A 72,089-nucleotide genomic window follows, 5' to 3' on the forward strand; every position below is an offset into this window, starting at 1 on the left:
GACCTGATATCACCTACTTACTAACCAGAATCCCCCAATGTGTGTCTGCTATTTCATCTTTCTTCTCTAGATTTCTAAAACTTAATATGGATAAAACTGAATTCATCATCTTTCCACCATCTCGCTCAACCCCCCATCTATCAAAGTCAATGGCTGCCCACTCTCCCCAGTCCCGCAAGCTCACTGCCTCGGGGTAACCCTTGACTCTGATCTCTCCTTCAAACCTCATATCCAAGCCCTTTCCACTTCCTGCCGACTCCAGCTCAAAAATATTTCCCGGATCCGCACATTCCTGAACCACGAATCTGCAAAAACACAAGTGCATGCCCTCATCATGTCCTGCCTCGACTACTGCAACCTCCTGCTCTGTAGCCTCCCTTCTGCCACTCTAATCTATCCTAAACTCTGCTGCCCGACTAATCCACCTGTCCCCCCACTATTCCCCGGCCTCTCCTCTCTGTCAATCCCTTCACTGGCTCCCCATTGCCCAGAGACTCCAGTTCAAAACCCTAACCATGGCATAAAAAGCCATCCACAACCTGTCTCCTCCATACATCTGTGACATAGTCTCCCAGTACTTACCTGCACGCAACCTCTGATCCTCACAAGATCTGCTTCTCTACTCCCCTCTTATCTCCTCTTCCCACAATCGCATCGTGGAAACCTTCAAAAGGAGCCTGAAGACCTACCTGTTCTGACAAGACTACAACCTGCAGTAACCCTCGCTCCACCATACCGCTGCACGACCAGCTCTACCCTCACCTACTGTATCCTCACCCATCCCTTGTAGATTGTGAGCCCTCGCGTGCAGGGTCCTCTCTCCTCCTGTACCAGTCGCTGACTTGTTTTTGTTCCAATTATTGTACTTGTTGTTTGCTATGTATACCCCTTTTAAACATGTAAAGCGCCATGGAATTAATGGTGCTATAATAATAAATAATAATAATAATGCGACTTATCTAATTTAATATAAACTAGTGATTGTATGATGAGTGCATTGTTGAAAAAAGCCTGGGACAGGCTGAAACATCCTTTGGAATTGGCAATGAAATAAAAGAGCAATTATTCACTGAACACGTGAGTGCTGGGAATTACTTCCGTTCTGCATATTCTACTCCACGTGCACCACCACCGATCCACCATCCCTGTATTCATATTGGGATACGAGCACACATTTTTCACCATCGCTACAACAAGTCGGATTTTCAATTAGGAAGAAGCCGCTAGAATTATGGCGCAATCCACAATATCAACAGATTTCCTGAAAATCCCAACAAGTGAGTTCAAAAGACGGGACTTTGAGAGGGGAAACTAAGAGGTTGATTTCATACGAGTTGCATGCTGAAACACTTGTAGAATATTATCGAGAAAAGAAAATACAGCAGGACTTAAGGGTTTAACCTACGCTCGACGCTGTTTTCAGAAGATAATATATTCTGCGATGATTTTGAGCAAGTGCTTAATAAATGCTCTATGGATTTGATGTTACTAACTATTGACAGATTGCATAAAGCCATCGCTGACCTTAAAGTTCAGAGTGCTAATATTGAAGAGCAATTAACCTCCTGTTTGAAATCTGATGAACTTTCCATTATGAAGGAATCTTTGTAATTCTGTTCAGGATATTCATTGAAAGGATTTACAAGAGAGAAAAAGAAGGAAATTTACTCGTGACACTGAAGACTATCTTTTTAATAAAGTTTATAGATGGCGAGAGCAAACTTTCAATAGGATTAGAAATCCCAGACAATGTTTTAGGAATGATTTTTATTTATCTGATTCTAGCAGCGAGTTCTCAGGATCCTGGAGGAATCCACGTCCTTTTTCCGCGAGAACAAAGAAGCAGAACATCACAAGAAGAGGAGGAGAGCAGGTCGCCATCACCGACACAGCTACACCTGCGATGCAAACAAGATCTCAGGTAGAGAGGAGTCCCTTGTTATAAACATTTCATCAAAAACTTTTTGGCAATTCAGATGCAGGTATTGCAGAAAGGACTTTCATTTGTTGTTATGTCCAAACTTAATACATTTCAACTTGATTTGGACATTAAGTTTCTCCGTAATGTCAGATTAAAACGTATTTTTCAAATGTGATTACACCTGCGCGCACTTTACCTGTATTACAGTTGAAATGCTTTACTGCATCTGAACTGGGATTAAGACAAAGAAGCTTTTTCTCTCCACCCAAATTCACGTATGCAGATAGACAAAGTGGTCCTTATCCAAGAATGAATTTGGGTTTTAGAGAGAGACAAACATTGACTTCTTTAACGCATGACGATTCAATCGAAATTAAACCGGCAGCCAAGGGTGGTTCAGTGGTGGTAATGGATCGTTACAAATATTAAAAAAAGAAATCTTGTGACAATTGTCAGATCAGACGACCTATGTACCACTGAGCCATGATCCCTTGCCCAAAATTCAGAGGAAAATTTCCAACATGATTGACAAATATAAAAACCTGGGTATTATTGATGATAAATTAGCGGAGTTTTTGGTGAAGACGGATCCCCTTACACCTGTATTTTATATACTGCCAAAGGTGCATACAACCTTAATTGATCCTCCGGGCAAGGCCAATTGTGGCATCAACTAACTTGGTATTATCCCCGTTATCAATCATGTTGGTAGGATCCTCCTCACACTTTTAATAAAAAAAAAACAAAAAACAAAAGCATTTCTTCTGGATACTAAAGATTTTTTAGAAAAAAATTAAAATGATTGATGATACTGGAGATGATACTATATTAGTTACCATTGATGCAGCTAATTTATACCCTTCTAGAGGACATCACAAGGGACTTGAGGCGATCCATTGGATTTTGAATTGAAATGAATTTACACACTTCCAAATTGATTGCATTATCGTTTTTTGGACTCTAGTCCTCAATGAGAACTATTTCCTCTTTCAGGACACTTTCTATTGTCAACGGAGGGGTTTGGCGATGGGTCCTAATGTGGCCCCCAAATATGCAAATGCATATATGGCATTCTTTGAAGAACGATTTATATACAAACATACTTTATTTCAAACACACGTGAAAACATGGCATAGATATATTGACGATGTCATTTGCATATGGGAGGGGCCACACTAGAGGCAATGCAAGATTTTGAAAAATATCTGAATAATATTTGGGATGAATTAAAATTTACCACGACAAACGATTTGCACAGAATTACATTTTTTTAGATACATCAATTATTAAAAATGATAATAGTCTGGATACAGATTTATATAGAAAAAAAATACGGACAAAAATAGTGTTTTATACTTTGAAAGTGCGCACTCTTATTCTCTTTAGAGGGCTATCCCTAAATCACAGTTCCAAAGGATACGCAGAATTGTGTCCGAACCATCTCTTTGTGAACAGAGACTTACTGAAATGCGACATGATTTTATGGCGAGAGGTTATCCACGCCACCTGTTAGAGAAAGTTAAAGAGGATTCTCAGTCTAATAAAAGATCTAGAAGTGCATTATCACACAGGATACCTTTTGTCAGGGATTATCATCCAATCAATTTAAAAGTTGATCATATTGTTAAAAAACATCGGCATATCTGACATCATGCGTATCCTCAGATATCACAGTTTGAGAATCTCCCATTGATTTGTAACAAAAAGTTGACTAATATTAAAGATAAATTAGTGCGTGCGGACCTAGGTAGTGAAAAGAGAGAATCTAAACAAACCTTCATTTCTAGTAGGAAAAAACGGTACATATCCATGTTTGGGATGTTTCCATGTAATAATGTTGCTAAAGGAGGATTTTTTTTTATGACTCTCAAACTGGGCAACCACGAAAAAGAAAAGTTTTTTTTTACTTACCTCTTCAATAACGTGATTTATATGATAAAATGTCCCTGTGGTTTAGCTTATAGTGGAGAAACCACGCAATCAGTTGGTACAAAGATTAATAAGCACAAATCCACAATAAGGTGCGGAGATATTACCTTTATTGGTATTGCCATTACCTCTTCCAGCACATTTTCAGGGAAAAAAACCACATACTATCGCACAATTAAAATACCAAGTGCTGGAACAGGTGATAATTCCTAGAATTCCTAGGAGGGGTGGTAATATAAAGACAATGCTCCTCCGAAGTGAGGCGTATTGGATACATAATGTAAAAATGTTATCCCCGAATGTATTAATAAAGGTTATGAAATGAGTCGCAATATATGAAATTTTATCTTTTATTTTTACCTTAAATTTGTTTGTGATTAAAAAATATACCGTATTTTTTTGGACTATAAGATGCACTTTTTTCCTCCAAAATTTTGGAGGAATGTGGGGGTGTCTTATAGTCCGAACTGTGCCCCGTACTATATACCTATGTCTGTGGGTGGTGAGGGGAGCGGAGGCGGGGCACAAGAGGCAGGAGCCGCCTGCTGCAGCCTACACTGTGCCCGCTGCTAAAGAAAATGAATATTCACTGCTCCACACGCCCATGGGCGTGGAGAACAATGTATATTAATTTTCCTCAAAAACGCGCACACTGTAGCCGCAGTGCGGCTCCGGCTGCCGCTGTTCGGTTTATGTTCCCGCTATTAAAGACCATGAATATTCACTACAATCCACTCCCATGGGTTGTAGTGAATATTCATGGTCTTTAATAGTGGGCACAAAGACCGCCGTCCGCAGCAGGAGCTGTGCTGCAGGTACTGTGTGAGGTAATGGTCACTGCTCCACACACACACAGTTCTGTCGCAAGGAGCAGTAACTATTCCAGAACAGCATCTCACACTGTGTGAGGGCGCATGGCAGTGACGCCATGCACGTCTTTCATAGTGAGTGTCGACAGCAGAGTGGGACGTAGCGCTGGAGGAGAGAGGAGGTGATTATAATTGTTTGCTTTTGTGTGTGCAGCGTGATGGGGATCAGGGGATGGCCTTGTATACCAGGATGAGGGGTGCCATGCATACCAGAATGAGGGGTGTCATGCATACCAAGAAGAGGGATGAGGGGTGCCATGCATACCAAGATGAGGGGTGCCATGCATACCAGGATGAGGGGTGCCATGCATACCAGGATGAGGGGTGTCATGCATACCAAGAAGAGGGATGAGGGGTGCCATGCATACCAAGATGAGGGATGAGGGGTGCCATGCATACCAAGATGAGGGGTGCCATGCATACCAGGATGAGGGGTGCCATGCATACCAGGATGAGGGGTGTCATGCATACCAAGAAGAGGGATGAGGGGTGCCATGCATACCAAGATGAGGGGTGCCATGCATACCAGGATGAGGGGTGTCATGCATACCAAGAAGAGGGATGAGGGGTGCCATGTGACGCGCCCCTGGGCCTGTGTCGCGCGGCGTTGCGCACGCGGGAGCCTACCCGGAGCCGGATCAGTGGAGGGTTGTAGTCTCGTGGCGGTGACCCGGTCCGTGCCCAGGGAGTCAAACTAGACGGCTGTCTATTAGTAGTAAATAGTTGATGACTACGCCACCCGTTGAGTGCAGCCAGGGAGCTGCTGCTGCAGGGCAGACCGCTGAGGCCGGTGGTAGGATTGTGCAGCGTGATAGTATAACCCCCAACGGGAGGGGTATGGCCTCAGGGCAGCCGACGTGGATGATGGGGGTAGCAGGAACCACTCAGAGACGGTACGGTGTAGTTCAGGGTCTTTACTGGTAACAACGATAGACCCTACCGGAGTACTTGCTAGCAAACGGGGCCTGGTCAGTCTTTGAGCAGATGGGATCTCCCCTGGCCAGGCGTAGTTGTAGGCCTCCCAAACTGACTGTACTCTTCTGGCTACCTTGCTAGAAGCTGATGTAAGTAGCCCACGTCCCTGAGTGTACCGTGTGGTGCTCACCCGTATGGCCGGTGACTCGGGGCCTTCTAATGGCTTCCGCTCCACGATGGCGGTGCTGGTCCCACGCGTGTGACCGTGCCTTCGGGCTTCTGGGCCAGAGGACCTGAAATCCCCTGCCTGTCGGATTCTGCTGCTGGGTAGGAGTTAGTCCCCACAGCCTCGGACTCCGGGTCCGGTAAAGAATCTTCTTAGTCAGGGCGAGCTCTGTAGCTGCCAGCCCCTGACTCCTTGTAACTCTGCTGTTTCCTATGCTGCTTCTCTTCTCCACTCTCCTTGTCTGACTCACCCTGCCTCAGCCCCGGGTTTATACAGGGGAAGTTCTTCCCCTCCCAAGACTGGGCAGGAGGTGTGGCATGCACAGGATCCCTGACCAAAGGACCTCCCACCTGCTCTCAGACATAATATCTCTATCACTGTGGCAACCAGACCCCTGGGGTGTCACATTCCCCCCTAGTGAAATTTAGTACTCCGGGACTAAACACATTTAGAAAAACATAACAAAGTATAACAATAACAATACTATAAGAAAAACACATAAGATGGTTACGGCGTGTCCGCAACCGGATGCAGTCTTTGAAGAAAAGCAAAGGTGTCCATTTCACCAACACAGGGAGACGTAACCAGGTAGGGGTCTGTCCTACCCCGAGTCCTTAACAGTCTCTAGTCCATCCTGGGTTACGCTCCAACTATATACAAGGATTCCCGGTAAATCCACCAAGGTTTCCTAAAAATAACTAGAAACACAAAATTATACACAAGCAACAAGACACAGAAAAACATAAATAAAACAATTTATACACTTTAAATTCTCCAGCGTGCGGGTAACTGGCCTCTAGTGGCCCGAGTGGACCTACGGAGCTGACTGTCTGGCCCTGAACTACAGGGTGTAGGAGCTGTCAAGGGTAAACTGGGCAGCTGTCTACCGGCTCTTTGTCTCACTAGGGGTACGGCAGGCTCACTATAAGCAGAGGGTTGATTCTCCTGTTCTGCTTGTGTGGAGTCTTCTGCCTCCTGGACCGGCGGTTCTTCCAGCTCTACCCGTTGCTCCGTAGGTTCTTGGGATGATGGTTGGAGGAAGGTGAGTACGGGTACCACAACTGCACCATTGACTTGAGTCCAAGACTGAGGAAAGTCCCCGAGCACGGTACTAACCATATCTTCCCTTTCTTCCACGGGTCGATGGTCTTCTTGTTCCTCTTCAGGGTTCCTCAGTTGTTCGGGACACTTCTTCAGGTGGTCCCGGGATACAATGGCTGTGGTTTCCCCTCCGTCTTTACTGATGGTACAGACCTTCGGGTTCTCGTGGCTTGAGGGCAGTACGGTGTACGGGTCCTTCTCCCACTGGTCGTCCAACTTGTGGAGCCGTCTCTTCCTCTTCAAGACCTGCTCTCCGGGTACCAGGGGAACAGCGGGAGCATACTGGTTGTAAATTTTCTCTTGTCTTTCCCTAGCCTGACAGAGACTTCGCTCCACGCTCTCCTGTACTCTCCGGTACTGCTGCTGCCTCTCTGTGTCCCAGTCTGTTTCTGGTGAAGTGTCCTCGGGGGTCAGGACTCCCATTTCCAGGTCAACAGGTAACTTACCAGGTCTTGCCCTCATTAGGTAAGCCGGGGTACAGTTGGTGGAACCTACCGGGATGTGGTTGTATAGGTCCACCAAATCGGGCAACTTTTCAGGCCACAGACTGCGTTCTTCCAGGGGCAACGTTTTTAGAAGATCCATTACCACCTGGTTCATTTTTTCACAAAGTCCATTAGTCTGCGGATGGTAGGGTGTCGTCCTTATCTTCCGGCAGCCATACAGATTGCAGAATTCCTGAAAGACCTCCGCTTCAAAGGCAGGTCCCTGGTCCGTCAGCACTTGGTCCGGGTACCCGTGTGGACGGCAGAAGTGCTGCTGGAAGGCTCTAGCTGCTGTTTGAGCCGTTAAGTCCTTGACGGGGACGACAACCAAGAACCGGGAGTAATGATCCACGATGGTTAACGCGTAGACGTAGCCACTTCTGCTTGGGGTCAGTTTTACATGATCCAAGGCTACCAGTCCCAACGGTTGCCGGGTGACGATGGACTGCAGGGGAGTCTTCTGGCTGGCTCGGTCCTTCCTTCTCAGGTTGCACGGGCCACAATCTCTGCACCACTTCTCGATGGTTCCCCTCATGCCTACCCAGTGGAACCGCTCGCGCAGCAGGAACTCCAGCTTTTTCCACCCAAAGTGTCCAGCTCCGTCGTGGTATGCCTCCATCACCATGGCTGCGTCTCTTCGTGGCACCACTACTTGCCAGAGTAATTCATGCGTCCGGGAGTTAACCATTCTGCGGCACAACTTCCCTTTGTAAAGGAATAGTCGACTCTTCTCCGCCCATAGTTGTTTGGCTTCCTCCGGAGCGTCTGGTTCAAGGCGAGCCTCCGGCCGAGTCAGCATCTCCTTCACCAGTCGGACGGCAGGGTCGCTGTCTTGCGTTTCCGCCCAGTTGTAGTGGGGTAAGGGGTTCAACGTAGCAGCCTGCTTACCCCTTACCCGGTGGGAATACTGGATAGTCCCATGACGGTGGAACGCAGGGAGTTCAACTTCTTCCAGTCCCTCCGGATCTTCTCCTTCGTCCGGCAGGTTGGGCATCCTGGACAGGGCGTCCGCGTTAGTATTGGAGCGTCCTGCCCGGTATTTGATTGTGAACTCGTAGTTGGACAGACGGGCCATCCACCTCTGCTCCAGGGCACCGAGTCTTGCCGTGTCCAGGTGTGTCAACGGGTTGTTATCCGTGTATACGGTGAACCGGGAAGAAGCGAGGTAATGCCTAAAGCGCTCGGTGACTGCCCATACCACGGCCAGGAACTCTAGCTTAAATGAGCTGTAATTTTCGGGGTTCCTTTCGGTGGGTCGCAGTTTTCGGCTGGCATAGGAGATTACTCGTTCTCTCCCCTGCTGAATCTGGGACAGTACGGCTCCTAGCCCGATGTTACTGGCGTCGGTGTAGAGGATGAAGGGCTGGCTATAGTCCGGGTACGCCAAGATTTCATCCCCCGTGAGGGCCATCTTCAGCTGGCGGAAGGACTCTTCTTCTAGCTTTTCCCATTTGAAGGGCGGCTTCTGGTTCTTGGCCTTCCGGGACTGGCCTATCAGGAGGTCCTGCATAGGTGCTGCCTTTTTGGTGAAACCGGGAATAAACCTTCGGTAGTAGCCTACCAACCCTAGGAACTGCCGCACTTCTTTTACGCTGGAGGGTCTTGGCCATCCCTTAATTGCGGTGATCTTATCGGGGTCGGGAGCCACTCCGTCAGCGCTCACCACGTGTCCCAGGTATTGCACCTTTGGTTTCAGGAGGTGACACTTGGAGGGTTTCACCTTTAGGCCGTAACTCGCCAGAGCTTCGAACACCTCCGCCAGGTGTTTCAGGTGGTCCTCATAAGTTTTGGAGTATACGATGACATCGTCCAGGTACAACAGGACCGTCTCGAAGTTTCTGTGGCCCAGACAGCACTCCATTAATCGTTGGAAGGTTCCTGGGGCGTTGCAGAGTCCGAACGGCATGCAGGTGAACTCGCTAAGTCCCATCGGGGTGGTGAATGCGGTCTTCTCCCGGTCCGCCTCTGCTACAGGAACCTGCCAGTACCCGCTAGTGAGATCCAAGGTAGAGAAGAAGTTAGCAGATCTTAAAGCAGCCAATGACTCCTCTATCCTTGGTAAGGGGTACGCATCCTTGTGTGTGATACGGTTGATTTTCCGGTAATCTACACACATCCTCATGGTGTTGTCTTTCTTTTTGACTAAAACTAGTGGGGCTGCCCAGGGGCTACAGCTATCCCGGATTACCCCAGCCTCCTTCATGTCTCTAAGCATCCCCTTGGCGTGTTGGTAATGTGCAGGGGGTACGGGTCGATACCTCTCTTTTATGGGAGGATGATCTCCCGTGGGGATGCGGTGTTCTACCCCCTTGACTCGCCCGAAGTCTAACGGGTGTTTACTAAACACTCTCTCATACTCTTGAACCACCCGATAGACTCCTTGTTTCTGATGTGAGGGAGTGGAGTCAGTACCCAGATGTAGTTGCTGACACCAGTCCTCCATGTCTTTCTTAGAGCCGTTACCTTCCTCCGGGTGAGATGGAGGCAAGGGTTCCACAGATTGTATAGAATTTTGATTAGTGGTATATAATTTGGCTAGCGTGGCATACCGGGGCAGGTACACTTCCCTCTCCCCGATATTTATTATGCGAACGGGCACCCTCCCATGGCGTACATTGACCACCCCCCGTGCTGTCAAAATGGTGGGCCTACTGTCTGAGTAAACTGGTTCTACCATTCCCTGGTAATCTCTACCTCTCAGACCAATAGCTGCCCGGCACCAAATCATCATTTCACTTTTTGGGGGCATGGCAATAGGAAAAGGGTCACACATTCTTACGCTACCAATCTCACCGCCGGAGAGTTCCACTTGTTGCCGTTGCATCAGTGCCCGGATCTCTTTCTGGAGCACCCGCTGCTCGCCGGAGCTGGCGTTCATGGCAACCTGCTGTAAAAGGAAAATCACCTCTGCAAGACAATTTTCAATTACGTTAGTTCCTAGAGTTATTTTTGGGTGACTCTCATGTTTATCAATATCTACAATGATCAGTCCCTGTGCGGCCAGTTCGACTCTACCGATTTTGAGGGTCACCTCTTTAAATCCGATCTGTGGCACGGGCTGGCCATTGCTGGCGATGATACTCAAGTCGTCGTCAGGGTAGCGGGTAATATCCGAGTCATTCCAGTACTGCTTGAAGAGCACGTACGGGATGGTGGTGACCTGTGACCCGGTATCCAGTAGGGCACTCATGGGAATGCCATCCAGTACCACAGGCAAGACTGGACGTCCTCCCACATATCTGTCGCGCCAGTTCGATGGGCCTGGTGATCTTTTTCCTGGGGGTTGGCCCTCTACCCCAGGTTGTGCCCGTTTAAAGAACAGTACCTTTCCATATGTCCGGGTTGATTGCAGCGGCGGCAGATGGGTCGTCCGTCCTCGCTGTATCGGTCACTGGGTCTTCCTCTGGCCGGTGGGGTCCTCCTTGGTCGACGCCACGGGATGTCCTCCGGTCCGGATGCCAGCTGGATCTTCCCTGGGGTGGAAACCTGTAAAGACTGCACAGTTCGGGTTAGCGCAGCAACGCTCTTAACTAGCTCTTGGACCTGATGGTGTAGGTCTGGAGCCGGGTCATTGTCCAAAGCCTGCGCATGAGCTCCCACAGGCCCTGTCGACAAGGGCGCCGCCTCCTGGTGGTAAGTGATAGCTGGGCGCCTGTGGGTCACAACGCCACCCGGTGCTGGTTCTCGGAGCACCCGGATAGCTCTATCCTTGAACTGTGCAAAGTCCAGATGGGGATCCTGTAAGGCCATTGCCCGCAACTGGGTTCGGTGGGCATTGCAATATAAACCCTCTATAAATTGTTCAGTCAACAGCCTGTCCTCGTTTCCCACCCCATCAGGGTCGGTCTGCTTTATGGCCCTCAGGGCCTCTTGTAGGTTTAGTGCATAGTCCCTTATACTCTCATGCGCTCGCTGCTTGCACCCGTAGAATCTAAGCTTGATCTCGGCTGAGGTGCGGGTATCGAAGGTGTCCCTCAGCCGGGTTAGTATCTCTGCGACAGTCCTCCTCCCAGGTGGCCAAGATTTTACTTCTCTTTTGGCTGCCCCGGTTAGTTGGGCCACCAGGATGCTCACTTTTTGCTCTTCTGTGAGGGGGTACACCTGGAAGAGGCTATCCAGCTTTTCTCTAAAGTCATGCAGGGTATGTGACTCCCCTGAGTACTGGGGTAGCCAAGCTGCTCCCGGGATATAGGGCATGGTGAAGGGCATAACTGCAGCAGCGGTAGCGCTGGCGGGGGTTGAGGCAGTGAAGCTCTCCTCCGTATCCGACATCTTCCTCCCCCCTAGTGGACCGTGGCCTACCTTGCGATGATCCTCTTCCGTAGGCCGCGGCTCCGCAGTGGATCGTCAGGGTTGAGGACCTTCCGTCGCGCTCCTGTGACGTCGGCGTCTGCTGGGCTCCTTCCAGGACCTTACGCAACGTCCGGACGTGAGGCGGGGCTTCAGTTCTCGCGCGCTTTCGGAGTCCACGCCCCTCTTCTTCCCGCGCGGCGTCCTCAAGATGGCGTCCAATGGCGGGAAAACTCCACGGATGGCGGGAAGAAGGTCGAAGATGGCGCCGGATGGCGGGAAAACTTCGCGGATGGCGGGAAGAAGGTAGAAGATGGCGCCGGATGGCGGGAAACCTCCACGGATAGCGGGAATCTTCACCACTGGTAAGTTTGAACAGTCTTTGCTTTTCAGGCACGCAGTACCCGGTGGTTGCGGGCACGAGATCCTGCCGACTACGCCAAAAGTTGACGCGCCCCTGGGCCTGTGTCGCGCTGCGTTGCGCACGCGGGAGCCTACCCGGAGCCGGATCAGTGGAGGGTTGTAGTCTCGTGGCGGTGACCCGGTCCGTGCCCAGGGAGTCAAACTAGACGGCTGTCTATTAGTAGTAAATAGTTGATGACTACGCCACCCGTTGAGTGCAGCCAGGGAGCTGCTGCTGCAGGGCAGACCGCTGAGGCCGGTGGTAGGATTGTGCAGCGTGATAGTATAACCCCCAACGGGAGGGGTATGGCCTCAGGGCAGCCGACGTGGATGATGGGGGTAGCAGGAACCACTCAGAGACGGTACGGTGTAGTTCAGGGTCTTTACTGGTAACAACGATAGACCCTACTGGAGTACTTGCTAGCAAACGGGGCCTGGTCAGTCTTTGAGCAGATGGGATCTCCCCTGGCCAGGCGTAGTTGTAGGCCTCCCAAACTGACTGTACTCTTCTGGCTACCTTGCTAGAAGCTGATGTAAGTAGCCCACGTCCCTGAGTGTACCGTGTGGTGCTCACCCGTATGGCCGGTGACTCGGGGCCTTCTAATGGCTTCCGCTCCACGATGGCGGTGCTGGTCCCACGCGTGTGACCGTGCCTTCGGGCTTCTGGGCCAGAGGACCTGAAATCCCCTGCCTGTCGGATTCTGCTGCTGGGTAGGAGTTAGTCCCCACAGCCTCGGACTCCGGGTCCGGTAAAGAATCTTCTTAGTCAGGGCGAGCTCTGTAGCTGCCAGCCCCTGACTCCTTGTAACTCTGCTGTTTCCTATGCTGCTTCTCTTCTCCACTCTCCTTGTCTGACTCACCCCGCCTCAGCCCCGGGTTTATACAGGGGAAGTTCTTCCCCTCCCAAGACTGGGCAGGAGGTGTGGCATGCACAGGATCCCTGACCAAAGGACCTCCCACCTGCTCTCAGACATAATATCTCTATCACTGTGGCAACCAGACCCCTGGGGTGTCACACATGCATACCAAGATGAGGGGAACCATGCATACCAGGATGAGGGGTGCCATGCCTACCAGGATGAGGGGTGCCTAGCATATCAGGATGGGGATCAAGGGGTGCCATGCATACCAGGATAGGAGATTGGGGTGCCATGTATACAAAGATGGGGGATTTGGGTGCCATGCAGACCAGGATGGGGATGAGGGGTGCCATGCATATCAGGATGGTGATGAGGGCCACGTATAAGAGGAAGGAGGGGGCCATACAGACCAGGATGGGGAATATTAACAGAATTGGGGGACATTACCCCTATAACAGGGTCAGCAGCAGACCCCCTCCCCCTTAACAGGGCATCATGACCACATTTTTTGCTTACATTTTTTTTTTCTATTTTCTTCCTCTAAAACCTAGGTGCATCTTATAGTCTGAAAAATACGGTATTTCTTTGTTTTAGACAACATTGTTGCGCTGATTTAATATTGATGAATCCCTACCTGATGTAATTTCAATGATGATACTCGACACAGTCCAAGTGGAAGTTATTTTCATAAGATAATTTACGTATGATATAATAATAATAATAATAATAATAATATAATGAGATAATCATGTTTCAACTTCATATTAGTAAATTGAATAGAAATAAATCTAATAGAGGATTAATTTAAAAATAACTAATAGAATAGATTTGATACACTATAATATTCTAAGGAATAAACTTTCTGTATAGCATATGATTCATCAATATAGCTTTGATTAATTATATTTAATGCAATAATGTCTACGTAGCCGTGAATAATATAATAATTCAAAAAATACATAAAATAAAAAATAAATTATGTTATACGGGATTCATGCATAAAGAATTATATCGGGTAGGCGGTTTTTTGTTTTACATCTGATGTCACTTCTGAGGTGTAATCCTTTATAAACTAGTGATTGTATGATGACTGCATTGCTGAAAAAAGCCTGGGACGGGCTGAAATGTCCACTGGAATTGGCAATGAAATAAAAGATGTGACAAAGTCACTGGTAAAGTGCTGGAGGGGAGATATGTTTTCCTGAGGCCATTAGCTTTAGTGAAATAAAGCCGTTAAGTTTCCTTCAGCATATTATTTGCTGAGAAGGGTTAAGTCGCCACTTGTAAAATGTATGTCTTTATAAGAACAACCATAGAGCGGGCGGGAGGTTGTTCTCCATATCTCCACCTGAAGGTGCGGTCTGGGGTCTAAATACAAGGTCTGCTGAGGCATTACTTGTTCAGTAAGTCTGGGGAGGTAAACTCCAGACATGTTAGTGTTGAGCTGACCTGAACCTTGTGGAGTTGCTAGACTCTGAGAAGGTGGACCCCTGCTAACACAAGGACTGTGTTTTGCGTGACCAATTTATTTTTTTGTTTTCCCGTTTTGCCCAAAGGGCTGTTTTATTTTCATTGACTCAATGTTGGTTTATGCCACATTCTAATAAACCAACAAGAGATTTAAAGAAAGTGTACCTGTGTCTACCTCCGTGTGCAGCTGAGTGAGCGATCTAGTGAGCAATTATTCACTGAATACGTGAGTGCCGGGAATTACTTCCTTTCTGCATATTCTACTCCACGTGCACCACGCTAACGGAGTGTCGATCCACCATCCCTGTATGCAGGGTTCTAGTGATCTGCCTACCGTCAGGAAATAGTCTAAGTATGGAATTATTAGGGTGTTCTGTTCACAAAGATTCGCTGTCATCTCCACTATGATCTTTGTAAATACTCTCGGAGCCATGGACAGACCAAAAGGCCGGGGCCCTGAACTGAAAATGTCTGATTCTCTAGTTTATGGATAGGGCCACTCTCAGGAATTTTTCAGCTTCTGCATGGATTGAAACATGGTAGTATGCATCTTTTCTCATTAAGACATACCACAGGAGAGTCCGCATAATCACGCAGCTAATACACCACCACAACGGGGAGACTCATGGACGATTAACGAGAGGGCATCGCAAAAACAACTGAGAAAAATGACCAAGGAAAAAAGAGCGACATAAAGCCCATAAACATTACTTAGATGTAAAAAATATATAAATCTTTATTGAATATACACTGTGTTCAGAATTATTAAGCAAATGAATATTTTGATCACATGATACTTTTTATACATGTTGTCCTACTCCAAGCTGCATAGGCTTGAGAGCCAACTACCAATTAAGTAAATCTGGTGATGTGCATCTCTGTAATGAGGAGGGGTGTTGTCTAATGACATCAACACCCTATATAAGGTGTGCTTAATTATTAGGCAACGTCCTTTCCTTTGGCAAAATGGGTCAGAAGAGAGTTTTGATGGGCTGTGAAATGTCCAAAATTGTGAGCTGTCTTGCAGAGGGATGCAGCAGTCTTGAAATTTCCAAACTTTTGAAGCGTGATCACCACGTGTACATCCACCCCAACGCTCGTTTCGGCAAACCTTCGTCAGGGGGTATGTGTCAGTGTCAATGTGATCCCTTTTAAATGTTCCCACGCCAATCACCACGTGTGTAAAAAAACGGATGTCCATAGTCTGATCGATAGGTTTGAGGACCTTTGATGATGCATACCGCGTCATGATAGGCGGGGCGGCCCGCGGCGTCGGCATCACGTGGCACCCATGTCACAGTCAGCTGACCGCGGCGCAGGTCCTCACGATATAGCAACCTAGAAACAGAAGTTTTACAGCCGATTGTTTTGACTTCATCTTGAAGGGTCGATATACCAGAAATCTGTTCAGACCTCTCAAATTTACTATAGTTCTGAAAGTGCCATCCAGCTTCTTTATCAAGAAAAGGGGGGAATATAATCCCTTTCCTTATTCTTCTATGGGTACCTCCAAGAGGACAAAAAACTCTGCCTCCAGGACTAACTATTGCTTGGAAGATCTTCGGAGAGGTGTCACCATGAAGGTTCGCAAGGGTGGAAGGATAGTCTGGAATTCCAATTTTAGGTCTGCTTCCACTATCCCTAGAATCCAGACATGGGATGAATTTTATTTGTACGCATGGAGGAAGAGGGAAAGCATTCCTCCTTCCGGGGGAATGACATCACTGGGAAGACGTCCTTCCCCCTGAAGGCGACCCCCCAAACATGAAACCTTTTTTTCACTCTTCTGACTTCCTATTTTCCCTGATCCCTAGGAGGTCTTTTCCAGCTGTATCTTCTATTCCAAAAGGTACTCCTGTATTCTGGGATAGACAAACTGGGGAATCCTTTCTTTTTATCTCCAGCTTTGTCCAAGATGTCATCCAGAACTTGACCAAAAAGAAAGCCCCCATCACATTGGATTGAACACAGTTTGGTCTTTGACTGGACATCCCCAGGCCAACTTTTTACCCATAGCGCCCTATGAGTGGCAATAAAGAGGCCCGCTAACCTGGCTGCCAGCCTCACTGAGTCTGTTGAGGCATCTGCAATAAAAGCTGCTGCTCCCTGCATCAGCCAGGATCTTTTCCTTTGGGACATTATCCTTCAGTTGACCTTCTAGTTGTTGCAACCAGATAATTATAGATCTGGTTGTACAGGTCGTAGAGACCGCTGGCTTCAGGGCACCCACCGAGGACTCCCAGGTGTGTCTTAAGTAACCATCTGCCTCTCTATCCAGATGGTCTTTCAGAATACCCACATCCTCAAAAGGTAAGGTAGATTTTCTGGATGAATTGGCCACTGCTACGTCTATCTTTGGGATCTTATTCCACGAGTCTTGTTTTGGCATCTTCTCTTAGAAGATGATGGTAGTGAACCCTTTCTCTTCATTTTTTTCTCTTAATGAGAGCCTGAATCTTTTCATTAATTATAAATATGCACCTCTTTTTTTTGCTCTAATCTACAAAACATGAACTCTTGTATGGATTTGGGGGTCTTAGCATCCGAGATGCCCATGGTAGCTCTCACAGCCTTAATCAACCTATCTGCGACTTTTATAGGAAAGCACGGCCTACCCCCTGTATCGCCATTAAAGAATGAAAAGGAACAAGAATCCAATCCACATTCACCTTCCGACTTTATAGATTCATCTAAATCAGGTGATAGTTTTTTGGACCCCTTCCTTCCCTTTCTATTCCTTTTTTTATGAATAAGGGTCTCAAGGGAATCCTTAACTTGTGCCCTGATCACGGATCTCAAATCCATGAAGTTAGTGGATTCTTCACATGCGGTTTTCTGTATACAATCTGCACAGAGTCTTTTCTGCCACAAGTCAGGTAACTTATCCCTACAAAGGGTTCACTCCTTATTCTTTTGTGCCACATTTCTTAAGCCGTTCCTAGTAATTAGAGACAAGAAAAAGGGACTTAATTACCATGGTGAAATTTCACAAAGATCAGTCAGCATTCTGGAGTTTAATAAGGGTACCAGATTCAGAGGCTGGATCAAATCACACCATTATTCGTGGTTGGTGGTACTGTCACTTCTGCAACTCATGAGACTGCCATTGCTGCGTGAACTCTGATCCTGGCACTGACGTTCCTCCATATCACGTGGGGAAGGAGAGCCAGAGAAAACCCACTCTTTTGGCAGTCAGGCGTGATTTTAAAAGAGGGACCAGCCACAGCAACTCCCCCACCCCCTTGTGCATGCCTTCTCCAGACCCCCTGGAAGTGAAATCCAACACTTCAGGTCAGAAGTCTCCGGCATGTTCTTCATCAAGGCGCACCAATCCCAGGGCGTCCTGCACATGCGCAAGCCTGGGACATTGTTGGAGCCAGCAAGCATCCAAAAGGACTTCGGCGCTCGCATCTACATGAGCCCTCAAGTGACCAGCGGTGGCGCTTCCAGGACCCGACACCTGCACTATAGACAAGGAGCCTTTCTTCCAGGCAAGGCCTGGGTAAGTTTCTCCTTTAACTTTCCTCTCCTGATTCTTCAGCTTCAGGTTCCCTCATGGACAGGAAACCAAAATGATGCGGGGTAGAGGTGCAGCCCTCTTATTCAGTACGCTTCCTGTCCTTATTGGGTGAATTCCCTCTCTCGTGTGGCGCTGGTCATGGGGAAAGGACAATTTTAGAAATTGTTCTGGTATTCAGTGAGATATTAATGACAATCTTACTTATCAAAGGAAGTGTACTCATTATTCTGAGCAATTTTATTAAAAATTTTCAAACACACAGTGTACATGATTACAGTTTCTTTCCTGTATGACTTTCCTCATGTCTAACAAGATACGATTTATTTACAAAAGATTTCCCACATAGTGAACATGAATACGGCTTCTCCCCTGTGTGACTTCTCTCGTGCATCACAAGACTTAATTTACTTGTGAAGGCCTTCCCACATTCCAAACATGAAAATGGCTTTTCTCCTGTGTGAATTTTCTGATGTTTAATAAGATTCCTTTTATCTGTAAAGCATTTCCCACATTCTGAACATGAATATGGCTTCTCTCCTGTGTGAATTCTCTCATGTCTAACACATTTTGATTTCTCTGTAAAGCATTTCCCACATTCTGAACAGGAATATGGCTTCTCTCCTGTGTGAGTTTTCTGATGTCTAATAAGAGTCTTTTTATCAATAAAGCATTTCCCACATACTGAACATGAAAATGTCTTTTCTCCTGTGTGAATTCTCTCATGTATAACACAAATTGATTTATATGTAAAGCATTTCCCACATTCTGAACAGGAATATGGCTTCTCTCCTGTGTGAATTCTCTCATGTCTAATAAGAGTCCTTTTATCATTAAAGCATTTCCCACATACTGAACATGAAAATGGTTTTTCTCCTGTGTGAATTCTCTGATGTATAATAAATCTTGATTTATCTGTAAAGCATTTCCCACATTCTGAACATGAATACAGCTTCTCCCCAGTGTGACTTCTCTTGTGCAACACAAGACTTAATTTACCTGTGAAGGACTTCCCACATTCCGAACATGAAAATGTCTTTTCTCCTGTGTGAATTCTCTCATGTTTAACACAATTTGATTTATATGTAAAGCATTTCCCACATTCTGAACAGGAATACGGCTTCTCTCCTGTGTGAGTTTTCTGATGTCTAATAACAGTCCCTTTATCTGTAAAGCATTTCCCACATACTGAACATGAAAATGGTTTTTCTCCTGTGTGAATTCTCTGATGTGTAATAAATCTTGATTTACATGTAAAGCATTTCCCACATTCTGAACATGAATACGGCTTCTCTCCTGTGTGAATTCTCTGATGTGTAATAAGATTCCTTTTATCTGTAAAGTATTTCCCACATTCTGAACATGAATATGGCTTCTCTCCTGTGTGACTTCTCTGATGTGTAATAAGATTATATTTCTTTGTAAAGCATTTCCCACATTCTGAACAGCAGTATGGCTTTTCTCCTTTGTGCTTTCTTTGTGTCTGAGCTGAGCTTTTAGTTAGTTGCTTGTCACACTGAAGTCTTGTATCCACTTCGTCACCTGGAATAGTGGTAACAATGTGAGATTGCTCAGGAGATGATTCCTCATGATCAGGAGGATTATAAGAAGGTGAAGTGCTGTGAAGTCCAGGAGGTGCAGGAAGGGTGATGAGGTTTCCTCCATTAGACTGCTTCATGATATCTTCTTTTTTACAATTTAGTGATGAACCGTTATTCCCACAAGGATTTCCTATAAGGAGGAAAGATAGAAAAAAAATCACATCTAATCTACAACACAAAAGAGATTTCTGAATGTATTTTCTTGATCTCACAATGAAGACCCTCGTCAGTGAAAGTACCGGTAATAAGGAAGACAACTACGTGCCATAACATTAACACAATGACGGGTAAAGTCAATGACACTTATAATCTGGTGACATTGGCACAAGTCAGGGGTGGCAGAGATAAGACAGCAAATAGACAGTTCTTAAGGGAACCTGTCATCAGGATTTACCCCCTTAATGTACCACCAGTGCCATTTCACTCTCTCAAGCTTCCTATCTCGCCCTCAGTGTAGAAAAGTGTCCACGCAATTAACAATGGAGTTTTAATCTTATATTACCGTATGCAAATGACATTGACTAATCACAAAGGTGGGCCTCATAAAGGTGGCCACCGTAATCATGTCCACAGTATGCCTAAGGACTAGTGTTGAGCGAGTATGTTGATTAACCCTTTCGGCGAGTATGCTCGGGCCGAGCACCGAGTATTTATAGCTGCTCGGTGATATGATTGAATCCCTCCCATGTGCATGATTAGCGACTGTTTGACAGCTTTATTACATGTGAGGAATGTCTATTTCTTACACATTCCTCACATGTAATAAAACTGTCAAACAGTTGCAAATCATGCACACGGGAGCGATCTAACCTTATCACCGAGCAGCTGTAAATACTCGGAGCTCGGCCCGAGCATACTCGGACAGAACATACTCGCTCAACCCTACTAAGGACATGATACGAACCTTTAGAAGAATGAAATAGCACCGAAATCATATTACAGGGTTAAATCCTAATTACAGGACCCAGGGGAGTCCTTCTCCCAATGTCTGAGAAGAAAAATCTACAGAGGTAGAAAGTGGAACGATTCCAGTATGTGAGCAACCTGTAGTGGAAATGGGCCTCCATGTACCCTCTGGAGCCTCGTTATTCCATTAACCACCCTACACCACGGATCCTCCTTATCCCCTGGAGCCTCCCTACACCACGGATCCTCCTTATCCCCTGGAGCCTCCCTACACCACAGAGCCTCCTTATCCCCTGGAGCCTCCCTACACCACAGAGCCTCCTTATCCCCTGGAGCCTCCCTACATTACTTGGTCTATATGCAGCTGAACCTACTGCACATGTGATACATCCGCCCCTGCCCAAAACACTAAATATATGTCCTTAAAAATTATGTTTAAAGGGAAACTGTCCGTTCCCTGTGCCCCCAGAACCCGCAGCAGCTGTGTCTGCAGATATAAACTCTCCGCCTAACATCTCTATTACATTAAACACACAAACAGATCTTTAGAAAAAGTATTGTATTTCTAAAGTTTATGATATGTAAATGAGGCCTTTGACTTGTCGATGAGGAGTTCGTGACCCGAGTAGTCGCCCCACTTAGCATGTCATCACGGCTTTGGGGGCTTGAGAACATGACAAACCTACCGCATGCGCGCGGCTTCTCCTCCTCACTGCATTGAGCCTCTGACGCCGGGTGTACGCGTCCCATTACTGAGATAGGAGAGGACGGTCACTACTGGTCAGAGTCCATGTAGATGGGAGGAGCTCGGCCTCTAGCCCCGCCCTCCTCTCCCCTCCCCCTACACAGAATCTGATCAGTAGCGGCCGTCACCTCCGATCTCAGTGATGGAACAATGTTTCCTAACTGAATAGAGATTTTACCCCGGAACCGAGAATCCTGAGACGGAATAAGAAATACGCAGATTTCTGTGGAGACTCCGGGGACAAAGTCTCCTGTTTCCATCTCGTCTATTCTTACAATTCATGAAGTTTATTCCTCTTATTCTTGTGTAATAAAGACTGATCAGGACATTGTGTATATTATATGGGAACAATGAGGAATACTGTCACCATGTAACAATACATCGCTTATGGTTTATGGCGCCAGGATTTGGTAACACAAAAATGTCTGAAAAGAAACAAAGTATTTATTGTAGAAAAGTCCTAAAAGAAAATGAAATAAATATATTGTTATTGGCTTGGATTAGTTGTATTACGGCAGTTACAGTGACCCTCCACCCCGGGACTGAACACTACACATTTCCCTGTACAGTCCCCTATGGGGTCCTCTGCCCTCCGCTGCCCCCTCAGCTCAGATCGGTGGTCCCTTCCCCCGGCTTCCAGGATGGCCAGTGCAGTGGTATGGGGAGTGCAGTAATACGTCTACCCCACCCTCCCCTGCCTTTTCTGTGCTGTGACCTATGGGGCAGCGCCACATCCTATTAATCTCCCAGCAGTCTGCGGGGCGTCACCAGTTACAGATGTATTCTGCACCTGCTTTCATTGCTCCTGTTTGTCTTTGGTAACCTTGTCTGGCTTCCATAATACCCCGGGATGACTTAGGCCTCCATCTACAGGACCATTCTTACTCGGCTTCCTGATTCTGACCTCGTCCCGCTTCTTGATTGTCTAGTACCTGCCATCTTTGGGTCAGATCTTACATGTCGGCCTTCTTCTGCCAGCTCGCTCTACCAGCCAGCACTACTATGTGGAGCAGCCCCGGTGTCTGTGCTGTAAGTCCAGATCACTGTACAGTGGTGAAAAGATGGAAGCCGGGAAACCTCTGGGACCGGCTGTATGGAGACTGTCTGTAAGCGCCTTATTATTAGGACCTGCCAGGTTTCCTCCCTCGGTTCACCGTTACAGGAGGCAAATGGAGGACACAAGGAAGGGAGTCTATATATGATAACCGTATAGTCACTTCTCAGTCTCAGGGTGGACGGTCGTTTTATCACTCAACTTGTGCAGCTCATGAAGAGAGAAAAATTCTAAAAAATAACAGCAGAATAAAGATGATAAAGTAACAAGATGAGAAATACAACTCATCCCCCACAAAAAAGCTCCTCATACAGCGAGGTCAGTAATGAGAAATAAACCATCAAGAATGGAAGAAACAATCCAACAGAGGCCGGACAGACATCTGTCTGAGATGGTGAGTCCTGCATTGAGCAGGGGGCTGGATACGGGGACCCTGGAGGTGGTCCCCTCCAACCAGAACATTCTAGGATTGTAAGTTGTTTGGTTATTTTATCTGTAAATCATTTCCCCCATTATCGGCCTTACAGACACATTATTTTATTGATTTTTTTACTTTCTCGTCCTCTCATTTCCGGAGTCATAATGTTATTGGTCACTAAGCTGCGCAGTTCTCCTGCTATTCACCCTATAAATGTAAGGAAATACTGACAACTGGGCGTTACCATTGTTCCCCTACATTGTCCAATCAGCGCTGAGTGTCAGAAGTGTGGGGACACATGTATGGAGAACGGTGACACCCGGTTATCATGTCATTCATAAATGTCGGAGGAACGGCCGGGAATCTGAGCAGCAGTTTCTTTCTTTGGTAACAATTCTTGTCGGAAAAAGAATTTCATCCAATTTATTGGTAAAAAACAAAAAAACTTAAAACTTTCGGAACCTGGATGAGGACATCTTCTCACCTTCTTTTGGTAATTTATGTATTTTACTGTTGGAAGAGAATTATTTATTCACGTTAGAGGCTCAGATGGGGGGACGATTCCTAGACGACATCTTGTCTGGAGAGACCGAGAGTGAAGATTCTTCTAAAGGGACGTTCCCAAAATCACAATGTGCTCTTATAATAAAGTACACCCTGGTTATTGTGAATATAACCCCTGTATAACATCTGGCCTCTCCTGCACATATCACCCCCTGAGTATGCCCCCCAGGATCTATATACCCAGCAGTTGAAATTGTAACCAATACATACCGAGGAGCCACATGTTATATACTGGGGGGTGGGACAGGGCTGGATGTTATACACCGGGGGGACAACAGGGCCTGAAGGAGAAGCCAGAATGCAGTGATTAATGCGTGTGGCCCAATACTATTCTCCATATAGTGAATCTCTCCATATTACAAGATTCACCATAAATGAGACGCTGACAGGGGATATAATCCGTGCATGGTGAAGGGCGCCCCCTCTGGGTAGTATTTAGTCTCCATGTTTATATGTTGATTGAACCAGAACTCAAAAACCAACATGACTGTCAGATAACGACAACTCTAGATGCGGCCATCGCAGCTGTTTGTAGATACGAGCTCCTAATCCCTTTTATGATGAAGCAATTCTCCACCCGGCACAGAGGACTAAACATCTGTCATGTACTGTCACCTACCTGGTGTCCTCCGCTTGTCTCTGACTAAGACCTGTGTTCTGGTCCTCCTACATCCAAGATGGCCTCCATAGTGGCAGAGGGACGACAGCAGTATGTCTGACCCACACCTCCATAGCACGGCACTTACTGACTTACCATAGGGGTCTTCATGCCACCGGGCAGCCGGCCTGGATGAGGAGGGACCAGAATGCCGGCCTCAGTGTAGGAGGCAGTGGGAGGCAAACAGAGGCGACAGGTAGGACGACTCTACATGTGACATGTGCCATCACTCGTCAGCACCAGGCAGAGGCTGCTACATCACCGAGATCCATAGGACGGGAAGATTCATCACCTGGAGCACAAGCTCAGTCATTTATATGACAGCAGGGACTTGTGTAAGGAAAATATGGATGTAAAGGATGAAAAGAATATTATAGAAGGTAAAGGAAAACTAATATGTGCTTCCTAAATCATTAAGAAGAGGTGTGGAGGCGGCCCCGGTATTCATCGGTGCACAGCCGGACTCTACAGGAGCAGCCGCGCCATCATCGGACGCTTCTGCTGTGATGAGGACGGCGGATAAAGCTTCACTGCACCGGAGACTCCACACGATATCACACACCGATCATCATCATCATCACACACCGATCATCATCATCATCACGCGCCGGTCATCATCATCACCACACGCCGGTCATTATTACATACCTTTGAAAACATCTACCGGAATCTCCTCCTTCCCGTCGCTCACACACGGCTGATCCCTCCTCATTATCGCTTCTTCTTCTGTCTCGTCCTTCACTTTATTCTTAGTCAGATCTTCCTCCTGATATATCAGATGTAACAATCAGCACAATACAAGAAACCACCAAAATCTATGACATCTATGACCTGGATCAGAAATGTCCCCCCATATACAGATCCAGTAAAGGGCTCAGCACCGTCTACCTGATGATCCTCCGGGATGTTGTGATTCTCCTCTGGACAGTCCTGGGGATACAGAGGACGGGGACATCTCTCTGGTGGATTTCTCCTCCTGAATCCATCTGTAGGAAACACACAGTAACGGAATAGATTGTGTCATGTGTGACAAAGTTACTGGTAAAGTGATAGAGGGAAGATCTATTTCACGGAGGCTATTAGCTTCTGTGAATTGAAACCATGAAATTTGCTCCAACATGTTATTTGCTTAAAGAGGTTAAACTTCCATGTTAAAAGGGAGTGTTTTTTGTGAATGATCATTGTGAAGGGTGGGAGATCATTCACCATATCTCCATCTCAGAGTGTGGTCTTTGATTTAAATACAAGTCCTACTGAGGCATTCAGTGTTCAGTGTCTGGAGAAGCTAGCTCCAGAGAGGATCTTGTGTTTGTTTTTCCTGAACCATATGGAGTTGCTGAACTCTCAGAAGGTGGATCCCAGCTATCACAAAGACTGTGCTTTTGTGTTACCATTTTGCTTTGTTTTCCTGTTTTGGCCAAAGGGCCGTGATTTCTTTTATGGACTCAGTGTTGGTTTATGCTGCATTTTAATAAACCAACGAGAAGTTTTTAAAGAAACAGTGTACCTGTGTCTACCTGCATGTGAGCGATCTACAACATGTTATGATGAAATCATGGGAGTAGTAGTAGGTGACCACAGAACAGACATGACAGTCTCCCCTCCTCACCCTGCTGATCGGCCCATATTGCGGTCGCCTCTTGTACTCCATGTATAACCTCAACCTTAATATCAATCAGATCTTCACCCTAAAAATAAAAATGTAAGATGAGCTCAGGTCCCATCACTTCATGGTCAGATGTTGTGGGGGTTCAGTGTCATCTACCTGATGATCCTCTAGGATGTTGTGATTCTCCTCCGGACAGTCCTGGGGATACAGAGGATGGGGACATCTCTCTGGTGAATTTCTCCTCCTGGATCCATCTGTGGAGACACAGAGACTGAATACATGACCTGCCGTGTATCTGTCTATATATGAGACTCGTCTCTCACAACCAGTAATTCTATGTTTATGTATTAGGGAATAAATTACATTGTTGTGGTCCTCACCACCGGTACAGAGGTCCCAGCACATTGTGGGCCTCAAGTATGAAGTGATAATCAGCGAGGCCAAAGCCTAATGCTCTCTGCTCTGCACTCGAAGGATGAGGACCCTGAGGAGAGGGACAGAGAAGACCCTCGTCAGTCAGATGGAGGAGCCGTACTAAGAAACACAACTTCTCCAAGTTTCGTCTCCAGGGATGGAACCACAGAGGAGCTGGAGAAAGCTCCACATTTCCATCCATCGGTTTCCTCTCCTAATTCACTGTATGGAGATTGGGGGAAGGACGGTGACCATTTACCAGTGATTGTATTTGAGATCTCATGATGTCACCATGAGGACACGGCCTCCCTCCTGGACAGGATCCTCTGGGATCACTAAGAGGAGAGAACCTGATCTATTAAAAGACGAGTTACCGCATTTTTATTCTTCTTTAAATAGAGATAACTCTCCACATCCGCCTCGATATAAACACTAAAATAGGCAGCAAGTGCGCGGAAAGTTCTGCGTTTGTCTCTGAAGGAGGAAAAAAGGGCACATGTACGCCTGACGGATGAAGTCACAGAACCCGGAAGGACGGTGTTGTGGGGAGCACCCGGTACACAGCGGTTAGTACCTATCAATGTGTAGAAAGGACAACTAGAGAGCCGGCACCGGGGTCATGGGCGCTTACTGATGCACACGGGGAGCCAAGGAGAGATTGTCTGGTCAGACTCCACAGAAAAGCTCCATAATACATATTCTTCTGACAAACATCCCTTTAACCCCGTCACTCCCCAGTCTGTTTTCACCTTCCTGACCGGGCCAATTTTTTACAATTCTGACCAGTGTCACTTTATGGAGGTAATAACTCTGGAGCTTCAACGGATCCCGCTGATTCTGAAACTGTTTTTTCGTGACACATTGTGCTTCATGTTAGTGGTAAATTTAGGATTTGGCTTTTTTTTTGCGTTTATTTATGAAAATATCGAAAATTTTACAAAAAAAAATGCTGGACTTTTAATTTTTATGCCTTTTAACCAGATATGTATTAACTATTTTGTATGGTATAACTAACATTTACCACATGTCTACTTCACATCATATTTATTTTTTTTGGTAAAAGTTTAATCAGCAATTTCTTATTTTTCAAACAAAATTTACAAAACCAATTTTAAGTTTCCTCCTTTCTCCCCTTTTGCATTTTAAGTCTGCAGTCCTGCTCCCCAATACTTATATCTATGGCCAGTTTGACGTCAATCAGCCGTTACTAACATGTCGCATTTAAGGGATCGCACTCATCGGCTGAAATAAAATTGGTCGGATCTTCCTGAACAGTAGGATGATTGTCTTGCGAGTACGATGCGACTTCTCTCACCTGTCTCGCATCTGTATGACATCCGCATCAAACGCGTTTATAACATCAGCTTTTACAGACGGTCATTCTCTGACATTTCAGGCTAATTTTCTAACTAATAAAACATTTTTTTTATAGATCTAGAAAGATAGAAATGAGTCAGTGAGATATATCATCAGTGCAGGGCGTGTGGAGCTGCTGTACATGGATTTAGCTAATAATTAAAGAATTTAAAGTGAAAAAAGCAAAGGGGGAAAGCGGACAGCTGATGCTTATAGTCTGGGAAGCGGGTAATAAACATTAATATACATAGATCTTCCCAGGGGATTAATATTAACATCTGCGTAGCCTTTACTGGTTATTAACAAGGGGTGACCCCCTCCCAAAAAAATGATGTGGGGGGCCCCTTCTATTTTTAATAACCAGAAAAGGCTAGGCAGACAGCTGCAGGCTGGTATTAATAGCCTAGGAAGGGGCCATGCATATTGTACCCCCTCCCAAACTAATAACATCAGCCTGCAGCCGCCCAAAAAATGGCGCATCCATTAGCCTCGGCTCTTCCCACTTTCCCTGGTGCGGTGGCAAATGGGGTAATAATATTGGGGTTGATGTCAGCTTTGTAATGTCAGCTGATCTCAATCAAGCCCAAGGTTAGTAATGGAGAGGCGTCTACAAGACACCCACATTACTAACCCCCATCAGTTTAAGTAAAAAACACACACACAGAGCAAAGTCCTTTATTTGAACAAAACACTTCCCGACCCTTTTACCCATTTAATAATATCCAAAGAAAAATAATAAAAAAACAAAGTCATCCTCAACTGTCAGCAGATAATCCATACTGATGATGTCCCGTGACGAACTCCAGCTCTGCTACATCTGTATGGTGTGTTGAGCGATGGCTCAGCACGCCAGCCAGGACACACTGGTCAGTGCAGCGAGCAGTGACGTCAGTAAGGTGACCAGAGCTCATCGGCTATGAACTCCGGTGACCTGAGTCAGAGCAGCGCTAGACACTGCAGGAGCATTCTCACGCTACTGGCTTGCTGAGCAGTCACATCAAACAATCCAGATGTAGCACGGCTGGGGATTGTTGTTGGACAGCATCACATAAGGATTATCTGCGGACAGGTGAGGATTATTTTGTATTTTAATTTGATCTTTATAAAGGGTAAAAGGGGGTCTGGGAGTGTTCATTTTAATTAAAGGACTTTGCTTTGTGTGTGTGCTTTTTTAACTAAACTTACGGGGTTAGTAATGGGGGTGTCTTATAGACGCCTCCCCATTACTAACCCCTGGGCTCGAAGTCAGCAAACATTACAAAGCTAACATCAACCCCAATAGTATTACCCCACTCGCCACCGCACCAGGGCAAGTGGAAAGAGCCGAGGCTAGGCGCCAGAAATGGTGCATCTTATGGATGCGCCAATTCTTGGGCAGCTGAGTGCTGGTGTTCTTGCACTGGGAGGGGGACAATATCCAATTCCCAGGCTATTAATATCAGCCGGCAGCTGTCTGTTTAGCCTTTGCTGGTTGGGTCCCTGGTTTCCTGCACTGCTGGTAACATTACCATTATGTCTATCTATTGTGTCCTATTGCACTTGGTCTGTTGATGCTTATTTGTATCACCTTTGCCCAGCATACTGACTGAACCTATCACTTTATATGTTTATTACTATATCCTTTATGTCTATGAGGTATAATGCTTACTTGTGATAGTGTTTCTCTAGTCAGAAACTTTTTCATTATAATGATATAAATAACTGATATTATATATTACTTATGTGATGTATGCTATGGACCTTTACGCATTAGTATACTCTCTAACATATAATTGGACCCATATTTCGTATTTACTTAATAGGATAATTTCACCTTTGGTCTGGGCCTTAGATGTAGCAGTGCAGTACACCAAGCGTTATATCCAGGTATACCACTATTGTTCTTCCTGAACTTGTACCTCACTTTTTGTATATATTGTATTTGTATATGAATACATATGGTATTCCTCTATATGTTTTTTTTATTTGTTAATAATAAAGATATATTTTTAGGCCTTTGAAGAAAACGCTTCATCTCTTTAGTGACAGTAATTAACAGAGGCTGAAGTTACAGTTCTATCCAAAGGCTTAACCTTCTCCCCGACAATTGAGTTTGACGTTCATAGAACTTTATTAGATGTGAATAAATTTGTGAGAACTTTCACTTTGCGTTGTCATTTCATGGTCAATGAACAGAATGAGAACATGGAGAACTCGTTACAAGAAGTTTCTCATGATGATGTTCCCAATAGAACTGGAACTTTTGATGAACAGAGTTCACTTCTTGATCATAAAACTCCAGCGATTCAACACAACAGACAGTTACTTTCAATCGTTTGTTATAAAAAAAAAATCTCTATTACTATCCGGTCAAGTCTCGTCCACCGGTCTTGGATGTTTTCTAGGAAATGATTGAAGATCAACTACTTACATTAAAAAGGAACACAAAATTTCAAGGACAGAAATATCATAATCTAATGATATCAGAGCAACGAGCTCTGAAAGAACTTAACGAGAACTCTGACCTCCTCGTAAGGAAAGCAAAGGACGATCTGCTGTTATATTGAATGTGGGACTTTATGAAAAATTCCATTGGGAAATCTGCAGACAAAATGTGAAGGAAGGTGAAAGATTCTGAAAGAAGCCGCCGAGGACGAAGACTCAAGACTGATGAAGACGACAGCGGAGAAACCGCGACTCACAGATCAGAAGAGAAGAATCAGGGAATGAAAGCTGTGAGAAAATGTAGAGAAAACCAGAGGAAGTCTGGAGAAAAATCATCTATTATAGGAGGAGGCCGAGAGACGTCATCACATCCACCGGAGCCAACAAGAGTCTCCTCTCACCTGGTGATGTCAGAGGCCGGAGCTCCTCCATCATCACCTCCTGGTACCGATCCTGGTGTCCTTCTAGATACTCCCACTCCTCCATGGAGAGATAGACAGCGACGTCCTGACACCTTATAGGAACCTGACAACAACGACACCGTCATCACCCAGAATCCTCCAGTGCTGTCCTGTATAATGTCCCAGCAGTCACCTCTCCGCTCATCACCCAGAATCCTCCATGGCTGTCCTGTATAATGTCCCAGCAGTCACCTCTCCGCTCATCACCCAGAATCCTCCAGTGCCATCCTGTATAATGTCCCAGCAGTCACCTCTCCGGTCATCACCCAGAATCCTCCAGTGCCGTCCTGTATAATGTCCCAGCAGTCACCTCTCCGCTCATCACCCAGAATCCTCCAGTGCCGTCCTGTATAATGTCCCAGCAGTCACCTCTCCGCTCATCACCCAGAATCCTCCAGTGCTGTCCTGTATAATGTCCCAGCAGTCACCTCTCCGGTCAACCCCCAGAATCCTCCAGTGCTGTCCTGTATAATGTCCCAGCAGTCACCTCTCTGCTCATCACCCAGAATCCTCCAGTGCCATCCTGTATAATGTCCCAGCAGTCACCTCTCCGGTCATCACCCAGAATAATCCAGTGCTGTCCTGTATAATGTCCCAGCAGTCACCTCTCCGCTCATCACCCAGAATCCTCCAGTGCTGTCCTGTATAATGTCCCAGCAGTCACCTCTCCAGTCATCATCCAGAATCCTCCAGTGCTGTCCTGTATAATGTCCCAGCAGTCACCTCTCCGCTCATCACCCAGAATCCTCCAGTACTGTCCTGTATAATGTCCCAGCAGTCACCTCTCCGGTCAACCCCCAGAATCCTCCAGTGCTGTCCTGTATAATGTCCCAGTAGTCACCTCTCCGCTCATCACCCAGAATCCTCCAGTGCCGTCCAGTATAATGTCCCAGCAGTCACCTCTCCGGTCACCATCCAGAATCCTCCAGTGCTGTCCTGTATAATGTCCCAGCAGTCACCTCTCCGATCATCACCCAGAATCCTCCAGTGCTGTCCTGTATAATGTCCCAGCAGTCACCTCTCCGGTCATCACCCAGAATCCTCCAGTGCCGTCCTGTATAATGTCCCAGCAGTCACCTCTCCGGTCATCACCCAGAATCCTCCAGTGCTGTTCTGTATAATGTGTCACCCTGGCCTGGATGCCACAAAATGTATTAAAGCTGTGTCTGAGAGCAAGGGGGAGGTTCTCTCGTCAGGGGAACATTAGCATGCAATGCCTCCTGTCTCAGGCCAGTAGGGGGAGCTGGCTGCCCCTATAAAAGCTGGTACTGGGGGCAGGGTTAGAGAGAACTGGATGACCTGTCTCAGCACTGAGACGTGTCCCAGAGTGGAGCAGGGACAGAAAGTTGATTGCACCTAAGAGGAAGTGTGGCAGCAGGAGAGCCACAAGCCAGAGACAAGAGGCGATGAGAGCCTGTCTTGGCAGAGAAAAGACTTAACTTTACCAGACTTTGGTGTCTGAGGCTGGGAGGATTCCACATTCTCCAGCAGATAACCAGTCTGCAAGGGACTGTACATTCCTTGGCCTAAGAAGCCTGGAGGCCCTGCCACAACCGAAGGGACCAGTAAAGCCGTACAAGGCTGGGAGCAGAAAGGAACCCACGTCGCAGGCCATACAGGCGAGAAAACACGGAAAGCTCGGAAACGTGGGCTGTTACCCTATAAGGAGGAGATAGCCAGAAGGAGCGCAGAAAGCACGGTAGGCCTACACCCTCACCCTGACCAGGGACAATTTCCCCGTTGCTCTCAGACATCCAGGTCCCCTCCTAGCTGGGACTGTTTGTGGGTCAGTTTACCTGTTTAGTAAAGACCCTGGACTGCAACCTGTTGTCTGTGTGCTCCTTGCTCCTCCAGCACTACCGGCACTGGAACTCTCACTACCATCACTCCCACCATCCACCACACTGCCCTGGGGCCGCACTCTTCCCGTGGGGAGTCACACCATCCCTAGCTGCACACCTCATCAGCCCCAGCTGTCTGCATGCAGCGGCGGTTCCTAATAACCGCAATCCACGGGTGGCGTAGTCGGACATTATCAATAGTGCATAGCAGACTACCACTGGCCTGACCACCCTGAGCCACGGAACCGGGTTGCCACAACTACCACCATCGTTTCCTATTGCCCGGATCCGAGTGCCCCACGGCCCAGGGGGCGAGTCAGCTTTGGCGTAGTCGGCAGGATTTCGTGCCCGCAACCACCGGGTACTGCGTGCCTGAAAAAGACTTTTGTAACTTACCTGTGGCGAAGTTTCCCGCCGTCCGGAGTCGTTTCCCGCCATCCGGAGCCGATTCCCGCCATCAGACGCCATCTTGGACCGTTTCCCGCCATCTTCTGCCGTCTTCCCGCCATCCGCAGCTGCTTCCCGCCATCGGACGCCATCTTCAGGACGCCGCGCGGGAAGAAGAGGGGCGTGGACATCAAAACCGCGCGAGATCCGAAGCTCCGCCCCACGCACCGACGCTGCGCAAGGTCCTGGAAGGGAGAGAGAGCGACGCTGACGTCATCAGGACGCGATGCCAGGTCCTCGTCCATAGCAGCAGCAGCGGAGCCGTGGCCTACAGAAGAGGATCGTCGGAAGGTAGGCCACGCTTAACTAGGGGGGAGGAAGATGTCAGACACAGAGGCCCCCACTACCACCAACGCAGCTGCAGCAGCGGTGATGCCCTTTTCCCTGCCCTACATCCCTGGAGCGGCCTGGCTGCCCAAATACTCAGGGGAGCCCCATGCCCTAACTGACTTCAAGGAAAAGCTATACAGTTTGTTCCACGTTTACCCCCTGACAGAGGAACAGAAGGTCAGCATATTAACAGGGCAGTTAACTGGCGCAGCCCAAAGGGAGGTAAAATCATGGCCCACTGAGGAGAAAAGGACTGTGAAGGGTATTCTGGCCCGGCTGCGGGGTACCTTTGACACACGTACCTCCGCTGAGATTAAAATGAGGTTCTATGGATGTAAGCAGCGGGCACAGGACAGCATCAGAGACTATGCCCTAAATCTGCAGGAAGCCTTGAGGGCTATTCAACAAACTGACCCTGGCAGTGTGCAGGAAACGGATAAGCTGCTAACAGAACAATTCATAGAAGGACTGCTGTCTAGTGCCCACAGGGCCCAACTGCGCCTCATGTTCTTTCAGAACCCCGACCTGACCTTTGCCCAATTTAAGGACAGGGCCATAAGGGTGCTCCGTGAATCTGCAACCAGTGGCGCTATAAACCCCCGGCGCCCTGCTCTCACCTACCACCAGGAGGCGGCACCCTCCTCTATGGACCCCGTGGGGGCTGATGCACAGGCCCTGAACCAAGCCCTGTCGAAAGACCTGCACCACCAAGTCCAGGAGCTGACCAGGAGCGTCGCGGCGTTGACCAGGACCGTCCAGGCGTTGCAAGTGGACCCGTCAAGACCCATCGAGCTGGCTTCAAGTCCGGAGGATGTCCCGTGGCGTCGACAGAGGAGGATCCCGTCGTTCCGAGGGAGGCCCACAGACCGCTACGCAGAGGATGGACAGCCCATTTGCCGTCGATGCAACCAGCCCGGACACATTTCCAGGTACTGTAATTTAAACGGGTCCAACCTGGGGCAGAGGGCCAACCCCCAGGCATAAGATCACTAGGCCCTTATAATTGGCGTGATAAGTATGTTGGGGGGCGCCCGGTTTTACCCGTGGTGCTGGACGGTATCCCCATGAGCGCCTTGCTGGATACTGGGTCGCAAGTAACCACTATCCCTTATGTACTTTTTAAGCAGTATTGGACTGATGCTGATATCACACGGTATCCAGACAGTAACTTGAGCATCATCGCCAGTAATGGCTTACCCGTGCCGCAGATGGGGTTCAAGGAGATGACCATTAAAATTGCTAAAGTTGAACTGCCGGCACAGGGAGTGATTATTGTGGACATTGACCGTCGTGAAAGTCACCCTAAAATAACTGTGGGTACTAATGTAATTGAAAATTGTCTTTCAGAGGTAATTGTAATTCTACAACAGGTGGCGGTGAATGCTAGTTCCAGCCAACAGAGAGTCCTCAACAAGGAGATAAAAGCCCTGATGAGACGGCAGCAGGTAGAACTGTCTGGTGGTGAGATCGGTAGCGTAAGACTGAGTGACCCATTCCCCATTTCCATGCCTCCCAAAAGTGAAATGATGATCTGGTGTCGGACTGCAATCGGGTTGAGAGGTAGAGACTACCAAGCAATGGTAGAACCCGTGTACTCAGACAGCAGGCCCACCATTTTGACAGCCCGGGGGGTGGTTGATGTCCGTCATGGGAGGGTGCCCGTTCGCATCCTCAACATTGGGGAGAGGGAAGTACACTTACCCAGGTACGCTACACTCGCCAAACTGTTTGTTGTCGAACACCAAGCTATCAGGGCCGTGGAAGCCTTGCCTCCATCTCCACAGGCGGAGGGTAATGGCTCCCAGAAACAAAAGGAGGACTGGTGCCAGAAACTCCATGTGGGTGCTGACTCCACTCCCCTGCACCAAAAACAAGGAGTCTACCGGGTGGTACAGGAGTACGAGAGAGTCTTTAGTAAGCACCTGCTAGACTTCGGCAGAGTAAAAGAGATAGAACACCACATCCCCACAGGGAGCCACCCACCAATAAAAGAGAGGCACAGACCTGTACCCCCTGCACATTATCAGAACGCCAAGGGCATGCTAAGAGAGATGAAAGAAGCTGGGGTTATTAGAGACAGCTGTAGCCCCTGGGCAGCCCCCTTGGTTCTGGTCAAAAAGAAATACGGCACCATGAGAATGTGCGTCGACTATAGACAAATCAACCGTATCACCCACAAAGACGCATATCCGCTGCCTAGAATAGAGGAGTCTTTAGCCGCACTAAAATCAGCTAACTTCTTTTCTACTTTGGACCTTACTAGCGGGTACTGGCAGGTTCCTGTGGCAGAGGCTGACAAGGAGAAGACCGCCTTCACCACCCCGATGGGACTCAGTGAGTTCAACTGTATGCCCTTCGGACTCTGCAACGCACCAGGGACCTTCCAGAGGCTGATGGAATGCTGTCTAGGGCACCGAAACTTCGAGACGGTCCTCCTTTACCTGGACGACGTGATCGTCTATTCAAAGACCTACGAGGACCACCTAAAGCACCTGGCCGAGGTGTTCGAAGCCCTGGCAGGCTATGGCCTGAAGGTGAAACCATCGAAGTGTCACCTGCTGAAACCAAAGGTCCAGTACCTAGGGCACGTGGTAAGCGCGGAAGGAGTGGCCCCCGACCCTGACAAGGTCACGGCAATCAAGAGCTGGCCAAGCCCCTCGAACATCAAAGGGGTGAGACAGTTTCTCGGGTTGGTAGGCTACTACCGAAGGTTCATCCCCGGGTTCACTAAGATGGCAGCTCCTATGCAGGACCTCCTGATCGGACAGTCTAAGTCCAGGAGCCAAAAGCCGCCCTTCAAGTGGGATAAACCGGAAGAGGAGTCCTTCCGCCAGCTAAAGATGGCTCTCACAGGGGACGAGATCCTGGCCTACCCTGATTATGGCCAGCCTTTCATTCTCCACACAGATGCCAGTAATGTGGGACTGGGAGCCGTACTGTCCCAAAACCAACGGGGCAGAGAACGGGTGATCGCGTACGCCTGCCGGAAGCTGAGACCCACTGAGAGGAACCCGGAGAATTACAGCTCCTTCAAGCTAGAATTCTTGGCAGTGGTGTGGTCCATGACGGAACGCTTCAAGCATTACCTGGCCTCCGCAAAGTTCACCGTGTACACGGACAACAATCCGTTGACACACCTGGACAATGCAAGACTGGGTGCCCTGGAACAGCGGTGGATGGCCCGTCTCTCCAACTATGACTTCGTGATCAAGTACCGGGCAGGCAAAACCAATGCCAACGCAGACGCCCTGTCGAGGATGCCTCACTTACCTGAAGGTGACGAAGACCCAGAAGAGCTGGAGGAGGTAGAACTCCCCGCGTTTCACCGATATGGAGCCGCTCAACACTCTCACCGCGTGAAGGAGGAGGATCTAACAACTGTGATGATGAATCCCCTACCTCACCACAGCTGGGCCGAGACCCAAGATAGTGACCCTGCAGTCCGCCTGGTGAAAGATCTGCTGACCCGGGAAGACGCCCGCTTAGATCCAGATGCCCCAGAGGAAGTCAAGCAGCTATGGAAGGAGAAGAGCAAGCTGTTCCTCTACGAAGGCAAGTTGTGCAGAAGGATTGTCAACCACCGGACGCATGAGCTGACCTGGCAAGTCGTGGTCCCAAGGAGGGATGCAGCTATGGTCCTGGGGGCTTACCATGACAGAGCGGGACACTTCGGTTGGAAGAAACTGGAGTTCCTACTAAGAGGAAGATTCTTTTGGATCGGCATGAGAGGAGCTGTAGAAAAATGGTGCAGAGACTGTGGCCCTTGTCACCTAAGGAGGAAGGACCGTGCCAGCCAGAAGACACCCTTGAGGCCCATCGTCACCACGCAGCCTCTTGAGCTGGTAGCTCTGGACCATGTCAAATTGGCTCCAAGCCGGTCCGGATACATCTACGCCCTGACAATCGTGGACCACTATTCCCGTTTTCTAGTGGTGGTCCCGGTAAAGGACTTGACAGCCCAAACAGAGGCCAGATCAGGGTCCAGCGTTCGAAGCTGAAATCTTCCAGGAGTTCTGCAACCTCTATGGCTGTAAGAAGATTCGTACAACGCCTTACCACCCCCAAACCAACGCGATGTGTGAGAAAATGAACAATATAGTCATTGATCTCCTGAAGACGTTGCCCCTGGAGGAACGCAGCCTGTGGCCAGAAAAACTGCCGGACCTGATAGACATGTACAACAATATCCCGGTGAATGCTACAAACTGCACCCCGGCTTACCTGATGCGAGCTAGACCAGGTAAGCTGCCCGTAGACCTGGAGATGGGAGTCCTAATACCTGAGGACACCGCCCCGGATGCGGACTGGGATACGGAAAGGCAACTGCAGTACAAGAAGGTACAGGAGAGTGTGGAGAAGAGCCTGGCCCAGGTGAGAGAGAGGCAAGAAAGACTTTTCAATCAACACGCCCCTGCTGGTCCCCTAGAACCTGGTGAGCAAGTCCTAAAGCGAAAAAGAAGGCTACATAAGTTGGACGACCAGTGGGAAAGGGAACCCTACACCGTACTGCAGTCTGACCACGACAACCCAAAGGTGTGCGTAATCACCAAGGACGGAGGAGAAACCACTAGTGTCGTCTCCAGAGACCACCTCAAAAGGTGCCCCGAGCAACTCTGTAGTGCAGAAGAAGATCAGAGTGACCTTGAACCTGCAGAGGACAAGGAAGAAATGATCAGCACCGTTCTCGGAGAGTTCCCTCAGTCCTGGACTCGCATAAATGATGCCATAGTGGTAGCCGTCCTGCATTTCCTGCAACCGGCACAGCAACAACCAACACCAGAGCCGGAAGGTGAAGAGGAGCAAGCGGTTCCAGAGGCAGAAGAGCCTGTACCAGCAGCCCAGGAGAGTCAACCCTCTGCTGACAGTGAGCCTGCCATGCCTGCGGTAAGCCAAAGAATCCGCAGACAGCTGCCTGCCCTACCTGTACACCCAGCTGGCACCTGTACCCCTAATGCTAGTAGGGAAAGCCAGGTTGGTCCACCACCAGACAGTGGGCTACGTAGGTCAACCAGGAACACAAAGGGGCAGATACCCGCTCACTGGAGAATATAGAGCGCACTAAGATTGTAAATAACCCTGTTACCAAATGTTGAATTGTTTGCCAAGTTACCTGCGTGATTATTAATAGCGTGTTTCAGTTTCTTGCAGTTACCGTAAGGACTCAAAGGTTATGGACTTTTTATAACCGGGACTTTGTATGGACTGCGTTCAGAGCCTAACCCAGGAATGAACTAAGACTGTAAAGGACTTGGGGTAGGACAGACCCCCACCTGGTTAAGGCTCCCCGTTGTGTTGGTGATATGGACGCCCGGTCACAGACCACATTGTGACCTTAAGAACTCAATTTGTGCATCATCTGTCTATTAATGTTTTATAGTTATGCATATTGTCTTTGTTTACTGTTTAGTCCCGGAGTACTAAATTTCACTAGGGGGGAATGTGTCACCCTGGCCTGGATGCCACAAAATGTATTAAAGCTGTGTCTGAGAGCAAGGGGGAGGTTCTCTGGTCAGGGGAACATTAGCATGCAATGCCTCCTGTCTCAGGCCAGTAGGGGGAGCTGGCTGCCCCTATAAAAGCTGGTACTGGGGGCAGGGTTAGAGAGAACTGGATGACCTGTCTCAGCACTGAGACGTGTCCCAGAGTGGAGCAGGGACAGAAAGTTGATTGCACCTAAGAGGAAGTGTGGCAGGAGGAGAGCCACAAGCCAGAGACAAGAGGCGATGAGAGCCTGTCTTGGCAGAGAAAAGACTTAACTTTACCAGACTTTGGTGTCTGAGGCTGGGAGGATTCCACATTCTCCAGCAGATAACCAGTCTGCAAGGGACTGTACATTCCTTGGCCTAAGAAGCCTGGAGGCCCTGCCACAACCGAAGGGACCAGTAAAGCCGTACAAGGCTGGGAGCAGAAAGGAACCCACGTCGCAGGCCATACAGGCGAGAAAACACGGAAAGCTCGGAAACGTGGGCTGTTACCCTATAAGGAGGAGATAGCCAGAAGGAGCGCAGAAAGCACGGTAGGCCTACACCCTCACCCTTACCAGGGCCAATTTCCCCGTTGCTCTCAGACATCCAGGTCCCCTCCTAGCTGGGACTGTTTGTGGGTCAGTTTACCTGTTTAGTAAAGACCCTGGACTGCAACCTGTTGTCTGTGTGCTCCTTGCTCCTCCAGCACTACCGGCACTGGAACTCTCACTACCATCACTCCCACCATCCACCACACTGCCCTGGGGCCGCACTCTTCCCGTGGGGAGTCACACCATCCCTAGCTGCACACCTCATCAGCCCCAGCGGTCTGCATGCAGCGGCGGTTCCTAATAACCGCAATCCACGGGTGGCGTAGTCGGACATTATCAATAGTGCATAGCAGACTACCACTGGCCTGACCACCCTGAGCCACGGAACAGGGCTGCCACTACTACCCCCATCGTTTCCTATTGCCCGGATCCGAGTGCCCCACGGCCCAGGGGGCGAGTCATTAATGTCCCAGCAGTCACCTCTCCGGTCGTCACCCAGAATCCTCCAGTGCTGTCCTGTATAATGTCCCAGCAGTCACCTCTCCGCTCATCACCCAGAATCCTCCAGTGCTGTCCTGTATAATGTCCCAGCAGTCACCTCTCCGCTCAGCAGCTCAATCATCTTGTTGCTGAGCTCTAGGATCTTCTTCTTCTTCCTCTCATGTATCGGGGGGTGCGGGGGAGGCTCTGTGATGGGGTCCGGGCTCCGCCCTCCTGACTCCTGGAGATGGATGATGGGAGTCACACCCTCCCCCGGTGTCTTCCTCACTATTGTGTAATCCTGTGTATGGAGAAAAGTGGTAAAACACAAAACCCCAGAGAGATAATGAAATAGTTGTGGCTTTCTAACCCAAAACCTAATTACAGGTTCCTATTAACACTTTCACCCACGAGACTGTTTTCACCTTTCTGATTAGGCCAATTTTTTCAGTTCTTATTAGTTTGACTTTAATTTTGATCAAAATTACACAGTGACCCTATTTGGGCCATGTGTGAACACGCTCTTGCATGCTGCATGTACACTCATTTATATTCCAGTTAATTTCTTTAGTTTTTTTTTTCAGTTAAAGGGGTACTCCCATCTCCAAGATCCTATCCCAATATGTAGTAGGTGTAATAATAATAATAATATTAGCAAATACCTTCAATTAGAAATGTAGTATAGTATTTTTGGTTCGCTAGCTCTCTTACCCCATGTGCAGGCATAGCAGGACCTCAGGTATCCATGGTTATGACCACTAGCAGCTAGCCAACTAACTGTGATTTTATCAGTGGACGTAACCATGGATACCTAAGGTCCTGCGATGCTCTGCACATGAGGTAAGTGGCGAATCAAAAATACTATACTACATTTCTAATTAGAGGCATTTGCTAATATCAGCTGAGGGCTGATATTATAGCCTGGGAGGGGGCCTATAACCTTGGCCCCTTTCTAGGCTATTAATATCAGGTCGCAGCTGTCCGCCTAGCCTTTGCTGGCTCCAATTTATAGGGGGACACTATGTCATTTTTTTTTTTTTTGGGTCCCCCTGTAGAATGGACAGTAAAGGCTAAGCTAACTGCTGCGGCCTGATATTAATAGCAAGGGAAGGGGCCATGATCCTTGGCTACTTCCCAGACTATATCAGCCGTCAGCTTTCCCTCTGCTGGTTATTAAAAATACACGTGAACCCACCCATTTTTTTTTTTTTAAATACATTGAAATGTAAGATTATTGTACAGTGTATGCGTGACCAAGCATACATTGAAATGGGTCTGTGTGTGTTTCCGGTATGTGTGGAAAAAGTCATCACCATTCGTACCGGAGATTCTGACGTGTGAAAGAGCCGGAATTGGATACTGGGTGAGGAGTGTGTGTGTGTGGGGGGGAGCCCATGTATACACACGCGTACATATCTGCATAGAGTATGTATGTGTATATATATATTTTTTATATTAATTACAGGGGCTGCAGTTCTTGTGGCATCCTGAATACTTCCAAAATGGTGAATAGGGGTTTGACTAGGAAATGACATTATTGGCCTTTTTTTTCCCACTAACTTTATTTGGCTTCAAAAACGCTTAAAAAAAGCATAAAAAAAAGCATCAAAAACGCACATAGAATCCGCATGCATTTTTCTGGCAAGGAGATGCAGAAATGGTCAGGAAAATTTCTGCTTCATTTCTGCGTCGTGGGCACATAGCCTTATTCACAAGCGGTAGGGAGCTGAGGTACAGGATGACACTCATGGTTGAATATTGTTGTGCACCTGCAGACAGGCAGATCCTGGAAACCTCTGGTTTCATCAAATCTGAATATTTCTTCCTCAGCGCTGTGCTCTGTTTCTGCCCTGAGGTAATTCTTCCTAATATGAAGACTATCAGCTCCCCTTATTGTGTCTGTCCCCTTTTTAAGCGCAGCAGTCAGGGAGAAGGTAGGTAACTCCTTCACCTACAAAATGGCTTCCTCTTCCCAAAATGTCTGACCACCAACTGCCTCTTCAATCCTTAACTACCTCACAGGATTTAACTCCTCCCACTCCCATGTGACTGTTAGAGCTGCAGTCATTGGCTGACTGCCCAGAGGTGTTTTTCCAGAAGCTTCTGCGTATTAAACAGAGCTGGGTCACATGATCAAGCCTGTTAGAGGAAGATTAACCCTTTTTGTGCTGCCTGTCAGCAGGTCTCACAATTTATATAAAATGCAGTTTACACAAAAAAACACAGCATTTATATGAAACACACTATATATCCGGTATCCCATAGGGATAGGATCTTGGAGATGGGAATACCCCTTTAATTCTTCTGAATATTAAGTTATATCATTAATATTAACCCCCTTTACCCCCGAGGGTGGTTTGCACGTTAATGACCAGGCCAATTTTTACAATTCTGACCACTGTCACTTTATGAGGTAATTACTCTGGAACGCTTCAACAGCTCCCCCTGATTCTGAGGTTGTTTTTTCGTGACATATTGTACTTCATGATAGTGGTAAAATTTCTTCGATATCACTTGCGTTTATTTGTGAAAAAAATGGAAATTTGGCGAAAATTTTGAAAATTTTGCAATTTTCAAAATTTGAATTTTTATGCCCTTAAATCAGAGAGATATGTCACACAAAAGAGTTAATAAATAACATTTCCCACATGTCTACTTTACATCAGCACAATTTTGGAAGCAAATTTTTTTTTTTATTAGGGACCTATAAGGGTTAAAAGTTGACCAGCGATTTCTCATTTTTACAACAAAATTTACAAAACCATTTTTTTAGGGACCACATCACATTTGAAGTCACTTTGAGGGGCCTTTATGACAGAAAATACCCAAAAGTGACACCATTCTAAAAACTGCACCCCTCAAGGTGCTCAAAACCACATTCAAGAACTTTATTAACCCTTCAGGTGCTTCACAGGAATTTTTGGAATGTGGAAGAAAAAAATTAACATTTAACTTTTTTCACAAAAATGTTACTTTAGACCCAATTTTTTTTATTTTCGCAGGGGTAACAGGAAAAAATGGACCCCAAAATTTGTTGTGCAATTTCCCCTGAGCACACCGATACCCCATATGTGAGGAAAAACCAATGTTTGGGCGCACGGAAGGGCTCGGAAGGGAAGGAGCACCATTTGACTTTTTGAATGTAAAATTTGCTTGAATAATTAGCGGACGCTAATTATTATTATTTAGTGAATCCTGCTTTGAGCAGGGGGTTGGACCAGATGACCCAGGAGGTCCCCTCCAACTCTACCATTCTATGATTCTATGATTCTATGACGCCATGTTGCGTTTGGAGAGCCCCTGATGTGCCTAAACAGTGGAAACCCCCCACAAGTGACACCATTTTGGAAACTAGACCCCTCAAGGATTTTATTAAGGGGTATAGTGAACATTTTGAACCCAGAGGTACGACACAGAATTTGATAATATTAGGTCATCATATTGAATAAGTTGTCATTAGTGCTCGCTACATGATTTTGCATCAGGTACTCGGGTATGCACCATGTATCGCGGGTGCTCGAGTCCCCGCTCGCATGTTTCATGGTTATTAGACACCCAAAAAAAAACATGCGGGGATCGCTCGTGCATGGCAGGCAATCCCCGCGAGGTTTTTTTGGCCACAATGCATATGGGGTGGAGACTCGAGCACCCACGATACTCAATGCATACCCGAGCACCCGATGCAAACTCAAGTAGCGAGCACTGACGCTCGACACTAGTCGCCATATCGTCATCTTTTTTTTTTTAATTTTGAAAAAAATCCCAACCCCATCACAACCCTAACCCCAGCCCTAACCCTAGCCTAACCCTAGCCTAATCCTAACCCTAGAGTTTATTTTTTACGCCGTTCCTCGTGTGGTATAAGTGATTAAGTGACTTTATTCTTCGGGTCGGTGCGATTACAGCGATACCAGAATCATACCGGGTTTTTATGATTGACAGCTGTCACACACAAAAAGACGCATTTTTGTAAAATCTAGTTTTTGCATCGCCATATTTTAAGAGCTATAATTTATCCATATTTTGGCCGACAGTCATGTGACGGCTTGTTTTTTTGCGGGATGAGTTGACGTTTTTATTGGTGCCATTTTCAGGCACGTGACATTTTTTGATCACTTTCTATTCCAATTTTTGGGAGGCAGAATAAACAAAAACAGAACTTACAAAAAAAAAATTTATGTTTTTTTTTTTATTCTGTTCCGCGTGTGGTAAAATTGATAAGGCAGCTTTATTCTTCGGGTCAGTATGTTTACAGCGGTACCACATTTATAGCATTTTTCTATGTTTTGGCGCTTTTACACAATAAAAGCTATTTTATAGAAAACAATTTTTTTTTGCATCGCTTTATTCTGAGAGCTATAACTTTTTTATTTTTCGGCTGATGGAGCTGTATCGCGGCTTGTGTTTTTGCGGGAAAAGATGGTGTTTTCAGCGATACCATTTTTATTTACAATCGCCTTTTTGATCGCGTGTTAGTACCTTTTTGGTTTGGCGCTATGGTGATAAAGCATTGTTTTTTGCTTAGGTTTTTTTGTTTTTTTTTACCGTGTTCACTGAAGGGGTTAACTGGTGGGACAGTTTTATAGATCGGGTCGTTCTGGACACAGCGATACCAAAAGTGTACTTTATTTATTTTTATGTAAATATGTGTATTTAATTAATAATTTTTCCTTTCTTTGTTGTTGTTTACCTTGTCTCTGGACGGGACATCAACTTTTCCTGCCCGGATCGCTGATCTAATACTCTGGATTGCTTGCATCAGGTGCTGCATGTACGGTGAATGTCATCAAGAGGTTAAATGGAATCTGTCACCAAGTTATTGCCACTGACTGGCAGCTTTCTGCCTATGCACAGTGTACAGAGAGCGGCCAATCAGGGCTGTGGGTGGAGCTATACAGAGCTCAGAGCACTACTAGAGCTACAGCAGAAAAAACAGGGATTTCATCAGAACTGCAGCGAGCAGCCCAGTAACTGACCGATCACTGGAATCAGGTCTCTGCCCCCACATCATGATGCTCTCATATCAGATAGATGTTGGAGTAGTTACATAACACAATAAAGCTGATAGAAATGTAGAGGAGTTACCTCTCCGCTCAGCAGGGAGATGATCTCCAGGGTGAAGTGTAATAATCTTCTGGTGGTCTCGTCCTCGTCCATCCTCGGGGTCATTCAGGAGAAGGAGGGATGAACACTGGATCACCTGGAGGGATCTCGTCCTGCCGGCTGATAACAGAGAGCAAGAGCTGCACACAACCAGGACGGAGATCTGCATTGAGAGCTAGAGGACCTGTGGTGACATCCCCGCCATGTGATCAGGGGGCGGAGCTCAGGAGAGAAGTGAAGGACCTGTGATAATGATGACGTCACCACAGCTCCTCCCCCTCAGTGCAGCAGACACTTCATACTTCTCTTGGATCTCTGTTCTCTCTGTTATCAGCCATTATACAGAGAACTGCGCCCAGGAGACATTATATACAGAGCAGAGAACATTCCCCGCAGATTATATTCCTGGAGACAGAACAGGATCTGTGTGACGTCAGCACTGAGGGGATTCCAGGGGGAGACCAGAGGCCTAGAGACCGGATCCATCAGTGGTCGGTGACGTCTTGTAGATGTGATCGGAGCCTTAGTTACAGGATCCATCGGTCGTGGTCGGTGATGTCTTGTAGATGTGATCGGAGCCTTAGTTACTGGATCCATCGGTCGTGGTCGGTGATGTCTTGTAGATGCGATGGGAGCCTTAGTTACTGGATCCATCGGTCGTGGTCGGTGACGTCTTGTAGATGGATCAGAGCCTTAGTTACAGGATCCATCGGTCGTGGTCGGTGACGTCTTGTAGATGTGATCAGAGCGTTAGTTACAGGATCCATCGGTCGTGGTCGGGGACGTCTTGTAGATGTGATCGGAGCCTTAGTTACAGGATCCATCGGTCGTGGTCGGTGACGTCTTGTAGATGTGATCGGAGCCTTAGTTACAGGATCCATCGGTTGTGGTCGGTGACGTCTTGTAGATGTGATCGGAGCCTTAGTTACAGGATCCATCGGTCGTGGTCGGTGACGTCTTGTAGATGTGATCGGAGCCTTAGTTACAGGATCCATCGGTCGTGGTCGGTTACGTCTTGTAGATGTTATCGGAGGCTTAGTTACAGGATCCATCGGTCGTGGTCGGTGACGTCTTGTAGATGTGATCGGAGCCTTAGTTACAGGATCCATCGCTCGTGGTTGATGACGTCTTGTAGATGTGATCGAAGCATTAGTTACAGGATCCATCGCTCGTGGTTGATGACGTCTTGTAGATGTGATCGGAGCCTTAGTTACAGGATCCATCGGTCGTGGTCAGTGACGTCTTGTAGATGTGATCGGAGCCTTAGTTACAGGATCCATCGGTCATGGACGTCTTGTAGATGTGATCGGATCCTTAGTTACAGGATCCATCGGTCGTGGTCGGTGACGTCATGTAGATGTGATCGGAGCCTTAGCTACAGGATCCATCGCTCGTGGTTGGTGACGTCTTGTAGATGTGATTGGAGTCTTAGTTACAGGATCCTTCGTTAGTGGTCGGTGACGTCTTGTAGATGTGATCGGAGCATTAGTTACAGGATCCATCGGTCGTGGTCGGTGACGTCTTGTAGATGTGATCGGAGTCTTAGTTACAGGATCCATCGGTAGTGGTCGGTGACGTCTTGTAGATGTGATCGGAGCCTTAGTTACAGGATCCATCGGTCGTGGTCGGTGACGTCTTGTAGATGTGATCGGAGCCTTAGTTACAGGATCCATCGGTCGTGGTCGGTTACGTCTTGTAGATGTTATCGGAGCCTTAGTTACAGGATCCATCGGTCGTGGTCGGTGACGTCTTGTAGATGTGATCGGAGCCTTAGTTACAGGATCCATCAGTCTTGGTCGGTGATGTCTTGTAGATGTGATCGGTGCCTTAGTTACAGGATCCATCGGTCGTGGTCGGTGACGTCTTGTGGATGTGATCGGAGCCTTAGTTACAGGATCCATCGCTCGTGGTTGATGACGTCTTGTAGATGTGATCGAAGCATTAGTTACAGGATCCATCGCTCGTGGTTGATGACGTCTTGTAGATGTGATCGGAGCCTTAGTTACAGGATCCATCGGTCGTGGTCAGTGACGTCTTGTAGATGTGATCGGAGCCTTAGTTACAGGATCCATCGGTCATGGACGTCTTGTAGATGTGATCGGATCCTTAGTTACAGGATCCATCGGTCGTGGTCGGTGACGTCTTGTAGATGTGATCGGAGCCTTAGCTACAGGATCCATCGCTCGTGGTTGGTGACGTCTTGTAGATGTGATCGGAGTCTTAGTTACAGGATCCTTCGTTAGTGGTCGGTGACGTCTTGTAGATGTGATCGGAGCCTTAGTTACAGGATCCATCGGTTGTGGTCGGTGACGTCTTGTTGATGTGATCGGAGCCTTAGTTACAGGATCCATCGGTCGTTGTCGGTGATGTCTTGTAGATGTGATCGGAGCCTTAGTTACAGGATCCATCGCTCGTGGTTGGTGACGTCTTGTAGATGTGATTGGAGCCTTAGTTACAGGATCCATCGGTCGTGGTCGGGGACGTCTTGTAGATGTGATCGGAGCCTTAGTTACAGGATCCTTCGTTCGTGGTCGGTGACGTCTTGTAGATGTGATTGGAGCCTTAGTTACAGGATCCATCGGTCGATGTCGGTGACGTCTTGTAGATGTGATCGGAGCCTTAGTTACAGGATCCATCGGTCGTGGTCGGTGACGTCTTGTAGATGTGATCGGAGCCTTAGTTACAGGATCCATCTGTCGTGGTCGGTTACGTCTTGTAGATGTGATCGGAGCCTTAGTTACAGGATCCATCGGTCGTGGTCGGTGACGTCTTGTAGATGTGATCGGAGCCTTAGTTACTGGATCCATCGGTCGTGGTCGGTGACGTCTTGTAGATGGATCAGAGCCTTAGTTACAGGATCCATCGGTCGTGGTCGGTGACGTGTTGTAGATGTGATCAGAGCGTTAGTTACAGGATCCATCGGTCGTGGTCGGTGACGTCTTGTAGATGGATCAGAGCCTTAGTTACAGGATCCATCGGTCGTGGTCGGTGAGGTCTTGTAGATGTGATCAGAGCGTTAGTTACAGGATCCATCGGTCGTGGTCGGGGACGTCTTGTAGATGTGATCGGAGCCTTAGTTACAGGATCCATCGGTCGTGGTCGTCTTGTAGATGTGATCGGATCCTTAGTTACAGGATCCATCGGTCGTGGTCGGTGACGTCTTGTAGATGTGATCGGAGCCTTAGCTACAGGATCCATCGCTCGTGGTTGGTGACGTCTTGTAGATGTGATCGGAGTCTTAGTTACAGGATCCTTCGTTAGTGGTCGGTGACGTCTTGTAGATGTGATCGGAGCCTTAGTTACAGGATCCATCGGTTGTGGTCGGTGACGTCTTGTTGATGTGATCGGAGCCTTAGTTACAGGATCCATCGGTCGTTGTCGGTGATGTCTTGTAGATGTGATCGGAGCCTTAGTTACAGGATTCATCGCTCGTGGTTGGTGACGTCTTGTAGATGTGATTGGAGCCTTAGTTACAGGATCCATCGGTCGTGGTCGGGGACGTCTTGTAGATGTGATCGGAGCCTTAGTTACAGGATCCTTCGTTCGTGGTCGGTGACGTCTTGTAGATGTGATTGGAGCCTTAGTTACAGGATCCATCGGTCGATGTCGGTGACGTCTTGTAGATGTGATCGGAGCCTTAGTTACAGGATCCATCGGTCGTGGTCGGTGACGTCTTGTAGATGTGATCGGAGCCTTAGTTACAGGATCCATCTGTCGTGGTCGGTTACGTCTTGTAGATGTGATCGGAGCCTTAGTTACAGGATCCATCGGTCGTGGTCGGTGACGTCTTGTAGATGTGATCGGAGCCTTAGTTACTGGATCCATCGGTCGTGGTCGGTGACGTCTTGTAGATGGATCAGAGCCTTAGTTACAGGATCCATCGGTCGTGGTCGGTGACATGTTGTAGATGTGATCAGAGCGTTAGTTACAGGATCCATCGGTCGTGGTAGGTGACGTCTTGTAGATGGATCAGAGCCTTAGTTACAGGATCCATCGGTCGTGGTCGGTGACGTCTTGTAGATGTGATCAGAGCGTTAGTTACAGGATCCATCGGTCGTGGTCGGGGACGTCTTGTTGATGTGATCGGAGCCTTAGTTACAGGATCCATTGGTCGTGGTCGGTGACGCCATGTAGATGTGATCGGAGCCTTAGTTACAGGATCCATCGGTCGTGGTCGGTGACGTCTTGTAGATGTGATCGGAGCCTTAGCTACAGGATCCATCGCTCGTGGTTGGTGACGTCTTGTAGATGTGATCGGAGTCTTAGTTACAGGATCCTTCGTTAGTGGTCGGTGACGTCTTGTAGATGTGATCGGAGCCTTAGTTACAGGATCCATCGGTTGTGGTCGGTGACGTCTTGTTGATGTGATCGGAGCCTTAGTTACAGGATCCATCGGTCGTTGTCGGTGATGTCTTGTAGATGTGATCGGAGCCTTAGTTACAGGATCCATCGCTCGTGGTTGGTGACGTCTTGTAGATGTGATTGGAGCCTTAGTTACAGGATCCATCGGTCGTGGTCGGGGACGTCTTGTAGATGTGATCGGAGCCTTAGTTACAGGATCCTTCGTTCGTGGTCGGTGACGTCTTGTAGGTGTGATTGGAGCCTTAGTTACAGGATCCATCGGTCGATGTCGGTGACGTCTTGTAGATGTGATCGGAACCTTAGTTACAGGATCCATCGGTCGTGGTCGGTGACGTCTTGTAGATGTGATCGGAGTCTTAGTTACAGGATCCATCAGTAGTGGTCGGTGACGTCTTGTAGATGTGATCGGAGCCTTAGTTACAGGATCCATCGGTCGTGGTCGGTGACGTCTTGTAGATGTGATCGGAGCCTTAGTTACAGGATCCATCTGTCGTGGTCGGTTACGTCTTGTAGATGTGATCGGAGCCTTAGTTACAGGATCCATCGGTCGTGGTCGGTGACGTCTTGTAGATGTGATCGGAGCCTTAGTTACTGGATCCATCGGTCGTGGTCGGTGACGTCTTGTAGATGGATCAGAGCCTTAGTTACAGGATCCATCGGTCGTGGTCGGTGACGTCTTGTAGATGTGATCAGAGCGTTAGTTACAGGATCCATCGGTCGTGGTCGGTGACGTCTTGTAGATGGATTAGAGCCTTAGTTACAGGATCCATCGGTCGTGGTCGGTGACGTCTTGTAGATGTGATCGGAGTCTTAGTTACAGGATTCATCGGTAGTGGTCGGTGATGTCTTGTAGATGTGATCGGAGCCTTAGTTACAGGATCCATCGGTCGTGGTCGGTGACGTCTTGTAGATGTGATCGGAGCCTTAGTTACAGGATCCATCTGTCGTGGTCGGTTACGCCTTGTAGATGTGATCGGAGCCTTAGTTACAGGATCCATCGGTCGTGGTCGGTGATGTCTTGTAGATGTGATCGGTGCCTTAGTTACAGGATCCATCGGTCGTGGTCGGTGACGTCTTGTGGATGTGATTGGAGCCTTAGTTACAGGATCCATCGCTCGTGGTTGATGACGTCTTGTACATGTGATCGAAGCATTAGTTACAGGATCCATCGCTCGTGGTTGATGACGTCTTGTAGATGTGATCGGAGACTTAGTTACAGGATCCATCGGTCGTGGTCAGTGAAGTCTTGTAGATGTGATCGGAGCCTTAGTTACAGGATCCATCGGTCATGGACGTCTTGTAGATGTGATCGGATCCTTAGTTACAGGATCCATCGGTCGTGGTCAGTGACGTCTTGTAGATGTGATCGGAGCCTTAGCTACAGGATCCATCGCTCGTGGTTGGTGTCGTCTTGTAGATGTGATCGGAGTCTTAGTTACAGGATCCTTCGTTCGTGGTCGGTGACGTCTTGTAGATGTGATCGGAGCCTTAGTTACAGGATCCATCGGTTGTGGTCGGTGACGTCTTGTTGATGTGATCGGAGCCTTAGTTACAGGATCCATCGGTCGTGGTCGGTGATGTCTTGTAGATGTGATCGGAGCCTTAGTTACAGGATCCATCGGTCGTGGTCGGTGACGTCTTGTAGATGTGATCGGAGCCTTAGTTACAGGATCCATCGGTCGTGGTCGGTTACGTCTTGTAGATGTTATCGGAGCCTTAGTTACAGGATCCATCGGTCGTGGTCGGTGACGTCTTGTAGATGTGATTGGAGCCTTAGTTACAGGATCCATCAGTCGTGGTCGGTGATGTCTTGTAGATGTGATCGGTGCTTTAGTTACAGGATCCATCGGTCGTGGTCGGTGACGTCTTGTGGATGTGATCGGAGCCTTAGTTACAGGATCCATCGCTCGTGGTTGATGACGTCTTGTAGATGTGATCGAAGCATTAGTTACAGGATCCATCGCTCGTGGTTGATGACGTCTTGTAGATGTGATCGGAGCCTTAGTTACAGGATCCATCGGTCGTGGTCAGTGACGTCTTGTAGATGTGATCGGAGCCTTAGTTACAGGATCCATCGGTCATGGACGTCTTGTAGATGTGATCGGATCCTTAGTTACAGGATCCATCGGTCGTGGTCGGTGACGTCTTGTAGATGTGATCGGAGCCTTAGCTACAGGATCCATCGCTCGTGGTTGGTGACGTCTTGTAGATGTGATCGGAGTCTTAGTTACAGGATCCTTCGTTAGTGGTCGGTGACGTCTTGTAGATGTGATCGGAGCCTTAGTTACAGGATCCATCGGTTGTGGTCGGTGACGTCTTGTTGATGTGATCGGAGCCTTAGTTACAGGATCCATCGGTCGTTGTCGGTGATGTCTTGTAGATGTGATCGGAGCCTTAGTTACAGGATCCATCGCTCGTGGTTGGTGACGTCTTGTAGATGTGATTGGAGCCTTAGTTACAGGATCCATCAGTCGTGGTCGGGGACGTCTTGTAGATGTGATCGGAGCCTTAGTTACAGGATCCTTCGTTTGTGGTCGGTGACGTCTTGTAGATGTGATTGGAGCCTTAGTTACAGGATCCATCGGTCGATGTCGGTGACGTCTTGTAGATGTGATCGGAGCCTTAGTTACAGGATCCATCGGTCGTGGTCGGTGACGTCTTGTAGATGTGATCGGAGTCTTAGTTACAGGATCCATCGGTAGTGGTCGGTGACGTCTTGTAGATGTGATCGGAGCCTTAGTTACAGGATCCATCGGTCGTGGTCGGTGACGTCTTGTAGATGTGATCGGAGCCTTAGTTACAGGATCCATCTGTCGTGGTCGGTTACGTCTTGTAGATGTGATCGGAGCCTTAGTTACAGGATCCATCGGTCGTGGTCGGTGACGTCTTGTAGATGTGATCGGAGCCTTAGTTACTGGATCCATCGGTCGTGGTCGGTGACGTCTTGTAGATGGATCAGAGCCTTAGTTACAGGATCCATCGGTCGTGGTCGGTGACGTCTTGTAGATGTGATCAGAGTGTTAGTTACAGGATCCATCGGTCGTGGTCGGTGACGTCTTGTAGATGGATCAGAGCCTTAGTTACAGGATCCATCGGTCGTGGTCGGTGACGTCTTGTAGATGTGATCAGAGCGTTAGTTACAGGATCCATCGGTCGTGGTCGGGGACGTCTTGTAGATGTGATCGGAGCCTTAGTTACAGGATCCATCGGTCGTGGTCGGTGACGTCTTGTAGATGTGATCGGAGTCTTAGTTACAGGATCCATCGGTAGTGGTCGGTGACGTCTTGTAGATGTGATCGGAGCCTTAGTTACAGGATCCATCGGTCGTGGTCGGTGACGCCTTGTAGATGTGATCGGAGCCTTAATTACAGGATCCATCGGTCGTGGTCGGTGACGTCTTGTAGATGTGATCGGAGCCTTAGTTACAGGATCCATCGGTCGTGGTCGGTGATGTATTGTAGATGTGATCGGTGCCTTAGTTACAGGATCCATCGGTCATGGACGTCTTGTAGATGTGATCGGATCCTTAGTTACAGGATCCATCGGTCGTGGTCGGTGACGTCTTGTAGATGTGATCGGAGCCTTAGCTACAGGATCCATCGCTCGTGGTTGGTGACGTCTTGTAGATGTGATCGGAGTCTTAGTTACAGGATCCTTCGTTAGTGGTCGGTGACGTCTTGTAGATGTGATCGGAACCTTAGTTACAGGATCCATCGGTTGTGGTCGGTGACGTCTTGTTGATGTGATCGGAGCCTTAGTTACAGGATCCATCGGTCGTTGTCAGTGATGTCTTGTAGATGTGATCGGAGCCTTAGTTACAGGATCCATCGCTCGTGGTTGGTGACGTCTTGTAGATGTGATTGGAGCCTTAGTTACAGGATCCATCGGTCGTGGTCGGGGACTTCATGTAGATGTGATCGGAGCCTTAGTTACAGGATCCTCCGTTCGTGGTCGGTGACGTCTTGTAGATGTGATTGGAGCCTTAGTTACAGGATCCATCGGTCGATGTCGGTGACGTCTTGTAGATGTGATCAGAGCCTTAGTTACAGGATCCATCGGTCGTGGTCGGTGACGTCTTGTAGATGTGATCGGAGTCTTAGTTACAGGATCCATCGGTAGTGGTCGGTGACGTCTTGTAGATGTGATCGGAGCCTTAATTACAGGATCCATCGGTCGTGGTCGGTGACGTCTTGTAGATGTGATCGGAGCCTTAGTTACAGGATCCATCTGTCGTGGTCGGTTACGTCTTGTAGATGTGATCGGAGCCTTAGTTACAGGATCCATCGGTCGTGGTCGGTGACGTCTTGTAGATGTGATCGGAGCCTTAGTTACTGGATCCATCGGTCGTGGTCGGTGACGTCTTGTAGATGGATCAGAGCCTTAGTTACAGGATCCATCGGTCGTGGTCGGTGACGTCTTGTAGATGTGATCAGAGCGTTAGTTACAGGATCCATCGGTCGTGGTCGGTGACGTCTTGTAGATGGATCAGAGCCTCAGTTACAGGATCCATCGGTCGTGGTCGGTGACGTCTTGTAGATGTGATCAGAGCGTTAGTTACAGGATCCATCGGTCGTGGTCGGGGACGTCTTGTAAATGTGATCGGAGCCTTAGTTACAGGATCCATCGGTCGTGGTCGGTGACGTCTTGTAGATGTGATCGGAGTCTTAGTTACAGGATCCATCGGTAGTGGTCGGTGATGTCTTGTAGATGTGATTCGAGCCTTAGTTACAGGATCCATCGGTCGTGGTCGGTGACCTCTTGTAGATGTGATCGGAGCCTTAGTTACAGGATCCATCGGTCGTGGTCGGTTACGCCTTGTAGATGTGATCGGAGCCTTAGTTACAGGATCCATCGGTCGTGGTCGGTGACGTCTTGTAGTTGTGATCGGAGCCTTAGTTACAGGATCCATCGGTCGTGGTCGGTGATGTCTTGTAGATGTGATCGGTGCCTTAGTTACAGGATCCATCGGTCGTGGTCGGTGACGTCTTGTGGATGTGATTGGAGCCTTAGTTACAGGATCCATCGCTCGTGGTTGATGACGTCTTGTAGATGTGATCGAAGCATTAGTTACAGGATCCATCGCTCGTGGTTGATGACGTCTTGTAGATGTGATCGGAGCCTTAGTTACAGGATCCATCGGTCGTGGTCAGTGACGTCTTGTAGATGTGATCGGAGCCTTAGTTACAGGATCCATCGGTCATGGACGTCTTGTAGATGTGATCGGATCCTTAGTTACAGGATCCATCGGTCGTGGTCGGTGACGTCTTGTAGATGTGATCGGAGCCTTAGCTACAGGATCCATCGCTCGTGGTTGGTGACGTCTTGTAGATGTGATCGGAGTCTTAGTTACAGGATCCTTCGTTAGTGGTCGGTGACGTCTTGTAGATGTGATCGGAGCCTTAGTTACAGGATCCATCGGTTGTGGTCGGTGACGTCTTGTTGATGTGATCGGAGCCTTAGTTACAGGATCCATCGGTCGTTGTCGGTGATGTCTTGTAGATGTGATCGGAGCCTTAGTTACAGGATCCATCGCTCGTGGTTGGTGACGTCTTGTAGATGTGATTGGAGCCTTAGTTACAGGATCCATCGGTCGTGGTCGGGGACGTCTTGTAGATGTGATCGGAGCCTTAGTTACAGGATCCTTCGTTCGTGGTCGGTGACGTCTTGTAGATGTGATTGGAGCCTTAGTTACAGGATCCATCGGTCGATGTTGGTGACGTCTTGTAGATGTGATCGGAGCCTTAGTTACAGGATCCATCGGTCGTGGTCGGTGAAGTCTTGTAGATGTGATCGGAGTCTTAGTTACAGGATCCATCGGTAGTGGTCGGTGACGTCTTGTAGATGTGATCGGAGCCTTAGTTACAGGATCCATCGGTCGTGGTCGGTGACGTCTTGTAGATGTGATCGGAGCCTTAGTTACAGGATCCATCTGTCGTGGTCGGTTACGTCTTGTAGATGTGATCGGAGCCTTAGTTACAGGATCCATCGGTCGTGGTCGGTGACGTCTTGTAGATGTGATCGGAGCCTTAATTACTGGATCCATCGGTCGTGGTCGGTGACGTCTTGTAGATGGATCAGAGCCTTAGTTACAGGATCCATCGGTCGTGGTTGGTGACGTCTTGTAGATGTGATCAGAGCGTTAGTTACAGGATCCATCGGTCGTGGTCGGTGACGTCTTGTAGATGGATCAGAGCCTTAGTTACAGGATCCATCAGTCGTGGTCGGTGACGTCTTGTAGATGTGATCGGAGCCTTAGTTACAGGATCCATCGGTCGTGGTCGGTGACGTCTTGTAGATGTGATCGGAGCCTTAGTTACTGGATCCATCGGTCGTGGTCGGTGACGTCTTGTAGATAGATCAGAGCCTTAGTTACAGGATCCATCGGTCGTGGTTGGTGACGTCTTGTAGATGTGATCGGTGCCTTAGTTACAGGATCCATCGGTCATGGACGTCTTGTAGATGTGATCGGATCCTTAGTTACAGGATCCATCGGTCGTGGTCGGTGACGTCTTGTAGATGTGATCGGAGCCTTAGCTACAGGATCCATCGCTCGTGGTTGGTGACGTCTTGTAGATGTGATCGGAGTCTTAGTTACAGGATCCTTCGTTAGTGGTCGGTGACGTCTTGTAGATGTGATCGGAACCTTAGTTACAGGATCCATCGGTTGTGGTCGGTGACGTCTTGTTGATGTGATCGGAGCCTTAGTTATAGGATCCATCGGTCATTGTCAGTGATGTCTTGTAGATGTGATCGGAGCCTTAGTTACAGGATCCATCGCTCGTGGTTGGTGACGTCTTGTAGATGTGATTGGAGCCTTAGTTACAGGATCCATCGGTCGTGGTCGGGGACTTCTTGTAGATGTGATCGGAGCCTTAGTTACAGGATCCTCCGTTCGTGGTCGGTGACGTCTTGTAGATGTGATTGGAGCCTTAGTTACAGGATCCATCGGTCGATGTCGGTGACGTCTTGTAGATGTGATCGGAGCCTTAGTTACAGGATCCATCGGTCGTGGTCGGTGACGTCTTGTAGATGTGATCGGAGTCTTAGTTACAGGATCCATCGGTAGTGGTCGGTGACGTCTTGTAGATGTGATCGGAGCCTTAATTACAGGATCCATCGGTCGTGGTCGGTGACGTCTTGTAGATGTGATCGGAGCCTTAGTTACAGGATCCATCTGTTGTGGTCGGTTACGTCTTGTAGATGTGATCGGAGCCTTAGTTACAGGATCCATCGGTCGTGGTCGGTGACGTCTTGTAGATGTGATCGGAGCCTTAGTTACTGGATCCATCGGTCGTGGTCGGTGACGTCTTGTAGATGGATCAGAGCCTTAGTTACAGGATCCATCGGTCGTGGTCGGTGACGTCTTGTAGATGTGATCAGAGCGTTAGTTACAGGATCCATCGGTCGTGGTCGGTGACGTCTTGTAGATGGATCAGAGCCTCAGTTACAGGATCCATCGGTCGTGGTCGGTGACGTCTTGTAGATGTGATCAGAGCGTTAGTTACAGGATCCATCGGTCGTGGTCGGGGACGTCTTGTAAATGTGATCGAAGCCTTAGTTACAGGATCCATCGGTCGTGGTCGGTGACGTCTTGTAGATGTGATCGGAGTCTTAGTTACAGGATCCATCGGTAGTGGTCGGTGATGTCTTGTAGATGTGATCGGAGCCTTAGTTACAGGATCCATCGGTCGTGGTCGGTGACGTCTTGTAGATGTGATCGGAGCCTTAGTTACAGGATCCATCGGTCGTGGTCGGTTACGCCTTGTAGATGTGATCGGAGCCTTAGTTACAGGATCCATCGGTCGTGGTCGGTGACGTCTTGTAGTTGTGATCGGAGCCTTAGTTACAGGATCCATCGGTCGTGGTCGGTGATGTCTTGTAGATGTGATCGGTGCCTTAGTTACAGGATCCATCGGTCGTGGTCGGTGACGTCTTGTGGATGTGATTGGAGCCTTAGTTACAGGATCCATCGCTCGTGGTTGATGACGTCTTGTAGATGTGATCGAAGCATTAGTTACAGGATCCATCGCTCGTGGTTGATGACGTCTTGTAGATGTGATCGGAGCCTTAGTTACAGGATCCATCGGTCGTGGTCAGTGACGTCTTGTAGATGTGATCGGAGCCTTAGTTACAGGATCCATCGGCCATGGACGTCTTGTAGATGTGATCGGATCCTTAGTTACAGGATCCATCGGTCGTGGTCGGTGACGTCTTGTAGATGTGATCGGAGCCTTAGCTACAGGATCCATCGCTCGTGGTTGGTGACGTCTTGTAGATGTGATCGGAGTCTTAGTTACAGGATCCTTCGTTAGTGGTCGGTGACGTCTTGTAGATGTGATCGGAGCCTTAGTTACAGGATCCATTGGTTGTGGTCGGTGACGTCTTGTTGATGTGATCGGAGCCTTAGTTACAGGATCCATCGGTCGTTGTCGGTGATGTCTTGTAGATGTGATCGGAGCCTTAGTTACAGGATCCATCGCTCGTGGTTGGTGACGTCTTGTAGATGTGATTGGAGCCTTAGTTACAGGATCCATCGGTCGTGGTCGGGGACGTCTTGTAGATGTGATCGGAGCCTTAGTTACAGGATCCTTCGTTCGTGATCGGTGACGTCTTGTAGATGTGATTGGAGCCTTAGTTACAGGATCCATCGGTCGATGTCAGTGACGTCTTGTAGATGTGATAGGAGCCTTAGTTACAGGATCCATCGGTCGTGGTCGGTGACGTCTTGTAGATGTGATCGGAGTCTTAGTTACAGGATCCATCGGTAGTGGTCGGTGACGTCTTGTAGATGTGATCGGAGCCTTAGTTACAGGATCCATCGGTCGTGGTCGGTGACGTCTTGTAGATGTGATCGGAGCCTTAGTTACAGGATCCATCTGTCGTGGTCGGTTACGTCTTGTAGATGTGATCGGAGCCTTAGTTACAGGATCCATCGGTCGTGGTCAGTGACGTCTTGTAGATGTGATCGGAGCCTTAGTTACTGGATCCATCGGTCGTGGTCGGTGACGTCTTGTAGATGGATTAGAGCCTTAGTTACAGGATCCATCGGTCGTGGTTGGTGACGTCTTGTAGATGTGATCAGAGCGTTAGTTACAGGATCCATCGGTCGTGGTCGGTGACGTCTTGTAGATGGATCAGAGCCTTAGTTACAGGATCCATCGGTCGTGGTCGGTGACGTCTTGTAGATGTGATCAGAGCGTTAGTTACAGGATCCATCGGTCGTGGTCGAGGACGTCTTGTAGATGTGATCGGAGCCTTAGTTACAGGATCCATCGGTCGTGGTCGGTGACGTCTTGTAGATGTGATCGGAGTCTTAGTTACAGGATCCATCGGTAGTGGTCGGTGACGTCTTGTAGATGTGATCGGAGCCTTAGTTACAGGATCCATCGGTCGTGGTCGGTGACGCCTTGTAGATGTGATCGGAGCCTTAGTTACAGGATCCATCGGTCGTGGTCGGTGACGTCTTGTAGATGTGATCGGAGCCTTAGTTACAGGATCCATCGGTCGTGGTCGGTGATGTCTTGTAGATGTGATCGGTGCCTTAGTTACAGGATTCATCGGTCATGGACGTCTTGTAGATGTGATCGGATCCTTAGTTACAGGATCCATCGGTCGAGGTCGGTGACGTCTTGTAGATGTGATCGGAGCCTTAGCTACAGGATCCATCGCTCGTGGTTGGTGACGTCTTGTAGATGTGATCGGAGTCTTAGTTACAGGATCCTTCGTTAGTGGTCGGTGACGTCTTGTAGATGTGATCGGAGCCTTAGTTACAGGATCCATCGGTTGTGGTCGGTGACGTCCTGTTGATGTGATCGGAGCCTTAGTTACAGGATCCATCGGTCGTTGTCAGTGATGTCTTGTAGATGTGATCGGAGCCTTAGTTACAGGATCCATCGCTCGTGGTTGGTGACGTCTTGTAGATGTGATTGCAGCCTTAGTTACAGGATCCATCGGTCGTGGTCGGGGACTTCTTGTAGATGTGATCGGAGCCTTAGTTACAGGATCCTCCGTTCGTGGTCGGTGACGTCTTGTAGATGTGATTGGAGCCTTAGTTACAGGATCCATCGGTCGATGTCGGTGACGTCTTGTAGATGTGATCGGAGCCTTAGTTACAGGATCCATCGGTCGTGGTCGGTGACGTTTTGTAGATGTGATCGGAGTCTTAGTTACAGGATCCATCGGTAGTGGTCGGTGACGTCTTGTAGATGTGATCGGAGCCTTAATTACAGGATCCATCGGTCGTGGTCGGTGACGTCTTGTAGATGTGATCGGAGCCTTAGTTACAGGATCCATCTGTCGTGGTCGGTTACGTCTTGTAGATGTGATCGGAGCCTTAGTTACAGGATCCATCGGTCGTGGTCGGTGACGTCTTGTAGATGTGATCGGAGCCTTAGTTACTGGATCCATCGGTCGTGGTCGGTGACGTCTTGTAGATGGATCAGAGCCTTAGTTACAGGATCCATCGGTCGTGGTCGGTGACGTCTTGTAGATGTGATCAGAGCGTTAGTTACAGGATCCATCGGTCTTGGTCGGTGACGTCTTGTAGATGGATCAGAGCCTCAGTTACAGGATCCATCGGTCGTGGTCGGTGACGTCTTGTAGATGTGATCAGAGCGTTAGTTACAGGATCCATCGGTCGTGGTCGGGGACGTCTTGTAAATGTGATCGGAGCCTTAGTTACAGGATCCATCGGTCGTGGTCGGTGACGTCTTGTAGATGTGATTGGAGTCTTAGTTACAGGATCCATCGGTAGTGGTCGGTGATGTCTTGTAGATGTGATCGGAGCCTTAGTTACAGGATCCATCGGTCGTGGTCGGTGACGTCTTGTAGATGTGATCGGAGCCTTAGTTACAGGATCCATCGGTCGTGGTCGGTTACGCCTTGTAGATGTGATCGGAGCCTTAGTTACAGGATCCATCGGTCGTGGTCGGTGACGTCTTGTAGTTGTGATCGGAGCCTTAGTTACAGGATCCATCGGTCGTGGTCGGTGATGTCTTGTAGATGTGATCGGTGCCTTAGTTACAGGATCCATCGGTCGTGGTCGGTGACGTCTTGTGGATGTGATTGGAGCCTTAGTTACAGGATCCATCGCTCGTGGTTGATGACGTCTTGTACATGTGATCGAAGCATTAGTTACAGGATCCATCGCTCGTGGTTGATGACGTCTTGTAGATGTGATCGGAGCCTTAGTTACAGGATCCATCGGTCGTGGTCAGTGAAGTCTTGTAGATGTGATCGGAGCTTTAGTTACAGGATCCATCGGTCATGGACGTCTTGTAGATGTGATCGGAGTCTTAGTTACAGGATCCTTCGTTCGTGGTCGGTGACGTCTTGTAGATGTGATCGGAGCCTTAGTTACAGGATCCATCGGTTGTGGTCGGTGACGTCTTGTTGATGTGATCGGAGCCTTAGTTACAGGATCCATCGGTCGTGGTCGGTGATGTCTTGTAGATGTGATCGGAGCCTTAGTTACAGGATCCATCGCTCGTGGTTGGTGACGTCTTGTAGATGTGATTGGAGCCTTAGTTACAGGATCCATCGGTCGTGGTCGGGGACGTATTGTAGATGTGATCGGAGCCTTAGTTACAGGATCCTTCGTTCGTGGTCGGTGACGTCTTGTAGATGTGATTGGAGCCTTAGTTACAGGATCCATCGGTCGATGTCGGTGACGTCTTGTAGATGTGATCGGAGCCTTAGTTACAGGATCCATCGGTCGTGGTCGGTGACGTCTTGTAGATGTGATCGGAGTCTTAGTTACAGGATCCATCGGTAGTGGTCGGTGACGTCTTGTAGATGTGATCGGAGCCTTAGTTACAGGATCCATCGCTCGTGGTCGGTGACGTCTTGTAGATATGATCGGAGCCTTAGTTACAGGATCCATCGGTCGTGGTCGGTTACGTCTTGTAGATGTGATCGGAGCCTTAGTTACAGGATCCATCGGTCGTGGTCGGTGACGTCTTGTGGATGTGATCGGAGCCTTAGTTACAGGATCCATCGCTCGTGGTTGATGACGTCTTGTAGATGTGATCGAAGCATTAGTTACAGGATCCATCGCTCGAGGTTGATGACGTCTTGAAGATGTGATCGGAGCCTTAGTTACAGGATCCATCGGTCGTGGTCAGTGACGTCTTGTAGATGTGATCGGAGCCTTAGTTACAGGATCCATCGGTCATGGACGTCTTGTAGATGTGATCGGATGCTTAGTTACAGGATCCATCGGTCGTGGTCCGTGACGTCTTGTACATGTGATCGGAGCCTTAGCTACAGGATCCATCGCTCGAGGTTGGTGACGTCTTGTAGATGTGATCGGAGTCTTAGTTACAGGATCCTTTGTTCGTGGTCGGTGACGTCTTGTAGATGTGATCGGAGCCTTAGTTACAGGATCCATCGGTTGTGGTCGGTGACGTCTTGTTGATGTGATCGGAGCCTTAGTTACAGGATCCATCGGTCGTGGTCGGTGATGTCTTGTAGATGTGATCGGAGCCTTAGTTACAGGATCCATCGCTCGTGGTTGGTGACGTCTTGTAGATGTGATTGGAGCCTTAGTTACAGGATCCATCGGTCATGGTCGGGGACGTCTTGTAGATGTGATCGGAGCCTTAGTTACAGGATCCTTCGTTCGTGGTCGGTGACGTCTTGTAGATGTGATTGGAGCCTTAGTTACAGGATCCATCGGTCGATGTCGGTGAGGTCTTGTAGATGTGATTGGAGCCTTAGTTACAGGATCCATCGATCGTGGTCAGTGACGTCTTGTAGATATGATCGGAGCCTTAGTTACAGGATCCGTCGGTCGTGGACGTCTTGTAGATGTGATCGGATCCTTAGTTACAGGATCCATTGGTCGTGGTCGGTGACGTTTTGTAGATGTGATTGGAGCCTTAGTTACAGGATCCATCGCTCGTGGTTGGTGACGTCTTGTAGATATGATTGGAGCCTTAGTTACAGGATCCATCGGTCGATGTCGGTGACGTCTTGTAGATGTGATCGGAGCCTTAGTTACAGGATCCATCGGTCGTGGTTGTTGACGTCTTGTAGATGTGATCGGAGCCTTAGTTACAGGATCCATCGCTCGTGGTCGGTGACGTCTTGTAGATGTGATTGGAGTCTTAGTTACAGGATCCATCGCTCGTGGTCGGTGACGTCTTGTAGATGTGATCGGAGTCTCAGTTACAGGATCCATCGCTCGTGGTCGGTGACTTCTTGTAGATGTGATCAGAGCCTTAGTTACAGGATTTCTCGGTCGTGGTCGGTGACGTCTTGTAGATGTGATCGGAGTCTTAGTTACAGGATCCATCGCTCGTGGTCGGTGACGTTTTGTAGATGTGATCAGAGCCTTAGTTACAGGATCCGTTGGTCGTGGTCGGTGACGTCTTGTAGATGTGATCGGAGACTTAGTTACAGGATCCATCGCTCGTGGTTGATGACGTCTTGTAGATGTGATCGGAGCATTAGTTACAGGATCCATCGCTCGTGGTTGATGACGTCTTGTAGATGTGATCGGAGCCTTAGTTACAGGATCCATCGGTCGTGGTCAGTGACGTCTTGTAGATGTGATCGGAGCCTTATTTACAGGATCCATTGGTCATGGACGTCTTGTAGATGTGATCGGATCCTTAGTTACAGGATCCATCGGTCGTGGTCGGTGACATCTTGTAGATGTGATAGGAGCCTTAGCTACAGGATCCATCGCTCGTGTTTGGTGACGTCTTGTAGATGTGATCGGAGTCTTAGTTACAGGATCCTTTGTTCGTGGTCGGTGACGTCTTGTAGATGTGATCGGAGCCTTAGTTACAGGATCCATCGGTTGTGGTCGGTGACGTCTTGTTGATGTGATCGGAGCCTTAGTTACAGGATCCATCGGTCGTGGTCGGTGATGTCTTGTAGATGTGATCGGAGCCTTAGTTACAGGATTCATCGGTCATGGTCGGTGACGTCTTGTAGATGTGATTGGAGCCTTAGTTACAGGATCCATCGGTTGTGGTCAGTGACGTCTTGTAGATGTGATCGGAGCCTTAGTTACAGGATCCATCGGTCGTGGACGTCTTGCTGATGTGATCGGATCCTTAGTTACAGTATCCATTGGTCGTCGTCGGTGACGTTTTGTAGATGTGATTGGAGCCTTAGTTACAGGATCCATCGCTCGTGGTTGGTGACATCTTGTAGATATGATTGGAGCCTTAGTTACAGGATCCATCGGTCGATGTCGGTGATGTCTTGTAGATGTGATCGGAGCCTTAGTTACAGGATCCATCGGTCGTGGTTGTTGACGTCTTGTAGATGTGATCGGAGCCTTAGTTACAGGATCCATCGCTCGTGGTCGGTGACGTCTTGTAGATGTGATTGGAGTCTCAGTTACAGGATCCATCGCTCGTGGTCGGTGACGTCTTGTAGATGTGATCGGAGTCTCAGTTACAGGATCCATCGCTCGTGGTCGGTGACGTCTTGTAGATGTGATCAGAGCCTTAGTTACAGGATTCGTCGGTCGTGGTCGGTGACGTCTTGTAGATGTAATCGGAGTCTTAGTTACAGGATCCGTTGGTCGTGGTCGGTGACGTCTTGTAGATGTGATCGGAGACTTAGTTACAGGATCCATCGGTTGTGGTCGGTGACGTCTTGTAGATGTGATAGGAGCCTTAGTTACAGGATCCATCGGTCGTGGTCGGTGACGTCTTGTAGATTATTATTATTATTATTTATTATTATAGCGCCATTTATTCCATGGCGCTTTACATGTGAAAAAGTGGTATAATACAAGAACAATTACAATAATCTTGAACACAATGTGACAGCGACTGGTACAGGAGGAGCGAGGACCCTGCCCGCGAGGGCTCACAATCTACGAGGGATGGGTGAGGATACAGTAGGTGAGGGTAGAGCTCGTGCAGCGGTATGGTGGAGCGGTTGTTACTGCAGGTTGTAGGCTTGTCGGAAGAGGTGGGTCTTCAGGTTCCTTTTGAAGGTTTCCACGGTAGGCGAGAGTCTGATACGTTGGGGTAGAGAGTTCCAGAGTAGGGCGGAAGCACGGGAGAAATCTTGTATACGGCTGTGGGAGGTGGAGATAAGAGGGGAGTAGAATCATAGAATCATAGAATGGTAGAGTTGGAAGGGACCTCCTGGGTCATCTGGTCCAACCCCCTGCCCAAAGCAGGGTTCACTAGATCATCTCAGACAGATGTCTGTCCAGCCTCTGTTTGAAGACGTCCATTGAAGAGGAACTCGCCACCTCTCGTGGCAGCCTGTTCCACTCATTAATCACCCTAACTGTCAAAAAGTTTTTTCTAATATCTAATCTGTGTCTCCTCCCATTTAGTTTCATCTAGTCTTTCCTTGTGCAAATGAGAATAAAGATGATCCTTCTACAATGTGACAGCCCTTGACATATTTGTAGACAGCTATTAAGTCTCCTCTCAGTCTTCTTTTTTGCAAGCTAAACATTCCCAAATCCTGCAACCGTTCCTCATAGGACATGGTTTGCAGACCAGTCACCATTCTGGTCGCTCTTCTCTGAACTTGCTCCAGTTTGTCTATATCTTTTTTAAAATGTGGTGCCCAAAACTGTACACAGTATTCCAGATGAGGTCTGACCAAAGAGGAGTAAAGACCGATAATGACTTCACGTGATCTAGACTGTATGCTTCTGTTAATACATCCCAGAATTGTATTTGCCTTTTTTGCTGCTGCATCACACTGTTGACTCATGTTCAGTCTATGATCTATTAGTATACCTAAGTCTTTTTCACATGTACTGTTGCTTAGCTCTATTCCTCCCATTCTGTATATGCTTTTTTCATTTTTATTGCCCAGATGTAGTACTTTGCATTTTTCCCTGTTAAAAACCATTCTGTTGGTTGCTGCCCACTGCTCCAGTTTATTTAGGTCTTTTTGAATCCTCTCTCTCTCTTCTCTAGTATTAGCTATCCCTCCTAGCTTTGTGTCATCAGCAAATTTAATCAGTTTACCCTCAATTCCTTCATCTAAATCATTGATAAAGATGTTGAACAATACAGGTCCCAGGACGGAGCCCTGTGGTACCCCACTTGAGACATTCATCCAGCTGGATGTGAAGCCATTTACAACCACCCTTTGAGTCCGATCACTAAGCCAGTTATGAATCCACCTAACAGTTGCCTGGTCCATTGCATACTTGGTCATTTTTTCAATAAGGATGGTGTGAGATACTTTGTCAAATGCTTTACTGAAGTCAAGATATACTATATCTACAGCATTTCCCTGATCCACCCAGTCAGTGATTCTGTCATAGAAGGAAATTAAGTTAGTCTGACATGACTTGTTAGTTACAAACCCATGCTGACTCTGGTTAATCACTTCATTCTTATCCATGTACTTACATACATGTTGTTTAATAATTTGTTCAAAGATCTTTCCTGGTATAGAAGTCAGACTCACCGGCCTATAGTTCCCTGTGTCCACCTTCTTCCCCTTTTTGAAGATAGGAACAACATTTGCTCTTCTCCAGTCTTCTGGGACTTCTCCTGTTCTCCAAGAATTTTCAAAGATTATGGAGAGTGGTTCTAAAATTTCTGCTACGATCTCCTTCAGTACTCTGGGGTGTAATTCATCTGGACCTGGAGACTTGAACTCATTTATGTTAGCTAAATATTCCCTCACAATCTTTCTGTTTACAGATAACTTGGATTCCTCTATTCCTTTAAAAGGACAGTGAAGATCAGTTGATGTTACATTTTCTTTCTGAGAGAAAACAGATGCAAAATAGGAATTAAAAAGTTCGGCCTTCTCAACATCCTCTCTTACCATTTCTCCATTTTCATCCTGTAAAAATCCTATAGCATCTTTGACTTTTCTTTTACTTTTGACATACCCCCAAAATCCTTTTTTATTGCTTTTGACATCTCTTGCAAGCCTTAATTCATTGTCAGCTTTAGCTAACCTGATACGTGCCCTGCAGGATCTGCAGACTGCATTATAATCTTCTTTAGATATGCCTCCCTCTTTCCATTTAATAAACATTTCTTTCTTTCTTTTTAGCATGTGTTTAAGTTCTGTGTTCATCCATCCTGGTTTCCTTAAATGCTTCCCATTCTTCCTACTTTTCGGGATTGTTAACGATTGTGCTTTGAGAATCTCATTTTTAAAAATTTCCCATCCTTCCTGGACATTTTTGTCCTTAAGGACATCCAGCCATTGGATCCCTCCTATTCTCTTTCTGAGTCTCTTAAAATCTGCCTTTCTAAAATCTAACCTTGAAGTTTGAGTCTTCACATGTCTTCCTCCTCTAGTTATCCAAAATTCTATAATAGCATGATCGCTGCCTCCTAGGGTCCCAGCCACCTTTACCTCCTCAACCATTTCCTCCCTGTTTATAAGGATTAGATCCAAAGTAGCAGATCCCCTTGTTTTCTCCCCTACCTTTTGGAAGATAAAGTTGTCAGCAAGAGAGGATAAGAATTTGCTTGACCTGTTAGTTTTACTTGAGAGAGATTCCCAACAAATGTCTGGATAGTTGAAATCTCCCATGACCACTACGTCATATTTTTTGGAGAACTTGGTCATTTGATACATAAAGAGTTCATCCATATCTTCAGCTTGCCCAGGTGGCCTGTAGTAAATGCCTACAATGGTGTCCTTTCCGTTGTTCTCTCCTTGTATTCTTACCCAAACAGTTTCCACAGAACTCCCAGTCTCTGAAGCTTCAATCTCTGTGCAGATATACGCTTTTCTAACATACAATGCAACACCTCCTCCTCGTTTATCAAGTCTGTTTCTTGCAAATAAGTTGTATCCTTTTAGCCTTTTATTCCAATCATGTGTATCGTCCCACCAAGTTTCAGTGATTCCAATGACATCATATTTCTTTTCCTGCGTTAGTAGTTCTAATTCTCCTTGTTTGTTGCCCATGCTTTGTGCATTTGTATAAAAACATTTTAGTTTGTGATTGGTTTCTCTTCCTCCCATATTTTTATCATTTAAATTGTTTTGTCTTTGTTCTTCCTTTCCACTTCCAGTAGCAGAGATCTCAATAGTATTTGTCAGCTGTATGGCTTTTTCTGGCCTTTTGCTTCCCTTCCCACATTGTTCTAGTTTAAAGCTCTTCTGATGAGTGTAGCAAGGCGACTTCCAAATACATGTTTTCCAGTCTTCGTAAGGTGCACCCCATCTCTAGCAAGTAGTCCATCTTATAGGTAATTCATTCCGTGATCCAGAAATCCAAATCCTTGTTGACGGCACCATCGACGTAGCCAGTTGCTCACCTGTAGAATCTTATTCCACCTCATTGTTCCATGGCCATCCACTGGGAGGATGGATGAGAAGACCACCTGCGCTCCCAATTCTTTCACTTTCTTGCCTAAGTCTTCAAAGTCACTGCAGATGGTTTCCAGGTCCTTTCTTGCGGTGTCATTTGTCCCCACATGTATTAGCAGGAATGGGTAGTGATCTGTAGGTCTGAAGAGTCTTGATATCCTGTCAGACACATCTTTAATTTTTGCTCCTGGAAGACAGCACATTTCTCTTGAGGTTATGTCTGGTCTGCAGATAGCGGCCTCTGTTCCTCTTAACAGGGAATCCCCCATGACCACCACTCTCCGTTTTTTCTTCACAACATTCTTCTTTCTCCATCCAGGAGGATTCTGAGGGCTTACAAGGTTATTCATTGCTGGCAAAGTCTTATTTTGCTGTATTTCTTCCTTACAAGAGCAGGAGATCTTGTGAGGATCGGAGGTTGCGTGCAGGTATGTAACGGGAGACTTGGTCGGAGATATATGGAGGAGACAGGTTGTGAATGGCTTTGTATGTCATGGTTAGGGTTTTGAACTGGAGTCTCTGAGCAATGGGGAGCCAGTGAAGAGATTGACAGAGAGGAGAGGCCGGGGAATAGCGGGGGGACAGGTTGATTAGTCGAGCAGCAGAGTTTAGGATAGATTGGAATGGTGCAAGAGTGTTAGAGGGAAGGCCACAGAGAAGGAGGTTGCAGTAGTCAAGGCGGGAGATGATGAGGGCGTGCACTAGTGTTTTTGCAGATTCATGGTTTAGGAATGTGCAGATCCGGGAGATATTTTTGAGTTGGAGTCGGCAGCATAGGCGGATTATGAGGGCAATCCGGGCAACCGCCCGGGGCCCCGAACCTGCAGGGGGCCCGCGGCTCCGGGCGGGGAGTCTAATGCTGTATTGCCCTCATTATATGTGCGGGCCGGTAGCAGTGGCGAGAGGGGGGGGGGGGCCCGGACCGCTCCCCCAGAAGCGGCCGCCGCTACTTCTTCATCGGCCGGGCCAGCACTGCAGCAGTTAACTTCCCTCTGCTGGCCTGGCCGCGTCACTGCTAGGAGACACGGCCCTGTGCGCGGCCGTGTCAACTAGCTCTGACGTCACGCAGTGCGCCCCGGCCTGCACTGCTGCAACGGAGAAGAGAGAGAGCAGGCAGGAGGAATGGAGCCGGTGAGTGTGTATGTGTGTGTGTGTGTGTGCAGGTGTGTGTCTGTGTGGGCAGGTGTGTGTGTGTGTCTGTGTGGGCAGGTGTGTGTGTGTGTGTGTCTGTGTGGGCAGGTGTGTGTGTGTGTGTCTGTGTGGGCAGGTGTGTGTGTGTGTGTGGGCAGGTGTGTGTGCATGGGCAGGTGTGTGTGTGGGCAGGTGTGTGTGTGGGGGGGGGCAGGTGTGTGTGTGTGGGCAGGTGTGTGTGTGTGTGGGCAGGTGTGTGTGGACAGGTGTGTGTGTGGGCTGGTGTGTGTGTGTGTGTGGGCAGGTGTGTGTGTGTGGGCAGGTGTGTGTGTGGGCAGGTGTGTGTGTGTGTGTGGGCAGGTGTGTGTGTGTGTGTGTGTGTGGGCAGGTGTGTGTGTGTGTGGGCAGGTGTGTGTGTGTGTGTGTGGGCAGGTGTGTGTGTGTGTGTGAGCAGGTGTGTGTGTGTGTGGGCAGGTGTGTGTGTGTGTATATGTGTGTGTGTGTGTGGGCAGGTTAGAAAGTCTTGCCGTGTTGAACACTACACCTGACTTGAGGCCACCACCTCTTGGTTGTCCAATGTTCTTGCTTCTCTAGGGCTCTTCTCAGATATTCATTATACCAGCTCCCCAGAATACCAAAGCTAGGGTGGGTGATTGCGAGCCCTGGTGGTGGTCATAACTGCGGCCACCCAGGGGCAATACTCCATAACAACAATCCCCTGAGGTGGTGTAGGATGTAAGGACCTATTCACACTACATTCAACACTGCATTCAGGTCTTTACACAAGGCTTACAACTGAATCCCTGAAATTCAGGATTGTGCTGTCTGAAATGAGACTTCTGAAAGCAGAGCAAATGGAGCCTAAAGATTCAGACTTTAGCCTCGGTTTGCCTTTGTTCAAATCAATGGCTATGTCAAGGCACATCTGAATGCCATTTTTCAGGGATTTAGATAGAAGCCTGGAAAGAGGAGATGAATGCATTGCAAAATTCAGTGTGAATAGGCCCTTATATCTGGAGTCTTGATATTGATGCCACATGCATTTTACTTGTTTTTAACTTAAAAAAAAAATACACACACACAAATTATACATACACACACACACTATACATACACACACACACACAGATGTGTGTGTGGGCGTGTGTGTGTGGGCAGGTGTGTGTGTGTGTGGGCAGGTGTGTGTGTGTGTGGGCCGGTGTGTGTGTGTGTGATGTCTGTCTGTTTGTGTGTGATGACTGTGTGTGTGTGTGTGTGGACAGATGCCATTGTGTGATGTCTGTTTGTATGTATTTTTGTGTTTCAAATGTGTTTATGCGTGTCTGTATATGTTTGTGTGTGTGCATGACTGCATGCGGCCTCCTGCTGAGTATAGTTGGCACCGTGCGGCCCCCTGATGTCTCTGGGGGGGGCGCCGTGTGGCCTCCCGCTGTGTATAGATGGCTACGTGCGCCCCCCGCTGTGTATAGATGGCTACGTGCGGCCCCCCGCTGAGTATAGATGTCGCCGTACGGTCTCCTGCTGAGTATAGATGGCTACGTGCGGCCTCCCGCTGAGTATAGATGGCGCTGTGCAGCCTCCTGCTGTCTCTGGGGGGAGCGCCGTGCGGCATCTATACTCAGCAGGAGGCCGCACGTAGCCATCTATACACGTATACTCAGCAGGAGGCCGCACGTAGCCACCTATACACGTATACTCAGCAGGAGGCCGCACGTAGCCATCTATACGGTGCCATCTATACACAGCGGGAGGCCGCACGGCGCCATCTATACACAGCTGGAGGCCGCACGGCGCCATCTATACACAGCGGGAGGCCGCACGGTGCCATCTATACACAGCGGGAGGCCGCACGGCGCCATCTATACACAGCGGGAGTCTCAGTGCTTTGCAAGAGCAGTCGATAAATTCTGCTTGACTAATTCTGAGCACCATAAAGTCTGGTTCGCTTCTAACCTGCTGTCTTCATTTTCAGCTTGCTGAATTCTAACTCATTTACTGTCATTCGAGACGATGCCTTTGCTGGTCTCTTTCACCTTGAATACCTGTAAGTGCTCCACTTAATGTCATATTTTTGATTCTGTTCTTCTTCATCTTTTGGCATGTGCAATTGTATGAGCAAGTATTCATATGAATTTATGACCTACTTAAACCTTCGAGGACCTTAAATTTTATTCAATCAGATTTTTTTCCAGTTTAAAACTATGGGACATATATGTGCCTTGGTCCTCAAAGGGTTTTTAAAGGGGCTGCAAACATAAATACGAAAAAAATAATTCGATTAGTGCTTTTTGTGTTCATTTAATTTTTATTTGAAGTCCATTTTTTTATATACCTTGAAATTAAGCCCTACCCCATGGAATGAAGCCCTACCTACATGACATCTGAGAGCTACATGGATCCCGCTTGTGAGGTGCCTGTCCGTCACTGCTATTCAGTTTTAGGGTCCACTCACTAAGCCATATATTCTCTCATGCAAGAGAATAGGGCCAATTATGCTAATGACACTCGGCTCAAACTCTGTCAGAGCTTCAACTGAGTGTGATCCGATTCTCTCGCAGCACAGATATGGAGAAGATGGAGAACTTAATTTCTCCATCTTCTCCATAGTCTCTGTGAGTGTTCATCGGACTGCACTTTGATGACATCCGAGTGCAGTCCAATGTTTTACGTGCACCCATAGACTTGTATGGGTGCACATGGTCCGAATATCGAATGAGATTATTTTCTCATGCCAATAATCTCAGATCTGCACTGTCCCATAGTATAACATAGGGCCGAGTCCTATCCGATAAAACATCACATAGCATTCGGCCGTGTTATACGACAGTGTGAGCGAGCCCTTAGAGTCAAGGAATATTTACATGCAGATGATGATATTACTCTCCCAGTGTATATTTTTTTAGGCGAGTTCATAGTAAATGCTTTGCCTTTTTGACATGTGATCAACTAAAGAACCAGAAAGATTTAGGACCTCCCCTATAGAGAAACGGAAAATAGTTTGGAGGACTTGTATGTCCTTTTTTATTTATTATGAGAAAATCATAAAAGATCCCGTTTTTTAACCATGCTGTGACTTTCTGCTGAGGGAGAGGGAGAGAGCTGCCCTATTCAGAGTCTGTAATAAGACCTGCTGACAAAAGGGTTGAAGATACAGTCTAATGTGAATTAATAATGAAAAAAGTTCATTTCACAAATGGCTTGTATTTTTTTTAATACAAACTTTTTTGTGTTTACAGCTCCTTTAAAGGGAATCTGTCATCAGTTTTTTGCCACCTAATCTGAGAGCAGCATAATGTAGGGCTAGAGGCACTGATTCCAGTAATGTGTCACTTACTGGGCTGCTTAGTGTTGTTTTGATAAAATCATTGATTTGTCAGAAGGTAATTATCACTAGATGACTAGTAAGTTCTGTAGGACCCCACCCCCATCACTGATCAGTAGATTTCTGTGTACACTGAGCATGGGCAGAAAGCGGCCAATCAGTGGTGTGGGCGGGGCTATACAGAGCGCAGCATTCAGAGAGCTGCTAGATCTGCAGCAGATAAAACGCTGATTTACTCAAAATGACAACAAGCAGCTGAAAAAGTGACACATCGCAGGAATCAGGGTATCTGCCCCAATATTGTGCTGCTCTCAGATGAGGCTGCACAATTAATATTGTGCCAAATTAATTTCCCGTGAACTATCACATGATCTATCACAGGGGATCATGTGACATGTCACGTGATAAATCAGGTGTGGGGGGGGGGGGGCCCGCGCCTTCTAAACTGCCCGGGGCCCTTGCTACTCTTAATCCACCCCTGTATGCTGGAAATGGGAAAATCATACGGGCTCCTACCTCCACCTTCGGTGGTCATGTCAAATCTTACAAGAATTTTGGAAAATCGTTTCCCAAACCTTAT

The 72,089-nt window shown here is 47.9% G+C and overlaps 1 long non-coding RNA gene across 1 annotated transcript; it reads right to left on the reverse strand.

Moving 5' to 3' along the window:
* Window positions 1-24,822: 24,822 nt before the first annotated feature.
* LOC141201549 (uncharacterized) lies at window positions 24,823-25,797 on the reverse strand. Its single transcript, XR_012272951.1, has 3 exons — window positions 25,697-25,797; window positions 25,541-25,619; window positions 24,823-24,917 (listed from the first exon to the last, which is right to left on the reverse strand). It is a non-coding gene; the product is annotated as an uncharacterized lncRNA (long non-coding RNA).
* Between the last annotated feature and the right edge of the window lie 46,292 nt (window positions 25,798-72,089).

Source organism: Phyllobates terribilis, unplaced genomic scaffold (genome assembly GCF_046119375.1).
Source record: "Phyllobates terribilis strain yellow unplaced genomic scaffold, ASM4611937v1 Scaffold_117__1_contigs__length_5270597, whole genome shotgun sequence".
Classification (NCBI taxonomy): Eukaryota; Metazoa; Chordata; class Amphibia; order Anura; family Dendrobatidae; genus Phyllobates; species Phyllobates terribilis.